Source organism: Carya illinoinensis, chromosome 7 (genome assembly GCF_018687715.1).
Source record: "Carya illinoinensis cultivar Pawnee chromosome 7, C.illinoinensisPawnee_v1, whole genome shotgun sequence".
In the NCBI taxonomy this organism is placed as follows: domain Eukaryota; kingdom Viridiplantae; phylum Streptophyta; class Magnoliopsida; order Fagales; family Juglandaceae; genus Carya; species Carya illinoinensis.
The window spans coordinates 30005846-30077934 of NC_056758.1; the positions used below are offsets into that span (position 1 = coordinate 30005846).

At 35.0% G+C, this 72089-nt stretch overlaps 5 protein-coding genes, 1 long non-coding RNA gene and 1 pseudogene across 7 annotated transcripts; 3 read left to right on the top strand and 4 right to left on the bottom strand.

Moving 5' to 3' along the window:
• The first annotated feature begins 382 nt into the window (after positions 1–382).
• On the top strand, positions 383–3458 carry LOC122317430 (60S ribosomal protein L18-2-like). Its single transcript, XM_043134525.1, has 5 exons — positions 383–541; positions 636–725; positions 820–948; positions 1417–1599; positions 3091–3458. The coding sequence occupies exons 1-5, from the start codon at positions 539–541 to the stop codon at positions 3247–3249; spliced, it is 564 nt and encodes a 187-aa protein (XP_042990459.1). The 5' UTR covers positions 383–538; the 3' UTR covers positions 3250–3458.
• Positions 3459–9950: 6492 nt separating this feature from the next.
• Positions 9951–10922, top strand: LOC122316883 (RING-H2 finger protein ATL5-like). The gene has a single exon (XM_043133713.1). It carries the CDS (start codon positions 10082–10084, stop codon positions 10769–10771), a length of 690 nt encoding a protein of 229 aa, XP_042989647.1. The 5' UTR covers positions 9951–10081; the 3' UTR covers positions 10772–10922.
• A 3412-nt stretch (positions 10923–14334) lies between these two features.
• Positions 14335–16491, bottom strand: LOC122315026 (probable pectinesterase/pectinesterase inhibitor 7). The gene is made up of 2 exons (XM_043130708.1): positions 15423–16491; positions 14335–15224 (listed from the first exon to the last, which is right to left on the bottom strand). The coding sequence occupies exons 1-2, from the start codon at positions 16477–16479 to the stop codon at positions 14530–14532; spliced, it is 1752 nt and encodes a 583-aa protein (XP_042986642.1). The 5' UTR covers positions 16480–16491; the 3' UTR covers positions 14335–14529.
• Positions 16492–28634: 12143 nt separating this feature from the next.
• On the bottom strand, positions 28635–35026 carry LOC122317525 (annotated as a pseudogene).
• A 1895-nt stretch (positions 35027–36921) lies between these two features.
• LOC122317045 lies at positions 36922–39235 on the bottom strand. The gene is made up of 3 exons (XR_006244365.1): positions 38793–39235; positions 38103–38138; positions 36922–37218 (listed from the first exon to the last, which is right to left on the bottom strand). It is a non-coding gene; the product is annotated as an uncharacterized LOC122317045 (long non-coding RNA).
• Positions 39236–46091: 6856 nt separating this feature from the next.
• Positions 46092–47382, bottom strand: LOC122315117 (probable pectinesterase/pectinesterase inhibitor 7). The gene is made up of 2 exons (XM_043130886.1): positions 46944–47382; positions 46092–46753 (listed from the first exon to the last, which is right to left on the bottom strand). Exons 1-2 carry the CDS (start codon positions 47359–47361, stop codon positions 46092–46094), a joined length of 1080 nt encoding a protein of 359 aa, XP_042986820.1. The 5' UTR covers positions 47362–47382.
• Positions 47383–56276: 8894 nt separating this feature from the next.
• LOC122315118 (coatomer subunit beta'-2-like) lies at positions 56277–59137 on the top strand. Of its 2 annotated transcripts, XM_043130888.1 has the most exons (10): positions 56277–56483; positions 56671–56691; positions 56809–56870; positions 57010–57064; positions 57210–57246; positions 57387–57712; positions 57801–57932; positions 58013–58161; positions 58310–58378; positions 58702–59137. In XM_043130888.1, the coding sequence occupies exons 1-10, from the start codon at positions 56481–56483 to the stop codon at positions 58793–58795; spliced, it is 948 nt and encodes a 315-aa protein (XP_042986822.1). In that variant the 5' UTR covers positions 56277–56480; the 3' UTR covers positions 58796–59137. The 2 variants fall into 2 exon arrangements, with proteins under 2 accessions (XP_042986822.1, XP_042986823.1); XM_043130889.1 differs by lacking the exon at positions 56277–56483 and having other exon boundaries at positions 56963–57064.
• The last annotated feature ends 12952 nt before the right edge of the window (positions 59138–72089 follow it).

Below are 72089 nucleotides of genomic sequence, written 5' to 3' on the forward strand. Positions count from 1 at the left end.
AAAAGAATGCAAGAATTATTTTCTCACATATATATATTTTTTAAGAATAATATGATATATAGTCGTGAAGTGTATAGCTATCAAGCAGTTGTTTTAAAAAAGTATAAAATTTATTATTAAAAAATTAATTCTTTTTTATATAAATTTAATATTTATTTATTTTTTAAAAATAATTATACAGTATTTACTCAGTCGTAATTGTGATTATCATTTCCTTTTGTTTTAAACAATCTCGCTTCATATTGGCTGAACTATTGTTACTAAAAATCAAGATGTATATAGTATGGTTAATTCAATGCTGATCTTTTTTGAGATAAAAGAGGCAAATTTTGACATTATGCCCATGCCAATGCTCTAAAGGAAAAAATTAGCGTTTGCCACGTGTACGGGTAAAGATTAGGATCCATAGAAACCCATCGTCATCTGTGCAGTTTGGGATCACTTCCGAGTCCCAAAACCCTAGCCCATCTCTCCCTCTAAAAAGCAGAATTTGGGTTGCTACCACCCGCGCCGAGCACCAACACTAGGATCAGCAGCCATGGTAATCGCTCGCCTCTCAAACCCTAATAATGCATAATGCCATTTTTTCTGTCAATCGATCCCTAAACTCATTATCACTGTCCTTATTTTTGCAGGGTATCGATTTGGTCGCCGGTGGCAAGAGCAAGAAGTCCAAGCGAACCGCCCCTAAATCGGACGATATCTACCTCAAGCTCCTCGTAAAGGTTCCCCATCTCCCTCTCTCGCTTTCGCTCTCTTCCTTGTATATGTGTGGAGCATTTGATTTATGGTTGACGTGGATTGCTTATATGTGAACAGCTGTACCGTTTTCTGGTGCGGAGGACCGGGAGCAATTTCAATGCGGTGATACTGAAGAGGCTCTTCATGAGCAAGGTCAACAAGCCGCCATTGTCTCTCTCCAGGTTGATTCGTTTCATGAAGGGCAAGGTACCTCTCTCTCTCTGTCTCTCTCTGTCTCTCCCCGTTTGTGTGTGTGTATCTTCTATTTGGTTGCTGAGAGAACCGAGGAGAAAAAGACAAGAAAATATACATAAAAAGAGAAGAAAATATACATTTGTTTAGTCTTTTTTGGTGTCTGAGGAGTAGGGACATATCAGTTCGGATCTTGCAAACTTGAAACCGTTATGTTTCGTTATTGGCAAACCTGGTAGATAAAATGACAATTCGTTCTTATGTCTAATTTGAAGTAGAAGACCATACTTCAATCAATACATTCAGTTATAAATTTATAATTAAAATTGAACTTATGATTTGCTCTTCAGTTACTGTGTTTTGTTCCGGTCCAAAAGGGGTCTTATGACCTAAAATAGTGTTTTTCATCCTATTAGTGCCTTCTACATTGATTGAAATTGTTTCTTATATTGATGATTAATAGGGCTTCTGGTATTTATATAGGGGGATAAGATTGCTGTGGTTGTTGGAACCGTGACAGATGACATCCGAGTATATGAAGTCCCCACCCTGAAAGTGACTGCCCTGAGGTTCACAGAGACTGCGAGAGCTAGGATTGAGAAGGCAGGTGGAGAATGCTTGACATTTGACCAGCTGGCTCTCAGAGCTCCTCTCGGACAGAACACGGTATATTATTTAGAACTTTTGCTGAAGTCCCTCTGTTGTGCCATCTCAACTAGTTTTTCAGTTTGCGTTCTCTTAGTCATTGACAGTTAAATGGTTTTTTAAAATATGAAATTCGTTCGAATACTCATGAATTGAATAATGTTAATTATGTTTGACTACCATTTTATGGGTAAACAAAATTTTATTGATATTATGTTTGGCTTTTAGCGATGTACATTGGATGGCTGTCATTAGTTACACGAGGCTGATAGATATGCAAACTAAAATGCAATTAGATGAATATGTTGTTAGCATGTTTAGTTTATTATAGATCAGAATATGGAATTTTCCATTTACACAAAATAGTGGCTTTTGGTGTTATTGGACTTTATTAGTCATTACACAAGTTCATTATTCATGTAACTTCTACGCGTTTTATTCCTAGAACTTCTGTGCATAGTTGATGGGCTAGCATGATCTGGCTTATAATGTTCTCAGTTATTAGGAAATGGTGCATCATATTGATGTTTCATATGAAGTGATTAAAGCCCTTGATGCCTTATGTGTTTTTGGCTGCCTATTGGAAAGGATGCCGAGGGGGTGTTAACCAATAATACAAGAAGTACACTAGAGATGTGTGTCTATTGTTGGAATTGAAATGTATACGAAGTCTTATAAAGAAAGGGAAAGTATACTTTCCATGCCCTAACTGACAGACTTTAACTACCGAAGCTCACCCTTGACCAATTTTGGCTGTTAGATGAATGGGAAATACAATTTTGGGAGTGTTTTTTTTTTTTTTTTTATAACAATTTTGGGAGTTGAATCTTAATGGCAGGTGCACACATAGCTTTTTGATAGTAAGAGGGTGCAATGTGTCAACTTTGATAGTTTGGGGTATTACAAAAACATGTGTGTTAGAGGGTGGATAGTATAAAAGAATCTAGATTTGGAATAGCGTTTGTGTACTTTTTTTAAAATTTTGCCTGGTGCTACTCTAGCACTAATGAGGCTCTATTTTTTAATGTAATTTTGCTAGCTGTTGAAAGAAAATGTAATTTCGGATTGTTCACATGAAAGATGCAATTTTTTACTTGTAAATACAATTTCCAGTTATTTTCTCTGTGATTGGTAACTTTATGGTACCCTTTGGTTCTGGTTACTAGAATTTGCATAGGGGACCATCAGAAGGTTAGGATTGCTGGGCAAGCTTGGTGAAATCTGAAATGTTTTAAGCTGAAAAATGAAAAAATAATACTGGAACGGAAGGATGGACCTTTCAATATTTACAATAAGTAAATGTCATTTTGTATTAAAGCTGTAGAGGGTTTTGCTGAAAATTCAAACGAGTTGTTTGTATTTAATTGATAGAACTTCATTAATTCTATATTAGTCAAATATGGATATACAAATGAAAACGTCTTGCACTCCACTCCACTTTTCTATTAAAATATTCTTTTATATTGAAGTGAGAGGAACTGTTAAGGAAAATGATAATGGCAAATGCCACAGGTTCTTCTTAGAGGTCCAAAGAATGCTCGGGAAGCTGTGAAGCACTTCGGACCGGCTCCAGGTGTGCCACACAGCCATTCAAAACCCTATGTACGATCAAAAGGAAGGAAATTTGAGAGGGCTAGAGGAAGAAGGAACAGCAAGGGCTTCAGAGTTTAAGCTACCAAACTTTTGCCTAAAACACAAATGCACTCACCGATTCTGTGCAAACGTGTTGCAGATCTGGCTCCTTTTTCATGTTATATTGGGCTGGTTTTCTTTTTTCTGAGACTTTTTTTCTATTATTAAAAGAAAATTTTATATGGCTATCGTTTCCATTCAGTCCTGAAATCCGTTGGATATTAAAGTTTATTGGATGCTTTTCTTGAGTTTTGTGGTGCCAAATTATTATCATTGAGTAGCTTTTTTTAAGCTTAGATTATTATTTATTGCTTCAAAATACCTGAGTAATGCAAACAATGCTTTGATCCGTGTGGGTATCTGATGTTGCTCACCCCACTCCCAAAAATAGAAAAATTTGCATTTTATCATACTCAAGCCAGTCAAATCAGGAAATAGTAGCTATAGATTGAAATGAATTCCATCCTGCCTGCTCAAAAAGTTTATAGAAATGTCAACTATTCACAACCTCACTAGTTGGACCGGGACATCGTCCCAGGAGCATTCTCATTCTGAGACTCCATATCTATATTTACCCCCTCCATTTTGACCCTCCGCAGCTCTCTATTCCGGCAGAGTCTCTCTATTTAGTGTATGCTACCAGGCTAGTTGGGGCCATCTATTGCCCAAGGCACTTGATCTCACCGTTCTTACGCAGTATAAGGCTCCAAATTTGATAGCGTTGGCCTGATGTTGAGTGGGGCTTAGTTAGGCCAAGGCTAACTGGTTGGATCGGAGCCCAGTACGCGGGCCCATAGCCACCTTTAGGAAGAGCCCCGACTTATCTTAATACAAGAGTCTAAAACGGGACATGACCCGAGAATTATATACATATATATATATATATATATCAGATAGAAATTGAGATGCAATACCAGCCAAGATGAGCATGTTTGAATATATTCAGTTTTAAAAAAAGAAGATAAGAGGGTGTTAAAGAAAAATTGATTTAGAGTTTTTTACACAATTGGATAGTTGATAATTTTCAAGTAGCGATCCAAAGCAAATCCAATTCACATATCGGATTATGTGTGATTTCAATCCCTGCCTCTCACACCAAAATTTTGGTATTGTATCCAACCCTTTAAGGCTGAAGATAAATCTTATTGTCAATTGAGGAGTCTTGTTTGTTCTTTTTATGCCCTAATCAAACGCATTGTTCTAGATCCTTAATTCCCCCAGGGGAAATGACGGCGTATTCAACTCTATATGTCTTAGCTACATGACTATCAGTTTCAACACTCACCATTTTTCCGGACAATATTGCAATATGGAGGACTAAAACAACATTTCAATAGAAACGTGAATGTTAAACCCGCATCAATCTTCCCCTTTTCTGAAAAAAGAAAAAGAAAAACTCGATCTCGAGTTTTGAAACGCGGATCATTGGATAAACGATCTTGACTCAACTAAAGGAAATTTCATGAATAGGTTGGGATGATGAACCTGAGCCCGTTGCTGTCATGTGCTTGAGAGAGAAAACCAACATATATTAATATGCAAGATTGTGTGCTTCCCAGCCGAAGAAAATTACCACTCATTCCTCTTTGACTGTTTTATATGTGTGAATCTATTATCTAATGACACATCATGAGATGACGAGAGAATATGAAAAAATAGATAATGAATATACTTTTTCTTTAAATATTTGAGTTATTCTCTTTTCAAGTCAGTGTGTAAAAGTAAAACACACTATCTACATTGCTTAAATGACAAAATTTGATTTTAAGATTCAAATTTTAAAATTTATTTTTTTAATTAAATTATACCACATAAATATTGTGTGATGTGAATGCCTTACAATAGCAGTATTCTTAACTATTGTAGGTGAGCTTATAGGTGTCATGAACTTGTTGAATATTTTAACATGAAACATAAATTTTAGGATTTTTTATTTTCTATGATCCAAGGCATTATTAAATGATAACAATTAGAAAACCTACATCTCTTTATTGTTGTTTGATTGAGAATATGGTTCAACTATGACAGAAAGATCATCTTAATAATTTTACCTCTAAATGTCTCTTAATGGCTAGATGCACAATTATGTTGTAAGGGCATGTTTGGGATTGCAGTGGAAGGTCTAAAAAGTGCGGTATAATGGTCTAAAGTGCTTAAATGACAAAATTTATCTGTTTGGTAATTTTATATCAAAATACTTCTAAATCAAGAAAAATCATAAAACTATGTTTAAGCAAAAGCATCAAAGTAGTGCTTTTTGTCATAAGCACTTTAGAAAAAGTAATCCATATTTTACCGTACTATATACATTACAAAATGACCCTCATCATTTTAACACAATGACAATTTTGTCCATCTATATTTTTCATTATTCTCTTATAATTTATTCAAGACTTTACCCATCAATATTTTTCATTCTTTTCCTATCACTTATGCATCGTTGAAGAGATTTTCTTTTTCATTATAATTACTGAAAAATCTATTAGACTATTTTTGTTATTATTTTATTGTAATATTTAATTTTTATTAAGTATATGCCATTTTATGTCATTTATATATCAAAAAGTATCTTTTTAATTTGTTTCCGAACAAATTTATATGTTTGAAATTGTTTTAAAGATACAGATCCTAAACAATAAATAACTTTTTAATAGTAGAACTTATTACGTTAAGCTCTAAGCTATAAGCCTTAAGTTAAAAAATAATATTTTCCACCACAATTCAAAACATGCACTAAGTCAAAATCCTTATCCCTATCGGTGCTTAAATAGACTTCTAGGCATCAGAAAATTTAGAGATATTTGTATCCGATTATAACTCATTATATAAGTGATATAATTTGAACTAGTATAAACCTATAGAAATATGACTACGTGGACACCGAAAATCTTATAGGAATTCCAGTAGAGCAAACGACTTTGTTAGTAATATTATAAAAAAGAAATGATTTGTAAAAGGTCCGAATAAGTAAGATCATCATAAGCATTTGTAAAAAAGTAGATTATAATTTAAAAAAATATATAAAAATAAATAAATTGTTCTTTTTGAATGGACACTTTTTTTTCAAAGAGCCTAGGACCTATATATTAGAAATTTGTCCATACGTAGTTGTTATGTAATATTAGTCTGCCGAATCTTAAAAAAAAATGGTATAAATAATAAGCATAAAAATTAAAATATAAATTCAAATTTCAACCCACCCTGAAATTACGTCCACTAAGTTTTTACTTTGCTCCTATGGTATTGTACTGTGGCTGTGGCTGTGGCTGTATGTGCATATGGTGATGGGTACATGTGGTCCGGGCTGTTGTGCGTTGTGGCAGTGGGTTTGCAAGGGAAGAGTCTTCTTTTTCGGTGGGTGGTTGGGATTTGTGGTGACTGCGATTGTGGGTGTTTTGTTGTACAAATGCATCAATCTTTCATCTTTGTTTTGCGATGGATAACGTGCGGTCGGGATTTGGATAGAAAATAATCTCAATTATTGCTCAAATTTAATTTAAAAACTGATGCAAGATAAACACACTTGAGATGGGCGATCCAATAATAATAATAAAAAAAAATAGAGAAAATGACTGTTAAAAAAATATTACAAATAATTAAATCAATATATTTCTATCAGTTTAATTTTTTAAAACAAGTGATAATTTCATATAATATCAAAATAAAAATCTTAAGTATGAACTTTGATTTTACAGTACTCTATTCCATCAGCTTAAGTACCCTATTCCACCAGCTTAAGGTTTTAGAACGGAGATAGAATTATGAAATAGACTAAGGTTCCATTTAGAATTTAGACTAAATTTAGTTGTCTAATTTTAAACTAAGTCTAACATTTAAATATCTAACTTTCAAATCACAAGACTATTTCAACTCAAAATTTCTTTATACGCGAGACTCGTAATATTTTTTAACTTAATACATCTTTACACGTGAGATCCTCGACCTTTAAATACATCTAAACTCAATTTAATATTTAAATATATTTAAATTCATCCTAGATAAATCTCATAAAATTTACTTTATTATTTCAACTCATTACTATTTATAAAAAAGTCAACTTATCTTAACATATAATCGGAGCATAACACGTCCAACTACATTTAAAATCAATTAATCAGAGATATATCTATCTAAGGTAGGGAGTCTTTGTTAGAATGAAATGAAAAATAAAGTGGAATAGGAGATTTTTATGGAGGGGGCATTGGTTTGAAAGGAGGAAATGGACTAAACGCTGGCTTCACGGTGCAGGCCCTGCACATGATTGTTCACGTACAACAGGGAGACTTCCTGGATAAATATACGTACAAAGTCACAGTTTTGGTGTTGTTGGAACTCGGGAATGGGTACAATCATGAGATCCCAACGGTCCAAGAAGTAAATTTGACTGGCCAACATAAATCATAAATGGACTACTGTTTGTATCCCATCAACTTCATAAGTATTTTTGGAAGGGCTTTCTTGTTCTCTCATACAAATGGGCCATGTCATAAGTATTTTTGGAAGGGCTTTCTTGGGTGCTTATACTTTATAAATAATACGGTTGATGAGATAAAGTATGAGGACATTGATGACTACTGTTGTACATGACTGTCCTTCTCATTCCTCCCCACCCTTTCTATGCTATAAAGGGAAAAATAATTTGTATAATTTTCATGTGTGTAAGTCTTGATTTGAGAAAGATTGAGATTTATTATGAAAAAATGAGTTTATACGGTGTGGGGTTTGTACACTTTAAAACTCTATCCAGTATATTAATCTTAATGAAACTTGCATAATGGTATTTTAAATAGCATAATGTATTTTAAGTGGTCATATCAATAAATGTACCGGTAATTTAGCTTTACAGACAATCAAATTAGAGTAAAAATACACATATTCTTTTTTTCAACCTATCGTCGATTTGAAGTAAAATTATAAAAAGTAAAATGATACTTGCAGTTATGAATATACAAACGTTTTGCAATCATTTTGAAATAAGTGAATAAATACGAGATTTATATAAAAAAATTAATTTTTAATGATAAATCTTATTTTTTTTCAAAACAACTACATGACGCTTATAAACTTTATGAATGTATTAATCATCACTCTTATAAAAAAATTTGTAATTTATCATTTTCCTTCCATAAAGTTATGATATTAAGACCCAAGAAGTTCCATAATTAAGTAAGAAAAAATTCAATTGCAAGCATAATTATACATTAATATAATATGATTGGTTAAAAAGTAGATTTGATTGAAAACAATACTAATTTAAGTTTTGAATATAAAGAAATCAGTATTAGTATGTAGATTAGTACGTGACTTTACTTATATATAATAAAATTTATTAAGTAATTAATGAGCTTTTGTAAGAATTTAAGGTGATTGATTAAAAATAATATTAATTTAAATTTTAAATATAAAAAAATTAATATTAATATATAAATTAATATCAACTTTACTTGTACAAAATTCGTTAACTAATTAATGGGTTTGTTGGTGAAAATGTACAGCAACACAATTATTTTTTTATCTTGGGACTCTAGCGGGAACAACTTTGCAGAATTGCAAGCAACTTTTACTGGTGCAGAAAGGAAAGTTTACTGTGCGTGGTGCAGAATTTGCAAGCTACTTTACTGCCATGGTTCCTTCAGCGTTTCTGGTTCACCAGACGAACCGAATAAAGAAAATGGATTATACGATTGGTAGATTTATTGCAAACAGTGCTCTGGAAACTTTACAGCTGACCAGAATCTGTTGGATGATATATCATGACGCTGTGCTTTTTATATTTGGATGTATTCCGTGCGTCCAGGGTCGAGAGAGAACTGTTAAAAGGATCACGAGTTTCTAGCTATTCTTTGACCGAGTCAACGAGGGAATCAATAATAATCGTACTTATGCTTCATCAGATGTTGTCTATGGACTTGATTTCTTTATTTCATTTTCAGCTTTCATCTTGTAAATTTCCTTGGCAATGTCTAACTTGCAATTAGGGCCCCATGTAAATTCTCAAGGAAGCTTGACGTTGGAATCAATATTTAGATCCATCTGTTCTCGAGAAAGGCACATTTACTAACTGATGCTATTTATATGTTTTTTATTATTATTCTTTTATTGTTTTTTTTGTGCTCAAATAATTGAAAACTATATTTTATTTTTTCTTACTTTTCTAACCAATAACACATCTAAAAAATTGATGAAAATATAATTATTAAAAAGTTGGTATATACTATTTTTTCTGCTGCCCGACTCCTCTTCATTGAGATTGTGCACTTCGTATGTAATCCAACGGTTTAAAAAACTATATAACTAATGCTATTAACCATATCCTCGTTACACTCGTTACTACAGTTTTAAAATATGTAAATCTTATTTACTCTATTTAAAAAATAATATAATTTTTTATTAACCATATCCTCGTTACACTCGTTACTACAATTTCAAAATATGTAAATCTTGTTTACTTTATTTAAAAAATAATATAATTTTTTATAAAAAATAATTTTTTAATATAGATCTTGAATTTATTAATTTTTTTAAATAAAATACATAGAATTTATATATCTTAATATAAATATCATTTATCTTTTACCATCTTTGAATATTTTTTTATTTTTGTAAAGAATATTTTTACCGCACATAATAGAGTTTTTCCACGGAGAGAATTGATACTATTAAGAAGGGAATTACTAGGTAAGGAATGCCCGCCAGAAAGCTGAAAAAAGCAATTACTAAGCTCATTTTCTGACCGCATAGGAACCTTCCTCGGCCCTTTCCAAAACCCCCCTCCCGCCCCCCGGCCTCTACAACCGATATAATCATAAACCTCATTCTGCCCCTTCTCCTCTCAGGCTCGTCTCTCTCTCTCTCTCTCTCTCTCTGTGTTATGGAGGATAACCAGAGCTATGCTCTCAACGGGAAGATTATGCTATGTTCAGTGGTCACTGTATTCCTTGTCCTACTCATCATGGTCGGCTTTCGTATCTTCTCTCGATGCTTCTTCGACAATCACCGCCGAAGACGCCGGCGAGCCCGCCATTCCTCATATTACTCCGTTACCCCCAACACCACCACCTCTACTCAAGGCCTCGACCCCTCCATCCTCCATGCCCTCCCAACTTTCACCTACTCCTTTAAAACTCACGACTCTCCGCTGGAGTGCGCCGTCTGCTTATCCGAGTTCGAAGACGACGACAAAGGCCGAGTCTTGCCCAAATGTGAACACTTTTTTCACGTCGAGTGCATTGATACGTGGTTCCAGTCTGTCTCCAATTGCCCGCTGTGCAGAGCCCCGATCGTGGCCGATATTTCGGTGTTGAAACCCGAAATCTCTTCCGAAACGGAGAATGAACCCGTTGGTGCACTGACAGAACCGGCTCATACGGAAGCAGCTGAAAGGGGTGTCTCGGAGTTTTCACAGCCGGTGAATCTGGGACCCAATGGTTGCCGGAGAAAGCCATCTGAGCTTATGGGTGTAGTTGTAGAGGTGCCTCGGTTGGGAGGGTTGGATGAGATGGATTCGGGTTCACCCGGGGAATACCGGGCACTCTCGTTGAAGAGGATTTGTAGCATATGAGGGGAATATGCTGTGATGCTCATGAATCGGAAGTCGAACCGGAGACAAGGAGCAATGGGTGGCTGTTCCGTGTTAGCAGAAGCACTGTCTAAGAACACATGGCACTAATCTTGCATGTAAAAATTTAGTTATAACTACAATTATGTATTAATACGTGTATTAATCTATTGTAGTTAATAAAAAATAGATTTTATTAAAAATAATATTAATTTAATTTTTATATATAAAAAAATTAATATTAATATATAGATTAATACGTAACTTTATTTATATGTAATAAAATTATCTTACATGTACAGCTGGCGCTTAGCTTAGCTCACTTATATTGGATGTACATAACTCCTTCGTTTAACACTGTTTTCCTTTGATTTCATAACGTGGTGGGAAACTTCCAATGTTCTTAGCTTAAATGCATCGTGACAAAAAAACCGAAAAAACTAACAAGAAACTTAAAACAACATGAGTGTTTGAATGGCATTGCATGCATGAAGATAATGTGAAAGTAGTACGATACAAAGGTACCAAGCTGATACTCGTGTCGTAGAAATTTTAAATGTAAAATTTTGCATTTTCCTTTTGGATTGTTGCAATTGTACGATTAACGTTAAAGTATAGAAGCTGCAACAAAATGACATTCCAACTCTTTAATTTTTATTTTTCTATCCGGCCCCTTGACATTATAACTCAAATTATTATACTATTTCATTTCCAAAAAAAATAAATAAATTATTATACTATTTCCAATTGTGCTTATAAAAATTGGGTGTTAATTTAAAATTTCAAAACGATCATTGCGTTATAATTATGCAATTTAGGTTCTTTGTTATTAAAAAGTTGGCGTTTGATGTCTTATCTTTTCTTTTAAAGAAGGGAAATTGAAGGAAAAAGAGGACCTCTATATTTATCCTGACTGATTCATGCGTCCTATATTTTTTATTTATTTATTTTATATATATATATATTATTCAATTTTTCTCTTGGTCGGAAATTTCCTGGTCAACTTTGCGGGTTCTTAGAGGCAGAGACTAGCTAGGTAGGTGAGGTTGACTGTAAGGCATGCAGTCAGTCACATGCCAAGCCTGGCCCTATAGGCCCGATTGGGACAGAGACTTGTTTCACGATGATATTCGTTAAGTTTCTAAACAAAAACATAAAAAAATAATTTAATTTTTTTTTAAATTTTAAAATAAAATTGTATTATAATAATATTTTAATTTTATAATATTTTTATTCAACTTTTCCTTTCTTTTTTCAAAACTTTATAAAAAATTTTACCTCAAATTATTTCTAACTCTTTCATCTCAATTCAAATATCTCGTTACTATTCAAAAACAATTTCAACTCCCAAATTTTACCCTCTGCAGTCACATGCACGTCACAACTATGTATGACCATCTAGATTGATTATATTATTCGATCTGTATATAACATAATATATATCACTTAAATAGTAATATTTAATTTATAAAATTTAAATTTTAAAATTTTTATTCTAAAATAAATGACACCGTGTAAAAACTTGACTAGATGTGTTATCCAAACTATAAGAAAACAAGAAAAATACTAGTTTGTCCCCCAAAGTGCCCCCAGTTTTTCCCCTGGTGCAATTTATTTATTTTTATTTTTTATTTTTAAAAAAGCTAACATGCCCCCCCCAAAATACCCTTCTCTCTGGGAGGTCCCTTTTTTTTTTTTTAATTTTTATTTTTAAGAAAAAGCAAAAAATAAAAATAAAAAAAATTTGCAGTTGTGGGGGGGGGGGGGGCGGGTTGGGGGGCATTGTCCTAAGGATGATGAACTAACCTGATCTTGGGTTACCACCTCTCCTTTTAATTTTGGGCTGTTACTCACATGATCAGTTTCTCTGGATGCCGGAGATGGTTCTCGCATTTGTAAGGGCGGTGGATGGTTTCTGATTTTCCGAGTTCCCCAGAAGTCGAGGTCTGCCTTCGGATATTAGGCCTAGATAATGTGGGCTTCTTGGTGTGATGGGCCTGCGACAAGGTCAACTTAATAAACCTATACAGAATAAGTGGGTTTTATTTTATTTTATTTTTTCAAAAACTTACACCATCTAAACTGTAGTGTTTCCCAGTTGAAGCCCATGATCAGTTTGGGCCCATGAAAGACTATGCACGTGTGTTGCACTTGTGTATTAGAAGTATCAGTAATGCTATATACAATTGTAGAATTGATAAATATTTTACAATCATTTTGAAAAAGAGTAGAATTTATTATTTGCAATTTTTTTTTCCATATGGGTCCTGTATTTAGTCATATTTTTATGCACTTTACAACTGCAAATATTATTTCTCTAAAAGTATAGGGTAGATAACTCTTTTGTTTTTGGGTAAGTTAACGTCGGGAGTAATGTACAAGGCATGATATTGTGGTGTGATTGTAATATGTGTATTTAGCAACTAAATACTATATTTATCCCCAAACAAAATTGAACGAAATATATTTTATGCTAGTTTAATAAACAAGCTCTATGTAAGTCCTTTATAAAAAAATGGGTCTCACTAATAAAAAATTAATTTTTTTAATATTTTTTAATATATATATATTTTTTTAAGATATGGTCTACTTTTTTACGAAGGTTAACATGAGACATGTCTATTTGAGACTTGTACAAATCATTTCTCAAAAAATAATATACTATAGTAATTAATGTGGAGTTGTAATCAAGAAATTATTATCAATATTTTGTCATTTAAGTTGTCAAGATGATTAGTTTCAAGTTTCAAATGTCTGACTAAATTGTTATATGATTCAATTTAGAAAGAGATATACATATTATGCAAGTTCTATAAATTTTAATGTTGTAAATGTAAGATTTTTTGATGGCGTGGATTTCACGTGAACATTATCACTCTTTGCATTAAAAATACTCAATTTGATTAAACAATTAGATGGATTGTAATTCAATAAAGGGGTCATCCAAAACTCTTAACTGAAAAAAAGTTGGGCAGTCTCTGCACACAGCTTTCTTTCTACTCTTCACTGCTGTAATTTAGAAGGCGATGCCATTACACGTTGGCACATTTTATCTAAATGAAGTCTGTATCCCGGTACGGTTTTACGAAAGACCCATGTTCAATTCGCCATTTTGTTGAAGTTGCAACCAATCCGTTGTTGTAAAATATGATCATGAAATTGAGTTTTCCCTTGGATATTCCTTGTCAATGCAAACAAAATGCTGTCTGCGAGAGGCTGACGTTGTCACCATGACAGTCTCTGCGTTAGAAGCACGTAAAGGACAATCTGAAACTATAGAAATGGAAATTTATCATGGTTGATGGTACCCAGATTTCTACATGAATTGTGGCGTTTTCATTTCTTCATAAAGTTGAAAAGCATTTAAGTCAATTCCACCCAACTTCAAATTCAAGATTTCATTGGAGACGTTCTTTTTGGTTAGCAATTAATTTCTTTGGCCTTTGAACATTAGATAATTTAGATTGTTTTTTATTGGGTACGGAGAACAGAAAGCTAGCTGGACTTAAATGGGTTCTGATTCATTCATAATTGCTTCTGATAAATTTTAGTCTGGGTTAAAGCAGTACATGAAGTCTCTGTTCTTCAATATTAGTTGAAAATAACTGACATTCTTGATTGCATTGTGTACTATACTTGACTGTCAAAACCAAGCTGTTTTTGAAAAGCTTCGGCTTTGACATGCTTATCAAATGTTTGTGATGAAAAGAAATGCGGCAAACAAATAAATAAAGGAATGGAAAAAAGCTAGCTGTATGTGTTCATATGATCAAGCCACCAGCGTACGGCACTCCCGTTTGAGGCAACCAGTCATCCCCTAGCAAGAAGTTTGCCACCGTGTAATTAGCAACATCCGTGGCATTCATCACGTGGTAACCAGACCATGTCACTCTGTTTGTAGTGTTTGATCCGGGTCCCGTGTTGTTGTACTCTGCATAATACAACGTGCTTAGCGCAAATTCCCCATTCCACGCCATCCAACCAGCAGGATTTATCAATCCATCCATGAAAGTTTGCACATAAACTGTCCTGGAGTACTCCTTCCATGGCCTTCCCAAGTACGTCTGAGTTGTGCCATTGCTCGATGCCAAATCATCTGCAGCTCTAATCCTACAGTTCTGAATTGATGTACCCGTGTTCTGATTTGGGTCTGTTCTTCCTTGAGCTGTGATGGCATTGAATTGTCCACTCATTGGCAGCCGAGGATATAGGTTACAATTTTGGAAAACAACTGCAGCGTTTCCAAATATAAAATCGACTGTGCCATATATGTCACACTCTCTGTAAAATTGTCGGAGAGAATGTGTGTATAAGGTGTCCTGGTACGCTTCAAAACTGCAGCTGTAAAACGTAGACAAGTCTGCCCCATTTCGAAGTGCCACCGCCTGGTGCTTGATTGCCCCGGCTGTGTTGCGGAAAGTAATGTTCACGGCCACAAACCCTGGCGCGACCACAGCTGCAAAATCAACGTGAAACCCATTAGATCTTATGATATTATATTTTGTTTACTATATGTGAGAGTATATGATATCCATCCTGCATTTCTAATGAACATTGATAATTGTTTACTGATGGAGCCATATTAGTTCACTCTGGCACGCTAAATAAAAATTAAACTGCTTGTACTAGGTGGGAAATGATAATTTATATATACCAAATGTTGCGGAATTGAAGGTTGTCCACCCATCAACGACGCTTCGGTTGCCCGTGATAATTGTCTGGTTGATACCGTCTCCAATCATCATCAAGTACTTTTTGTTCTTGGCAATGGACACGTACTCTTCGTAAACACCTGCCGTGACGTAGATCAAGAAGTAGCCATCGGCTGTAACTGAGTTGTTTGGAGCTGCAGCAATGGCGTCACTAATGGTGGTGAAGTTTCCAGTTCCATCTTGACTCACGGTCACGATGTCAGACACCATAACCTCATCACCATTATCCGCCGACTGCAGTAGCTTTCTACGACTTGCTGACTCGTAAATAGCTCGCGTCCGGCTCGACATTTTTAAGGGCAAGCGTCCATTTTTAAAACCAACTTGTTTCCTCTTGGGCTGCCATGCTGTGCTTTTCTTTTTTCCAGGCACCCAACCCTTCGTAAAAAGAGCTAGAGAGACGCTATACAGCTTAGTGTCATTAGCAAGTGGGATTTCGAGGCCCTTCTTTATGCCCCAAGCTGAAGCCGTGGCTTGAAGGCCATCCGAACAAGTTTGCTCGTTCGTTAAAATGGCGCTAAGCAAAGTTTGGATATCCTCCGCTCGGTTACTTGAAATAATTCTTCCAGTTGAGTTTACAGTTTGGAAGGAGCTCAAGAGGAAATCCATGTTAAGTCCGGCAAGCAGCTGGCAATCTTCGAGCGCGCGAATTGCTGATGTTGTCAAGGTGGAGTTGTGCCTTAGATACTTGTCCACCAGCATCAGAAATTTGCGGGATTGAGACAGTGCTTTTCTGACTGAATACCTGCTATAGTAATACACATTGGCCGTGGTTTGGTTAGGAAGTACAGATCTGCAATAAGCAGGGTCCGGGGCGGACTTGCAAACGGTTCGTGATGAGACCGGGCTGGTTGAATTGCTATCAGCAAAAGAAAGACAGACGAACAAGGGAAACAGAACGAGGTATGAAAAAGTTAAGAAACAGGAGAGCTTGGAAGCCATTATTGGTTTCAGTGATCTTTCAGACAAGACAAGGGAGAAGCTAAGAATGTGCGGCATGGAGGAATGACCAATGGGTTGAATATATAGGGAAGGGAAGTACAATAATTAAGATTTTTTTAGGAGGATAATTAGGTTAATAACAATTATATATATATATACAATATAGGCGGTCATAGAGATCAAGGAATTTTCCGTGGGTATTTGTATATATATGCGAAGTCAACCTACATCTTGACTTGTTCCAAAGCGCGTTGGTGATCTTGGGATTGATGTTTGTAAAGTTAATAAATATAGTCAGTTGCCATGAAGATAGGGATAGCAAGCTGTAACGCAAATTGACATTAATTTGTGAATCAATAATCATCAAATAGCGATCATCGGAATTTGGTGATGGCTTTTGTCTCATACTGGTATTATATGCATTTCCTTTTTTGTCAAACGTTGTGGGGTAGGTGCCAGCCATCGCGGTGACAAATCCAAATACGATCGAAAGACATGATCCGTGAGATACCCAAATTCATGTACATATCATTCTCAGATCCTAAGTAACTAACACCAATATTCTATAGTTTTGTTCAAAACCTTCTCCTATAACTATTGTCACAAATCATTGTCTCCTAGTTATTGTCACAAATTATACGTACTATTAAATGAAAATATTGCTCTTTCAGAGCTTTGTGCACGTTGAAACGTCTTTTCACGTCGGTTTTAGGGGCCCTTATAAGTTCAGAAAATACGAAAAGGAAAGAAAAATAGTGATAGACGAGTCGTTTCTGCAATCATCTCTCCAACAATAAACCTTACTTGTTTGAAATTCATGGTGGTAGCTAGTCAGCACCCAAATGATGCGACCCGCCGACTACACTAACTAATTACATTTAATTATACGTTAGACAATCATAAAAGAGTAATATCGAGAAAAGTTTGTTGCATACAGGCCATGGTTGTGTTGCAGCAGCTTGCAGGCAAGAATTTGATCACCTCATAACAAATGTGAAAATGAGGCACCACCTCTCTTTTATTCAATCGGGTCATGAGTCCTATGCACTAATCATTTTTACTTGTATTGATCATCATGATCTATCAACCATTTTTCCTTGTATTAGTCTAACATTCCCAAAGTTAATTAAGGATAAAGTATTCTTGTCATCTTCTCTTGACTTTGACTGAAAAACACAGTTCTCTGCAGAGTAAACTCTACTCATTTAGCGAGTTGGAAAAGGAGGCATGCATCCTTCGATACGGTGGAAGCGGACCCTACAGCTTTCACTAGTCCTCCAAAGCTTCATTTGTTAGACCTGAAAAGTTGAGAGAGAAAGAGAGAGAGAGAGAGAGAGAGAGAGAGAGAGAGAGAGAGTTCCGAAACATATAATATACCAGCACTAGGTAGAACCTATCTAGGAGGAGCTTAACGCGTAAACATCATGTGCTGCTGCAAAAGAGAGCGAAGCTTCCCCGCGGCCCTGTTTTCTTTTTTTTAAAACTGGTTAATGGGATCCACTTACATTGAAGAAAAGGAAATGGTCACATCCTTGATTGTTTGCAGAGCTACAATCTGAATGAAAGATAGATTAGTTGTAGTTCAATTATTATTAAATGATTCAGATAGTCGACGTTCAAATTAAGTTGCTCATTTGAATCTGCCCGGCCAACAAAGTCAAAATACGTGGATTATAATTCGTTGGGACCTTGAAAGTTTGAATCCATCCAAACATATTTGGATTAAAATTTGGGCCAACATTCTCACGAAGCTATATAGCTGCAGGTGTAGGGTCAAAGAAAACAAAATAGCCAGCAACAGGCTGGACGGATAATGCATGGTTTTCTTACTTGGATTGGACGTAGCTAGGGGCTGGTTTTAGGAAACTCCTAAACCACCGACTCGGGCAATGATCATGCATGACTAATGGGGTCCATATTTCTCTATTGTTTACATGTATACAAAGGACACATACATGCAGATGTTGAAATACTCGTTAGTTTGGGGAATATCATGTGCCTAACTAAGACGATATATATGTAGATGGAAGATCTGTGCAAATAGGAAAATAACATTATTTTTCTAATAAAACATACGGGTTATATAATTAATGATCAATTAATAAACAAAAAGACTTCTCTGAACCCGAAGAAAAAGCTAGTTATATACAGAGAAATGATATATACTATTAGAATAGATGACCTTAAATATCAAATATACAAATATTGTGTAAGCTCTTTATAAAAAAATAAATCTCTTCATAAAGAAGTATGAAAAATTCAACTTTTCTTAATTGAGACTGACATTTTTTTAAAAGACTTGTACATTAAGAATTTATACGTACTGTGTAACAGCCCGCTAGAAATTCAATTGTGGAATTTCTATTGACTTTAAGAATCTCGTGAAGACTCTATAAGTTTTCACGAATCCATTAATCATATAGGTTTTAGTATAACTACATAATTAGTGTTATTACTCATTATGGTATCAAAAGTGTGTTTTTGATTATTGGAGATAGTTAGAAATGTCAAATATATTATGGTTTGTGCCATTAGACTCGGAGGGTCATTTAAGGTCTTATGGCGCAATAACACTTTTTCATATTTTCAGACGAAACATCTGTTCAAAAACTGTAGATATTATTGGATAAAAATATTTTAAGCTAATTTTGTAAATATTATTGGATAAAAATATTTTAAGCTAATTTCGTAGATATTATTGGGTAAAAATATCTTGAGTTGATTTTTGTAGATATTATTAGGTAAGAGAGTCCTACACTCCACTCTCACTTCGGGTAAGAGAGTCCTACACTTAACTCTCACTCCAGCCTCATCTCTTCCATATCTCATCCATAAGTATCTCCAGCCACCCCTCCCTACGAAATTATCTTCATTTACACTTTCCATTGAAAGAATATCAAACACTCTCTCTCGGACAGCTTTTAGGTATTCTTTTGCATGCCCATTTCGAAGCTTTTTTAAGTGTTTTATCATAAAGTCTCATTCACATAAGTTGTTCCTTTTTTAGTCTAGTTTACGTGGATATCTTATTTGTCCCATTTGAAAATCATTTGGTCTGTCAAATATTGTGTAAACTATAGAAAGGTCATTCTAGGAGATAAACTGTAGAATATGTTATAGTTGGAGTTTTTGACCAAGCTAATGGATAGATATTGGTCTGAAATTTTTAGAGAGTATTGTTAACATGTGTATATGATTATTGGTTGAGGATGTTTGCATGATTAAAGGTTTTGATGAAAGATTTTCTTAGATTTAGAAACTTAGAAACTGGAAGAGGAAAAACAGTTTCTGTTTTGAGAAAGTTTAATTCTTTGGTGGTCTAAACCTATTCCAATGACTTTGATAATTTTATTGGAGGATCCTAAGCATCTTATATACATGTTATATTATTATTTTGAAGATATTTGATGTTAGTTTCAAAGATATGAAATTTTATGCAAAGAGATATTCAAATAAGCCAAAGTGTGGATGTTCTTGGCTAAATTTATGTTTTGGTTAATTTTTAACCATGTGATCTTGAATTAGAAGCTTATATATGTTTTAGGACATCTTTTTAAACCATGTGATGGTTTGGTTTAAAGATCACATATTTATAAGTCATAGATCAAAAGGTTGATCAAAACAAGTTGGAAATAAAAATCAATGGAAATAGCATATGGGAATTTCGGTCCTATGGAGTTTTAATAGTTGTGATTAGTTTTAAATTTTTCTAAATTGATATTTGAGTTGAGGACAAAATTTACATGAGGCATGTAAATTTTGGGTGACTTTTGGACTTAGTATGCAAAATCCTTAAGTTATGGGTAAAACGGTCATTTTTCTATATGTAGAGAGTAAAATGAAAATTTTACTCTTTAACTTAGTATTTTCCATATTTCAAGTTATTAGTGATTTAGTACTAATTTTTAGAATCACTAATTACAATTTCTCGTGATCGCGCTTGAGGTTTTATAAGAAATGCGGAGATCGAGGTAAGTTAGCTTTTAACTTACTAGCAGTCTACTGTGTATGTGTGCTAAGTAAAAGAACTACAGTGTATGTATGTTTGTTATCATATATGTCATGTCATGCCAAGTCATCACGTAATTGTCTGTTATATAGAATTTATTCTGTCATCAGTTTTTATCTGTTACATAATATATTCTGTCATGTATTGCTGTACATTACAAGTACATCATGCTAAGTATGACATCTATTACATGTATGTCAAGTACTGTAATATTTACTGTTGTAAGTATGTCATGTTAAATATGTTGTCTATTATATGTTATGCCATGTTACGAAATGTTTCTATCTCAAGTTGGTCATGTATTTCAAGTTATGTTCAAGTCATGTTATGTTACGTCAGGGCTTCAGTCCTTTCGTATTCCAGTCACGTTTCATCTTGAGTATATTCAGTTTCGTGGGGTCTACAACATTTGTGGCACACGAAATATGGGGTCACAGCAATTGTGACGCATACACTATGTGAGACACAGCAATTGTGACGTGTAAAATACATGGGGCCACAACAACTGTGGAGTATGTATTTTTCATGTTAAGTCAAGTTTGTATAGAATACATGGGGCCACAACAACTGTGGAGTATGTATTTACACGTAGAATACATGGGGCCGCGACAACTGTGGAGTATGTATTTTTCATGTTAAGTCAAGTTTCAGAACAAGTTCATGATAAGTCAAGTTTCATATCACGTTCATGTTAAGTCAAGTTTCAGAACAAGTTCATGATAAATTAAGTTTCATATCATGTTCATGTTAATTCAAGTTTTAGAGCAAGTTCATGCTAAGTCAAGTTTCAGATCAACTTCATGTCAAGTCAAGTTTAGTTCATATTTCAATTTAAGTTATGTCAATTATGATATGTTGTACGCCAAGTTATGCTTTAATTACTTATGAATTTGATTATGCATTTATGCTTTTACTGTCATCTATGCATCATTAGTTTGTGTGGAAGTTTTTTTTGTTAACTTACTGAGATTTGTTATCAAATCTCACTTTGGTAGTCCCAACTACCATTCCCCCCGAACGGTAGATCTTGCTACAGGACCTGAAGGAGAATCAGGAACTGATCAACTAGACACAGTTGATTAAGCGACGGTGCGACGTCAATGTTAATATAGTAGTTAACGTAAATTACTACTTGTACGATGGAGTTGCATCTCTAGTACGTTTTGGATCATAACCATTTTGGACTAGTGTTGTGATCTTAGTTGTTCAATGGGTCTTTATGTATGAAGTATGTTTTAAGCATTTGGGATATTTTCAATTTAGTGCATAGTATTGCTAAAGAAAAAAATTATCCGCTGCGAATATTACATAATGTTAGATACATGTTAGGAACATTGCATCTTATATGTCATGAAATGGGGCTGGTAACCTTGTGTTGCATGTTTCGACGCTTCAAATGTCCATCCGATCCCAAATGGAATTTGGGGACGTCACATACTGCATTACTCATATGAATGTCTAGCTTTCTCAATTGCAATGTACGTATGTAATAAGGATTGATCATGTGGATTGGTCATATTAATACGTTTACTAGTAAAAAAATGAACTTCTTAATATATACATGAGTTGGATATATATAATTAAAGGAGACAATCTCGAGATGATGCAAACTAGCTAGCTAATATGAACGTTCATATGAAATATCAAATATATGATTTACATCCACTTAATTACTACTTGGACATATGCAATGCAGAATCAGAAAATAATCATTGCGGAAACAAGTAGGCGTAGTGAAAAAACCCTAGTGAGAGAAGCTCCTTATTCTCTCTAAAAACAAGACAACTTTTCTTCCGTCTGAGGGAGGTGGGAGCCTAGGCTTCCCGTCCCTCCATCTCTCTGTTTTTTCGTCTATCTTAGTTCCATTTCCGTTTATCTTTTCCTCTGTTTGTAGCCTTTAGTTTTCTGTTTTCAATAAAGCGTCGTTTGGGTGGTGATTTCGGTGGTTGAAAGCTCCACCTCCCGGTCAAGGAGCTCGAAGTCTTTCTCCATTATATCTCGCGGTTGGCGGAGTGGTGGTTTGCACAGTGAAGGAGGAGGGCATCATCTGCATTTTTGGCCGTGGAATGGTGTGGTCTGAAGTGTGTTTTCTGAGTTTGACCACCATATTTATACTACGTAGCTGGGCGTGGTAGAAAACAGAGAGTCTCTGGTGTGGGCGGAGTCCAGGTGATTTGTTGCCAGAGGTGTTTTGGTTTACTTGCAGGCTTGGATGTAATCCTGTGGGGTTTGAGGTGCTCTGTTTCATTCATGGAAAGCAGAGTGGTTTTCGGGTTTCCGGCTGAGGTGCATGGGAGGAAAAAGTGAGCTTTTGGGGTGGAGTCTAAACGTAATCCAGCGTGGAGACTCTCTTGGGTGGCGGCCGGAGCGGGAGAGACGTAGCTTTTTGAGGTTTTTTGTTTCGGTTATGGTTTTGTTTCTGGAAATAAGTTTTGTGCTTGGTCTCTGGTTTTGTTTCTGTTTTCGTTTCATCTAGCTGAAGTGGTGTATGGATGGTTTGGTTGGTTATGGGCTGGCGATGGTGACGGGGATGAAGCTGGCGACGGTGAGAAGCCCTTGTGCAGAAAGTGGTTTGTTTTGGTTGGTTTGTTATGAGAAATCCTTGTGCAAGAAATACGTGGTGCAGGCTACTCGTGCGTGGTGCAGACTACCAGTGAGAATCGTGGGTGCTGACAGGAACCTATGCATAGAAAGTGGTTGGGCAAAAGGCGAGTGAGCGTACGATGCCTGAGGAGAGCATAGAGTGTTATCAGTTTGTTTTTTCATTGGTCTGTTATGGTTGTTTTATTTAGGTTTTAATAAATTTTTTTGAAATAGGCAAGTACTTCTCATCTTTGAGAATGAGGATTGTGAGTCCTCTCCTCTTATAGAAGGTGAAGATTGGGTAGTTCCTCTCCTTCTTTGGAGGGTGAGGATGTTTTGTATTGTTTTCTCACAAACGAGTCGAGATGAACACTTCTGTTTTAACAGAGTCTCGCATTTCAGTATGGCGTCGTCATTGGAAAGCTTAGAAGTTTTTAGACATAGTCCGGCGTAATGAAAATTGTGTATGGGGGAGCGTACAACCGATGGGTAGTTGGTTTGTAATCGAGACTTGTTATCCATAATTATTGGTCACAGCTGTAACTTTTTTCATTCAGTAATGAATTGAAGTCTATTTTAAAAAAAAGAAAGAAAATAATCATTGCCGTTTCACCTCACCATGATCAGGTTATGCTCATTATTATCATGTTGACCATTTAAAATAATTTGAGAGATTTCTATATTAGATTAATTAATTAAAGCCATTATATAATTAAGGCTATTAATTATGTAGTTTCATGACATTATATATATATATATATATGCATGGACAATAATTTAATTCTACTTTTGAGGTAATGAATTATAAGTTAGATTACATATGTATATATTCAAAACCTTCCATTGCACTTCTCGTGTCTAATTAATGTTTCCTAAATCCTAGTACCGGTTCCGTAGACGTTAAGGGCTATTCCCATTGAGTTGACTTTTCCAGAACGAATCGATCTTACGTATTTATTATGTAATGAAGAATCGTCAATAATGGACGAGACTTTTAATTTGTTTATTTCCCTTCTATGTATATTCAACTACTTTAAATGAATCTGTGTGCGGTAAGTATATATTTACGTTTGTATTGCGGTCATAGGTCTAACACGAATTTATACTAGCGTACAAAAATGCCGCCAGCCGACACATGTTGAAAAAAGAAATACTTTAATTACAAATATATCACATAGAAATAAATTTATAAATTGACATAATACGTCAGATTATAAATTTATTTTTAATTTAAAATAAATCTGAATTTATTTTTATATAATTTTTTTTATGTCTATAATAATTTTGTGCCCAAAATTATAGACCAAATGAGAAACGGGTGAAAAATGGAAAAAATTCCAATTACACTACTTTGAAAGTTGTTAGGCCAATTTGACCCGACTTTCTATCCAAATCACCCAAATAAATATGGGTTAAGTGAGTGCGCTAAATTTTGATTAAAATAAAATTAAATACAAAAAATAAAAATTGGAATTGAATCTAGAAATGTCAAATTTTTTTGAAACAACATTAGGGTTGAAAATCCGATTAAGCCTTTTCAAGTTGAAAATATGAAAAAAGTCGGATCGGGTGAACAGTGATACGAATTCATGAGGCAATTGCATGGAGGGATAGTTTTTCTAAACAAATGATTTTATTATAATAATTTAAAGTAAATTAGGTAACTCCTATAATCGCACCAGACAGAGCCTAGGTATTAAACAATCAAATAAGTATAAAAAGAAAATATAAAGACTAAAAAGTGAGACAACCAAAGTAGTCCAGGCCATGTTCTCTTGGCCAAATAGACTGTAATATGGTTCAAAAGAAGAAAGGTGATTCTTGTTAGCAAGAATCCTTGAAAAGTTGTGGCCAAGATTTCCACAATAACTTGTGAGATGATGTTGTAAATGAGGTTGTCTGAGTTCGGGATCAATTGTAGATGGTTTTCGTCTCTTATTCAACAGACTTCGGACATGACAGTACGTTGATTTTGGATTTTGGGAAAGTAGTAAGATGGGGAAATGGGTTGACTTAATCAAAGAAGTGTTTGAGGTGCACAAAAATTTGTACTAGTGTGGGGGCCATGGGCAAGTTACGGAGGGGTGTGATTGGTTAGGTCTTAAAAATCTTGACTCCGACGAACATGTGAGAGGCGCACGTGGCTTTGGAGCTTTGGTTGTGGGTGGTGCGTGAGTTACAGTCGTCCATCGTTTTGCAATGCCGCTTCTTGCTCCTTATAAATTGGTGACTTGAGATTCTGAGAAGCTGGCGGTAGGTAGACTTGGAGGGCGAGAGATCGACTATTTTCCATCCAAAGGATTAAAAAAAAAAAAAAACGAAGAAGCTTAAATCATGGAAAGAAAACTGGAAAGGGAAAGCCGGAAAGGGAGTGATCAGTACCCGAGCCAGAGCCGGCTCAAAGGCAAGGCCGCTTATGCCATTGCCTAAGGCCCCCGCATTATATAGAAGGCCCCTTAAATAAAACCGAACTTTTAGTTGTATTGCACTTTAATTTTAAGGAAAAAAAAAGTAAAAGCCACTAAATTAAACTAAATTTTAAATAAAGAACCATTCTCAATATTTATAATGTGTGCAAGCGCAGGTACAAAATTTTATATCTAAATTAATGAGTATTTCTGTTTTTATATAATTTCTCTAAATTGAAACTTAAGAGAAAATTAACGAATATGCCTCATTTTAAATTATTATATCAAATATGAAAATTTAAATTTTAAGTAAAGCTTTATTCTATTTAAAAATTTAAATAATATTTAAATTATTATTTATATTTTACTATATTATAAGTAAAAAAAATTCAAATTTTAAAGTTTGTATTAAACTTCAATTTGTATTGAGTTACCCGTGACCCGAGCTTCTACCCTCACTTAGACCAACTTTTTTTTCTTGAATGGGGATTGGTGGGTTAGAGAGAGAGGGTGCTCTCTTGCTGGATTTAATTGTTAAAGTGTAATATTATGTATAATCGTAAAGTGTGTAAAGATTATGTAGTAACTTTAAAAAAGATTAGGATCTACTATTAAAAAATTAATTTTTTTATTTAAATTTCTTATTTACTTACTTTTTTTAAAAAGATTATATAACACTTACGCACTTCATGACTGCACATATAATTTTTCATTGATAGACATGAGACTCCCTCAATCTTCAAGCGGAGCTAGCGCTTCTTATGCCACGCACGTAAAATTATTGTAGTGATTTAATTTGTACAAATTGCACATATTTCTAAACATATAGCTAGCTTGGAATAAAATTCTTGAAATTGCATCTCCTTAATTAGAAAGTGGCAAATAACATTATTTTTCTAATAAAACATACGGGGTATATAAATATCAAATATACAAGTCTCGGGTAAGTTTTTTTTATAAAAAAGTAAATCTCATCGTAAAGAAGTGTAAAAAATTTACTTTTTTTTAATTGAGACCGACATTTTTTTAAAAGACTTATACATTGAGAATTTATACGAGCCTAGCATTACTCGTATAAATGTCTAGCTTTCTCAATTGCAATGTACGTACGTAATAAGGATTGATCATGTGGCTGACTGGTCAAATTAATTAATACGTTTACGAGTATAAAAAAATGAACTTCTTGATATACATGCATGAGTTGGTTATATATTAAGAGAAATGCTACACATCATCCCATACCACACATTTTATATATTAAAATAATATTTTTTTATTTTTTTATTTTTTATTTCATTTTATTCTTATTAAACTAATTAAATTATGCTATTTATCATTTACACACTACATATTTATTATAGAAAAAATGAAAAAAAAATTAAAATAAATGTGGTGTGTGAAGTGTGAGAATGATAAGAAGAATTTTTCATATACTAAAAGAGACAATCTCGACATGATGCAAGCTAGCTAGATAGGTGTAGCTAGTACGAACGTTCGTATGAAATATCAAATATATGGTATACATCCAATTAATTACTACTTGGACATATTCAACGCAGAATCAGAAAATGATCATTGCCGTTTCACCTCACCATGATCAGGTTATGGGCATGATCATCATGTTGACCATTTAAAATAATTTGAGAGATTTCTATTTTAGATTAATTAATTAAAGCCATTATGTAATTAAGGCTATTAATTATGTAGTTTCATGACATTATATATATATATATATGTATGCATGGACAATCATTTAATTAGACTTTTTGAGGTAATGAATTATAAGTTAGATCACATATGTATATATTCAAAACCTTCCATTGCACTGCTCGTGTCTTATTAATGTTTCCTAAATCCTAGTACCGGTTCCTAGACGTAAGGGCTATCCCATTGAATTGACTTTTTCAGAACGAATCGATCGTACGTATTTATTATGTCATGAAGAATCGTCAATAATGGACGAGAAGATGATGCATGCATGGTCTTTTAATTTGTTTTTTCCCTTCCATGTATATTCAACTACTTTAAATGAATCCGTGTGCCGTGTGCGGTAGCTATACTTATGTTTGTACCGCATTCAGTCACAGGTCTAACACGAATTTATACCAGTGTACAAAAATGCCGCTAGCCGACACATGTTTGAAAAAAAAAATATTTTAATCATAAATAAATTATATAAAAATAAATTTATAAACTGACATAATATATTATATTATAAATTTATTTTTAATATAAAATAAATCTAACAAATGATGCGAAAAAAATTTTAATTTATAAATTTATTTTTATATAATGCTTCTAATAATTTTGTGCCCAAAAATTATAGACCCAATAAGAAACGGGTGAAAAATCGAAAAAATTCCAATTACACTACTTTGAAAGATGTTAGGCCAATCTATCCAAATCACCCGAAATAATATGGGTTAAGTGAGTTCGCTAAATTTTGATTAAAATAAAATTAAACACAAAAAATAAAAATTGGAATTGAATCTAGAAATGTCAAATTTTTTTGAAACAACATTAGGGTTGAAAATCCGATTAAGCCTTTTTAAGTTGAAAATATGAAAGAAATTCGGATCGGGTGAACAGTGATACGAATTCATGAGGCAATTACATGGAGGGATAGTTTTTCTAAACAAATGATTTTATTATAATAATTTAAAGTAAAATAAGTAACTCCTATAATCGCACCAAACAGAGCCTACGTATTAAACAATCAAATAAGTATAAAAAGAAAATATAAAGACAAAAAATTGAGACTACCAGAGTCGTCCAGGCCATGTTCTCTTGGCCAAATAGACTGTAATATGGTTCAAAAGAAGAAAGGTGATCCTTGTTAACAATAATCCTTGAAAAGTTGTATTTCCACACTAACTTGTGAGATGATGTTGTTAATGAGGTTGTCTGAGTTCGGGATCAATTTTAGATGATTTCCGTCTCTTATTCAACAGACTTTGGACATGACAGTACGTTGATTTTGGATTTTGGGAAAGTAGTAGGATGGGGAAATGGGTTGAGTTGATCAAAGAAGTGTTTGAGGTGCACAAAAATTTGTAATAGTGTGGGGGCCATGGGCCAGTTATGGAGGGGTGTGTTTGGTTAGGTCTTAAAAATCTTGAAGGGCACATCCAAGGAATCATTCATGCAGCTTGTCCCAAAAAAAAAAAAAAAAAAAAAGGAAAAAAAAAAACGAAAAAGAAAAAAAGAGTAGCTCATATTAAGCCGCTGGAAAGAGGAACTCCTGTTTCAAGTGACCAATCATCTCCATCCAAGGGGGAAGGCATCGTAAAATTAGCAGCATCGGTAGTGGTGTTAATGACATGGTAACCAAGCCATGTCACTCTATCTGCAGTGCTTGATTCAGGTCCTCTATTGCTGTACTCTGCATAATACAATGTGTTTAGTGCAAAACTTCCACTCCATTCATGTCAACCTGCAGGATTTATAAAACTTCTGTTGGATTAAGCAATGAAACAAAAAACAGTAGACCAGCAACAAAAAAACAGAGAAAAGCAGAGGAAAAATAAGGTATTTCTGAGAAACCTCAATCCTATTGTTCACTGATTGATTCTAAAGGTTCTGCCATTCATCTTCCATTAATCATGCTCATAAAGACTTACATAGAGACTTACAAAATACATCAATGCAAAAATACAACTTCCAAAATAGAACAATAAAAGGAAACTTAAAAAAGCCTAAATAGGAACATGAAAAGCCCATTTGGAAATAACATCGTACTTTAGTACTGCTCATTGATGTGATTTCCAATTACACCAAGTTATGATCTAAGAAATTGAAATTTGTCTCTTGAAAGTGCCTTTGTGAATATATCTGCTAGCTGCTCCTCTGACTTGCAAAACTTCAAAACAATTTCCCCACTTGATTCTACTTCATGCAAGAAATGATATTTGACTGCTATGTGCTTAGTTCTACTATGCTGAATTAGATTCCTCGCAATTGCAATGGTTGATTTGTTATCACAGAAAATTTCAGTAGATTTCTCCTGTTTCTCCCCCATATCTTCAAGTATTCTTCTCAACCAAAGAGTTTGATTTGCACAACTTGTAGCTGCCACATATTCAGCTTCTGTAGTAGATTGTGCCACATTGCTTTGCTTCCTCGAGCTCCATGAAAACATAGCTGAACCCAATCTGAAACAATAACCTAAAGTACTTCTCATGTCATCAGTTCAGCCTGCCCAATCATTATCAGTGAATCCAACCAGCTTTGTTCTTGCAACTTTCTTATACCAAATGCCAAAATTAATTGTTCCTTGCAAATACCTCAAAATTCTCTTAGCAATACCAAAATGATTTTGACTAGGACTTTACATAAACTTTGAAAGCAAGCTAGTTGCATATACTATGTCAGGTCTAGTGTTGCATAAATATAGCAAACTTCCCACTAAAATTCTATATGTTGATGCATCCACCTTCTTCCCATCATCATCTTTTCTCAAATTTTCATTTGGAATTAATGGTGTTGCTACTGATTTACAGCCAACCATATTAAATTTTTTCAACAAATATTCAGTGTATTTCTTTTGAGAACAGAAAATATCATCATTTCCTTGACTTACTTCCATGCCAAGAAAAGAATTAATTTTTCCCAAATCACTCATTTCAAAGCTGGCCATCATATCTTCTTTAAATTTTTTTAAGCAATTCAGCATTGCTTCCTGTAAAAATCAGATCATCCACATAAAGTAATACAATAATCAAATAATTGATGTTTTGAAACTTTGTATAGAATGTAGGTTCATTTTTACTCCTCCTGAAACCTTGCTCAATGAAGTATTGATCAATTCTTCCATACCAGGCCATTGGAGTCTGTTTTAATCCATACAAGGCCTTTTTCAGTTTATAAACTTTACCTTCTTCTTTTTCAAACCCCTCAGGTTGATCCACATAGACTTTTTCTTCCAACACCCCATTTAGAAAGGCTGACTTCACATCTAATTGCAACACTGTCTAGCCCTTTTGACTAGCAAGTGAAACCAAAACTCTAATGGTATCCATCTGAGCAACAAGAGCAAAAGTTTTATTGTAATCTATTCCATATTGCTGCACATATCCCTTAACAACTAGCCTTGCTTTATGCTTAAATATGGAACCATCCGGATTTAATTTTGTCTTATAAATCCATTTTAATCTAATAACATCCTTATTTGCAGGTTGCAGAACCAACTCCCAAGTGTTATTCTTCTCAATCATCTTAATTTCTTCTTTCATAGCTTTTTGCCAAATTCTTTTTTTTGATGCAGTAGCAAAACTCACGGGTTCAAGAGTGGCATAGTTGCATTGCTCATACACTTCACCCAGTAGCCTTGTTCTTCTTATGGGAGATTCAGGAGATGATTCTTCATCACTGTCAGCAGAATATAATTGAGAATCTGTATGGCTTCTATTTTCAGGTTGCTGAAAAACACTTTCTTCAACTGTTTCTTCTTCTCTTATCTCAATTAAAGACTCGAACAGTACTTCAACATTTTTTTGAATGACTTTCTTAGCTTCCCAATCCCAGGAGGCATGTTTATTAAATTTAACATCTCTACTTATCACCAATTTTCTTGTTTCCAAGTTAAAAACTTGAAAACCTTTTGAAATTGTGCTGTAACCCACAAAAACTCCTCTTTCAGCCTTTTCTTCCAGCTTTGAGCTTAGTTCTTTTTTGAGATGGTACATGGACATAGCACACACAACCAAACACTCTTAAGAAATTTGCAGAGGGTTTTATTCCACTCCAAGCTTTATAAGGAGTTTGTTTTTCCACAGCTCTTATAAGTACCCTATTCAGTAAAAATACAGCAGTCTTTACTGCTTTACCCCAAAATTACTTAGGTAAATTTTTCTCATGTAACATGCTCCTACCCATCTCCATAACTGTCCTATTTTTTCTTTCAGACACTCCATTCTGTTGTGGAGAATATGCTACTAATAATTTATGCTCAATTCCTTCAACCTCACAGAATTTATCAAATTCTTTGGAATTGTATTCAGCACCTCGATCACTTCTTAGACACTTAATTTTGTGACCAGACTGATTTTCAACTAAAAGTTTGAACTTCTTAAATGTTCCAAAAACTTCAAATTTTTCATGGAGAAAATAAACTCAAATCATCTATAAAAAGAATGAAGTGGAGTTCCCATTGGACCACATACATCAGTATGGACCAACTACAATTTTTCCTTAGTCCTCCAGCTACTCTTGGATGGAAATGGAAGCTTATGCTACTTTCCAATCTTGCAACCTTCACATACTTCAGTTTCTTTCTCCAAGAGAGGTAAATCTCTCATCATCCCCTTTTGATGCAATAATCTCAAGGAATTGAGATTGTAATGCCCAAATCTTTGGTGCTATAACATTGTCACATTAATAGTAGCTACCATAGCATTAGGAAAATTCCATTGAATAGGAAAATTCCTACTTCTCCCCATTTTTATTTCAGCCAACTCCACCTTATTCTTTTCATCATAAATTTTGCACAAGTTGTTTTCAAAACTTAAAGAGTAGCAATTTTCCATCATTTGGCCTACACTCAATAAGTTTTGATCAAGAGATGGAACTAACAGCACATCCTTGATGAGTTTGGTACCTTTCTTAATTGAAATAGCTACTGTCCCCTTGCCTTTAGCTTCAACGAGCTCTCCATTGCTCATCTTCACTTTTGTTTTGATTGAAGTATCCAAGCTAGTGAAAATGCCTTCATCAGAAGCCATGTGATTATTGCAGCCACTATCAATAAACCAGATCTTCTCTTCTTGAGTGAGGGTTTGACAAGCAAAGAATAAATGCTCGTTTTCCTCATTCTCTTATGAATAATTAACTTGCTAATTTTTCTTGTACCCGCAATCCTTTTCCATATGCCCAAATTTTTTACAATTCTAGCATTGTGGTTTTTTGGCATGGTAACAATTTTTCTCCAAGTGGTTTGTTCTTTTGCAAATACGACACTGTGGAAACTCTCTCATCTTTCCTTTTAACTTGCTTTCCTTTTGAGCTTGATTCGAATTTTTGTAATCCTTTTAAGGCTTCCTTTTATAATTTTTTACTTTCTTTTTCTTCAGATTCACTTTGGATTGAAATGCATACTCTAAAGTATCATCATTCCTTCTAGCCAACCTTTGTTCATGGGCTTGGAGAGATCCCATTAATTCAATAACTAAAAGTGTTTACAGGTCTTTTGACTCTTCAATGGCTGCTACTACATGATCATACTTCTCCGATAGACTAATCAAAATCTTTTGAACTATCTTTTGATCAGTCACTTCTTCACCTAGAGCACGCATCTAATTTACTAGATCAATTAATCTGGAACCATACTCTTTTACAACTTCAGATTCCTTTATTTTCAAGTTTTCAAACTCCCTTCTAAAGCCTTGAAGTTTGATGATTTTTACCTTAGTGTTTCCTTGAAACTCTGACTGAAGAATATCCCATGCTACCTTTGAAGTTTCAGCCCTCATCAATCTTGGAAAGATTGATTCAGACAGGATGAACAATGCTTTAGCATCCTTAGTGGCTTCTTGCTTGGATTGAGTTGAAGTCGAGGCTCCTTCTGCTGGAACTATCACCCCCTTCTCAACTACATCTCACAAATCTTGAAAGATGAAGTAGGTCTTCATTTTAATGCTCCAATACTTGTATCCTTCACCACTGAATACAAGAACTGGTGTTGATGCTCCAAAAGCAGCCGTCGACACTCAGATGAACCTGGTTAGCTCTAATACCAATTGTTGGATTAAGTAATGAAGCAAAAAATAGCAGACCAGTAGCAGAAAAATAGAGAAAAACAGAGGAAAAATAAGTTATTTTCTGAGAAACCTCAATCCTACTGTTCACAGATTGATTCTAAAGTTTCTGCCATTCATCTTCCATTAATCATGCTTATAAAGACTTACATAGAGACTTACAAAATACATTAATGCAGAAATACAACTTCCAAAACAGAACAATAAAAGGAAACTTAATAAAATATAAATACGAACTTGAAAAGTCCCTTAGAAAATAACATCACACTTTAATAACTCCCCATGAAAGATTGCATGTAAACTGTCCATGAGTAGTCCTTCCATGGCCTCCCTAAGTATGTTTGAGTAGTATCATCGCTTGTAGCCAAATCATCGTCTGGTCGAATTGTACAATTATGAACTGAGATACCTGTGTTTTGATTTGGGTTCGTTTGACCTTGAGCTATGATGGTGGTTAATTGTCCACTCATTGGGAGCCGAGGATATATGTTGCAGTTTTGGAGGACAATGACAACATTTCCAAATATGAAGTCAATTGTCCCATAGATATCATATTCCCCATAGAACTGCCTGAGAGAGTGTGTGTATAAGGTTGCTTGGTACCCATCAAAATTGCAGCGATAAAATTTGGACATGTTTGTCCCACTTCGAAGTGCGACCGCCTGATGCTTAAATGCCCTAGCAGTGTTGTGAAAAGTTATTTTCACTGCAACAAACCCCAGTGCAACCACAACTACAATATTGATTTGAAAGTTAGCAGAGAACTCATGATCAAAGAGGATAATTAAGGTTGATACAGAATGGCAAATGCATAGAACCTAATTCAACATAATATCGAAGCTAGATATAGTTTCTTACCAAAGGTTGCAGAGTTGAATTTTTTCCATCCATCATCAACACTTCGGTTGCCTGTGATAATAGTTTGATTGATACCCTCTCCAATCATCAACAAATACTTTTTGTTATCTGGAATGGACATATACTCTTGGTAAACACCGGCCGTGATATAAATCAAAAAGAATCCATCAGAAGCTGCAGTGTTGTTTGGAGCAGCCTCTATGGCTTCATTGATAGTGGTGAAGTTTCCATATCCATCATAGCAGACAATCACAATATCAGAAACTTTAACCTCTTCATCCTGGCCATATGTCTGAAGAAGCTTTGTCTTGCTCACTAACTCATAAATTGCTAATTTCTTGCTGTTCATTTTCAAAGGTAAGCGTCCATTTCGGAATGCAGGATGTTTCCTCTTCGGCAGGGAGCTATACTTCTTCATAGGCACCCAACCCTTGGTGAACAAGGCAAGAGAAACACCATGGAGCTTAGTGTAATTAGAAAGTTTCCACAAGAGATCATTCTTTATGCTCGAATCCGACGCTGTGTTCACTATACCATCCAAACATGTTTGTTGGTTAGTTAAAATGGCATTAAGCAACATTTGGATGTCATCGACCTCCAAGCTGGAGAGAGCAACGCTAGTTTTATTGACAGTTCTGTAGGAGGTTTGAAGGAAATCCACGTTCAAGCCTACAAGCAGTTGACAATCTTCAAGGGCGCGTATTGTGGGTTCAGACAAACTGGGCCTACATTACAGATACGTGTCCACCATTTTTAGAAACTTGTGTGATTGCAGAAGTAATTTCAAAATAAAAAGTTTGCCAGAGTGGAAGAATTGGCATTACGGTTAGGAAGCAAGGATTTGCAAAAAGGAAGGATGCTGGGTAGACCTGCAAATGGCTTCAAGCGGGACGAGATTGGTGAGATCAAAGCTGTATGCATAAGAGAGATTTGCAGAGAAGGGGGAGGAGAATGAAAAATGAAATTGTTATGGAGGAGAAAAGCTTGGAAGCCATTGCGATTAAAAAAGGAAAAAAGTTGAACAGTTTTTATTGAGAGATGGGATGCATGTGTTGAATTTATAGGAGAGGGACTGGATGAAGGGTAGGGGTGGCAATATGTCACATAACCCGTTAACCCAACACGAATACGACACGATAATAGCGGGTTAGGATTTAGCCTTAATGGGTTCGGGTCAAAACGGGTTGACCCGTTAAGACACGATTGCTTAACGGGTTGATAACGGGTTAACCCGTTTTGACCCGTTATAACCTGTTATGACACGTTAAGAAAGTTAAAGTTACAATTATACCCTTATATCTAAAAATAAAATTGTTAGAATTTCAATTTCGATATTTTTATTATTTGGATTGTAGTTTTGGACTTATAATTAGTTTTATAATTTTTATAGATATTGTAATTTTAACATTTATATAAAATTATGCTAAATTTAATCAAGTTAAAAAGGTTAATTTCAGGCCTATTCAACGTATTTATATAAATAGTTTAAAATGAGTTGTATTGTGTCGTATTAACTTATTTCGTAATATTTTCTTAATTTTGTTTACTTATAAAAAAAACATATTTCGTAATATTTATTAATGGATCAAAACGGGTTGACACGACACGACCCGTTATGTTAATGGGTCGTGTTAGGGTTTGAGATTTTGACACGATAAGCTTAACGGGTCGGGTTAGGGTTGACCTATATGACCCGTTAACATGATTTGATACGACACAAATACGATCCGTTAACACGATTTGACACCCTTAACGAAGGGAGAACTGGCAATGAGTTTGGATGCATGGGAATCTTACGAGGGGAATGTATTCGAAAAGTCAACTACTTGATCATCTTGTAGCCTGTAGGTTAGTGGCGTGATAGTGGTCTGGGCATATCTTTGTCCAAGGTTCTTTTTTTTTTTTCTCTCTCTCTTTTTTGGCTTGTTGATCGTGGATTTGTAAAATGTTATTTTTATTTTCTATTTTATTATTTTTCAGTCAAATCAATTGGTGTATATTATATGTGATCTTTTCTATATAAATTATATCATATCATTAGGTGCGAAAATAATGAAAATTCATGGTAAAGAGTACATATTAGCATTTGTACTGTTTATGATATTGGGTTGTTGTGGCTCTCGATCCTCTCAAGTGTGATTTGATAGGAGTTACAGCACCGGAGTGATGGCCACTTGAGTAACACACCCTAACACCAAATACAAGTATGTGCAAATATGTGTGTAGTTAATAAATTTAGCAAAGAAATAATAATAGTGAAAAACTCCCGGCCAAATGGGAGGGTGGGTGAGTACGTACCGGTGATGATAAGATTTTCAATTAATTAATTAGATGGTTGTGAGACCCACTTCTTAGTTATGGTTCCAAAATATGGCATTCACAGTACCAACACATATATGTCATTGATTGCTTTGAGATTCGTAAACCATTGAGATAGATATTATAAACAAAACAAATTGGAAGGAAACTGGTTGACTAGCTGCATTTTCATTATATATATATATATAGAAAAAATTTAGTTGTAAGTGATTCTGCGTATTAATACGTGCACTTATCCAACGTGATAGGTCACAATATAGATATATATATATATCTAAATCAATTAATAAGTTTATTTTTTTCAAACATCATTTTATATATCTATCAATTCTTTTTTATTTAATATATAATCTTTGTGTTAGTGTCACAACCTTACTCTATCATGGGCGAGGCAGTGATCCTATGCTTGTTCTTTCATTATTATATATGTATATTATTATGTTATGCCTTTTTTTTTTCTTTTTAATAAAGTAAAATAATACGTGATGAGCTTGAATGCATCACCCATGTACTCAGAATTTCTAAGCTAATAAAAGGGGAATACCTAATAGACATTCAATTTTACATTCATTCATAAAAGACTCTCAGAGTCCATCATTCATTTATATAACATAACTAGTTTTAAGTAAAAAGGGACTCAGTCCCTACAGTTCATACAAAAAGGAAGTTAAGTTAAAGTATGAGGGGTTACCATCACCCAATCATAAAATTTACATCGTATCCGAAGGTTAATTCAAATAAATGTCCCCACTTGGGACCCATTTTCAAAACATATAAGCCGTAAGCTATCACGAAAAGAACCGAACCAATAAGGGACTACTAAGTATCGGCTCCTCCCTCCTTGGTAGTACTTGGCATCCCAGCCTCTCTATCAATAAATGGACATTTAAAATATAAACACAAAGTGAGTTTAATACTTAGTAAGCAGTATATCATGCTGTTAACTTACTAAGCATCTAATCTTTTCTTTTGAAAACATACATACATAAACATTTATTGATTCTGACGATGCTTTCATGCATAAACAATTTAAGAAATAAGTCATACTTTCATGCATAAACTTTTAAGCAATTCTTTCGTACATAACATTTAAGCAATACTTTTATGCATAATATTTAAGTAATACTTTTATGCATAACATTTACTTTCATATTACACTTTCTTTTGGTCGACATACTATTACGCCCCGTGTGTTAGGGTTAGTGGTCTTTTGGACCTGGACTCCGCCTGTGGCCACATGTTAGGAATCCATTTCAGTCAATGGGCAGCATTGGTGCACTATCAGTACTACTTACCCGGCATTGCAATCTACACAGTCCTTTGATATCCTTTCCGTTCATATGGCCATTATGTATTTTCATACATTAACCTTCATTTCATTTCATTTCTTTCTTTGCAGTCAAACCTTTTCATTATCTTTTCTTAGTTCGAAGCATATGTGTTTATTTTGAAAAAAGAGCATTTCATGTCATGCTTATATATAAGTAAGGCATTAGTTATTTGAGAGAGCATGTATGAAAATCTCATGACCTAGAACTTACGTGCATGTATTATCATATACATACACACAAATATAATCGATAGGGTGCTTAACAAGGGTTACCAAGAAAGGCTTGTACATACTATAGATTCATTTACCATTTCTTTAGAAGAACATTTGTAAAGAGAGAGAGAGAGAGAGAGAGAGAGAGAGAGAGAGAGAGATTTTTTCATGAGAGAACTTTGTGTAAGAGCATGTTCATAACTACTTACCTCGATACGCCTTGGTACTTCCAATGTTAATAGGTCCTATTCCAATAAATAATAAGTGTATCAATACTCATCCAATATCCTTTAAGTCTCCCTTTAAACGAGAAAATTATGACATTAACCTAACGTCCTCTTACACTTAGCACTAACCCAATAATTAACCTCCTCTTAATACTAATCCATTTTATAAATCTAGTGACATTTCAAATCAAAGAAAAGTTTGTTAAAATATAATTATTTGGTTAAACATAGCATAAAAATAGTAAGGTTAAACCCATCAAGTGAACTTGAAACTTTAAACACCCAAGATTATAATTTACTCATTCGATACATTTTAGAAGCAAGCTATAAAATTACAATGAACCAAGTCAAACCTTTAAAACCAATCCTCTAGCATCCTAAAAACAAGTCACCAACCCGACCTCATGCAAAACACATAGCACCAACATATGTAAACTAGCCTCACTTAAATCATCACCTATGATTAAACCAAGTTTAATAGCAACATAGTATTTTCGAATATAGGAGATTACATAGCAAGACTACTTTAACAATTTCGGTTTGGGCCAAAACAAAGCATATATAATTATTTGCAACATAGGGATTTATCTACAAGTAAGATACAAGCTAAAAACAGTTTAGTTGGCCTCCAAAACCAAACTAAAACCAAATGAGTCGAGTTAGGGTTTTTACCTTTGGTGAATCCTTCCCAAAGCACAAAAATGATGAAAATGAGAGGTGAGTTTGGCTTAGGGGACTAGAGAGAACACTAACCCTTGGCTAGAAACCCAAAACTGAAACATCTGTGTGAGATAAATAATGAAATTTGAAACCCACATGTAAATTATACTAGGGAATGAATCAAGAGCCTCTTACCTTCAAGATTTCATCTTTTAGAGGATGAAAATAAGCTTTGGATTCCAAGCTTGAGCAAACCCGAAAATGGGTATGAAAGAAGGTGTATGGCATGACTTGGGAAGGAAGGAAACCGTTCCTTTCTTGCCTTGGGGTTGCATGGTTTGGAGAGGAGAAAGGAAAAGCCTTGGTTTCTTGAGCTTGAAGATGAAAGGAAGAAGAAGAAAAATAGAGAACTGGGTGTCGGCTTGGAAAAGAAGTAAGAATACTTGTTCTTTTCTTTTGGCTAGGTGACCGATGGATTGAGAGGGAGATAATGGATTAAATCACTTTTAGTCAAAACTTGTCTCATAAGCTAGAAAAATGAATAATGAGAATTAAATGTAGGGAGAATTTTCCTTCACCCACTCATCCAATGGTATGGGAAGCTTGGACCATTTCTTGAATAATTAAAATTAGAGGGCTTAAGAAAAAAATATTGTAAAGTCTTAAAATCATATCCTTAATTTATTTTAATAACCCATATAAAAATAAAAACACACTCATCTTAAAATAAAATAATAAAATAACAAAAATATTTATCTTAAAAATATTTAACTTAGAGAATAATAAAATGATGTAAAGACCCACGTAGTAGGATTCGGGTATTACAGTTAGGAACTATAAGGAAAAAATAAAGGAATAAGTGAAATCATGAATTGCACACGACATAAGGCTTACCTGGTTAGACAACATACATATGTCCATGAAACTAGATAAGATTTTATACAGATGAAAATAAATAATAATATGCGATAGTTGTACAAAAATTTAATATTATAATATAATAAATCCTAATTAACAGGTCGGGTCAAACCATGGCCCAAACCTCATTAAAGATCTAAAAAAACTGCAATAAATCATTGTCGAGTTGGCCGATCATCAAATTACACCACACGCAATTGAAACCAGACTCCACACAAAGAAGGCTAGCTAACAAGAAGCTTGTGGACGGGCCAATTCTCTTATTAGGCCCGTTGACCCCATGCCCAGCCTCCAACCAAAGAACTAAATTGATCTTGATTTTGATGTGCCAGTAAAGTACCGCGAACAGAAGCTATGCTGCTATGACACACTGATGACTTCAACTCACTTCCAATTAATTATTGATAGAATTATTATTTTTTAATTTTTTTTATAAAAAATTAAACACATCTTAACCTGCTTTATATATCTAAGCATATATATTAACCTATTTACATTCAAATACAAGTTAATAGAATCTACAAAATATTATTATTTATAGATCAACTTGAAATTCCCTAAATGTCTTTGTGTTGTAATGGAAATATCTACCAATTCATTAGACAAATTGGTTACTTGTCAATCGACAATCATACAATTATTTGATAATTAAGCAATAACATAAATTAAATAAATTGCATAACACCAAAAATGGTAAGGAAGGGAAACTCTTTAAAAGTAAAACCTAACAAGGCACCCAAACCTAGAAAAACTAATTTTATTATTTGAAAATGAATTACAAGTGAGTTCCTAATTACAAAACCTTTTTCAATTGATTTTCTTACTCGACACGACAAACGATCCATTTGCATCTACCTCAGTAACAGGCATAACCTTTGATGATATTCAAATATTGAATTTTCTCATAGAACTCAAGTAGCTGAATTACGATTAGTCAATCTTCAACATGGTCTACGATCACTCTTGACGAAAGAAAAATATCTTGAGAATTTTCTCACATATATGTACTCAGAATATACTCTCCAATATCCCCAAGTCGAAATGTTTATGAATTCTAACCAATAGGATCTCTTAAATAAATAATTTAAAAGCAGTTTGAATTACAGTAAGATTCTGGTGACAAAATGACTCTGTCATGGCGGACTCTTCTAACAGGTTGTTGACACCTGACACTTTATCTTCTCAGCAGTAGCAATTCCCATTCAAACTCACAAAATACTTGGAACTCGATTTTTGCACTCTTGACTTATCTAAAACACTTCCTAACAACTTCTAGATAAATTCAAAATAGTTATAGATAAAGTCAAAGTATTTTACATTCATCCAAATTACAAAATCAAAAATAAAATAAAGTATATCATCTTAATCCCCTACTCCTAGCCAAACTCTTACATTTACACAACTCAAATAATTTGAGATCATCTCAGTATCCAAACACAGTCTTAATTTTTAAGTCATCGATCCTTTCCATTACGAATAAAAACCTAACATTGGATTGGCAGATTTACCTTACTAAATATCATTCTTATTCATAGTCATCCAAGCCTTTTGATATCATGGTTAACCTGATAAATTATTCATCAACTAGTGCCCTCTCTTTCTGTGGATCCTTTTGCATAAATTCATCGATCCAAGTCTTTTGTAGATCATTTATACAATCTTGCAAAAGAAAAATGATATATGTAGTCATAAAATATATAAATGATATGCAATTCTTTTAAAAAAAGTGAGTAAATATGATATCCACATAAATTTTTTATATATAATAGATCATACTATTTTTAAAAAGGAATGCACGTTGTTTGCGTAACCTATAACTGTATCTAACATTACTTCTTAAAAAATGGGTGAATCACATTTGTGAATATATATCAATGGATAAGATTTCCATTCCATCATTCCTAATTAGGACTTTAGACCAAACAATGAGTAGTGGTTTTTTTTTTTTTTTTTTTTCTAGTTTTTTTTTTCCTTGTGTTTTCCATTCAATGCCGATTTGCTATTATTCGGAGCCCAGCGACTACCACACGCCCCATTGCTAGATTCCCAAGCCACCGATCCTTCAAACGGGTGAAAAATATTGTCAAACAGAACAGCGCGTGAGTCACACGCATGGGTCAAAGTGCACATGAGTTCCACAAGCCACAGCATGGGGAAGCTCTTCCTGTCGCCACACGTGGCATTTCTGGGACCAGAGCCCTTGGTTTCTTCAAACCAAACCATAGTCTATATATTTGCTTTTGTATTTTTTTCCTACAAGGCTGAAAATAAAAATTTACAGTTTTTCAAACTGTAATTTGTCATTTGCAGATCTATTTTTTATTTTGTTATTTGCTTTTGTTTAGGTAAAAATAAAAAAAATAAATAGTCTCTTTGACATTTTGTCTATAGAGTGAAAGTCCTCTCCTCCTCTGGAGGGTGGGGGGTGAAATCTCTATTTTAGCCTTAGTGTTGTCTTTAAGACAATTGTCTGTAGAGAGTTATAGAAATTAAGATCATATCAGTTATAAAGGAATTGTGTATTTGGGGAGTCCCAATTATGAGTAGTTAGCTTGTAATTGTATCAGGTCACAGCTGTAACTTCATTTTTATGAATGAATAAAGTTTATTTGTCAGAAAATAAAAAATAAAAATGACTTTTGAAATTTTTAAGGGGGCGTTCATGTATTCCATAATTATTATTTTTGCTAAAAATAAGGAACAAGGTTAATACGTACATATATAAAGATTTATAATTAACTTCAAGATTTAAAATCAATATGATAGCCGTATTTCATATTAAAATGTTAAATATGTCAATGTAAAAGTGATAAAAGGTTGTCGTGATAAAATGATCTCTACAAAGTAATCATTTAAAAAAAAAATATATGCATAAAATAAAAGTAATGATTTATGTATAAAGTCCCAAATATACATATCTTAGAGCATTGACATTGGCTTCATCAAAAGCCAAGCCAAATGCATAAATTAATGAAGTAGTGTTGTTTACTGCTACATTGGTCTCGGCAAACATAAATATGTGAAGTTTTGACCAATAGTAAATCATCTGTTTCCTTCAAATATGAAGGTGCACTATACACTCATCTTTACATTATTTTATTTCACTTTTAATGCCCAACCGCCTGATTTTATTTTCCCTCTCTCTTCCCTCTCTCTATTTTCCTCCCCGCGTTTTCTCTCCCTCGTGCCTCTCTTTTTCATTTTTCGCCATCGACGAAAAGCAATCTCTCGGATTCTTCACGCAGAACCGATTCATCAAAGAACACCGGTGTGTATCTCTCAGATTTCTCCCGTGAGCTTCATCTCCGAAGGCAACCCTTATGTTTTCTCTCCCCCTTCCTCTCTTTCTATAGTTTTCAAGCTCTGTACTGATCGAAAAACTCCTTCTATTCTTCACACAGAAACATTCTACGCCTACTCTAGGTTGGCTCAGATCAGAATCGCGGCTTCAGGTTCGTTGTTTTTTTTTTTCTCCTTCAACCCTAGCTTCATTTATTTATATGGTTTTATGGTCAGCCCCGATTGGGGCTTTTGCTCTCGGTTTTGATAGGGAAAAATTTATAAAACTGATTATACAGATGACTGAGTTTGGCTTAATTTTTTTCCTGATATTTTTCCTGATTTTCTTAGGTGCTTCCAGTCCTGCCTTCGGCTCAAGCTACTACACTGATTCTGGTATTGTAGTTATTAGATCCGTAATGTATTGTTGCCCTATTTGTAGATCTTAGTGGCTGTGTTAGAAAATTTATAGGCTGGCTTTTATATGGACTCGTTTTGAATGAATGGTATATTGCTATTTTGCATCTGATTTGTGTTCCATGCAATCCCAGTGTTCGGTCGTGGTTGGAATTCCTGTGAACATTCTGTGTTTATTTGTTTGGATTCTGTGGAGAAGTGGGTTTTTGGTTTTCAGTGAGTCTCTGACTTTGTGTTCATGGAGCAGTGTTCATGAAGTTAGAGATGGAAACTGAACCCCTACATGACTCAGTTCACCCTTCTATTTCATTGTAGATTTTCCCTTGCAAATGCATCATGGATAGTGCCTTATCTAGGCAAGTTTGTGTCTTTGTTCTGTTTGGCTTTCAATAGGCAGTTATATATTTTTTGTTTCTGTTTTTTTATACTGTTAAGGTATCTGCCTCTTGTTTATTTTGTTTGGATTCTGTGGAGCAGTGGGTTTTTAGTTTTCAGTGAGTCTCTGACTTCGTTATGCTGTTGTTTGGAATATTTTGTGGAAAGGCAAATCTGAATGGTAGTTTCTATTAACTATATGTTTGTGGGAGGAAAATTTGTTTATTAGCCATAATCTATGGATTTGTCTTTGTGGTTAGAAAATTTGGAAGTGTAGCTTATATTTTGGAAGTGTTTGTTGGTGATTCTAATTTGTTTAGTATAATGTATTTTGGAATTGTTTGTGGTTAGAGGCTGTGTGAATCCGAGTGAATTTGTTAAAGTGTTTGTGGATATGAAAATTATGTGAAGTTGCTTGTATTTTGGAGGTTGTTTGTGGGATATTTTGGAAGTGAATTGTGGTTAGAAGTTGTTTGTATTGAGAAACTGTGTATTTGGATCTGTTTATGAATGGGAAAATTTGAAGCATAGTTGTTTATTGTGTCATTTATTCATTGTGAATTAGTGTCATTGTTATGTGGTGTCATTGATAACTTGAGGCTGAATTTCAATGAAAAATCTCAGGATGTGTCTTTCTGAATGAACTCTAACAGATTTTATTTATACAATTTTATTTGGATATTTGGGCGATGTTGTTTGTCTCCATTCTAGCTTCCAGGAAGCATGTGTTATTTGTGACGTTTATTCACATGGAGTATTTTGAGATCAAATTACTAGAGTATTGCACTAATACATAAATAAACTACACTTCGTTAAATATCCATGACCAGCAGTAGTACATTATACTGCAGTATAAACAGGATATTTTTTTACTCACTTCTTTTGCATTGCATTGCACCAATTTTGGGATATATTAACATATTTGTGTAGTTTATTCACATGGTGGAGTAATTTGAGATCAAATTATTAATGTACGTACACATAGTTAGTTTAATTGTAAAATATGAAAAAAACAAATTATATTATTATTAAAATAATAATATTATATTATTATTTTGATGAATCCAATGGTTAATCCAATGTGAGATTATGGATAGGAAGATTTTAGATTTATGGAAAATTTGTACTTTTCATCAAATTTTGAAGATGACTTTGATGAAGCCAATGCCAATGCTCTTAGGCAGTCCTTTTTGTGAAAAAGTGAACCTCCCCTTGAAAAATTATAAAATAAATAACTTTTTCTATTGAAGCTCATTTTCTTACAAAAGGCCTGCACAAGATTTTTATGTTTTGGACGCTTCTATGTGCCCCGCTGCTCTTACCGCTAGGCGTGCTCTTAGTACAATCTCAATTTTGTTTTCAAATATTTTTTAAACATGCATCTTTAAATATTTAAAAAAAAATATACAAATTCACTAATAATAACTTTTTAAAACATTTAAAAAAATGTACCAAAGGTTTAACCGAGGGTGTAAACTAGCATTATCCTCATATTTTTGGCTTGTAAATGGGTTGGTCTACATGAGTTTTCCTCCGTTTAGTCAATGCTCTGTAAAGCTAATTTCTTAGATACATCTTGTTTTGGTCGTTAAATTTTGTTGAATTGATTGCTTTAATTGGTACTTGTAGTTTTTTGTATGGTAATAAAAGTTTTAGTTTGTACATGTAGGATATATTTCTCTTTATAAATTTTAAAGTTTGGTTTTGGAATTTTTGTATTACCCTGGCTCAACCTTTTTATTGTAATCATGATTTATATGCAACGGGAATGATTATTTGCGATCAAAATAGTCTTATTTTGGGATAAAATAGTTATTTTTGTAGTGCTTCTTTCACCATAAACATGGATTATTAATCAAATTGAAGTTACGTTGCATCTACGTACCTCTGTAAAAATAAGTGCCCCATAATTAATATTGGGAAGAGTTTTTAATACGAAGGAATCGGGGTTGGTATTTTCGACCAACGTACCAAGATGTCAACCGTGAAGCTAAAGTGACAATCATGATTCATGACGCCAACACCTTGTAACTTTGTTGCATTCCAGATCTTGCAATATCAAGTGCGCATTTACTATTTTCTTTTCTTTCATAAAATAATGGCATATCCTATTAAACAATACAGCAGATTAATTAATCAAGCTGTACATTAATGGCCAAGAATTTTTGGCATCACGCGCTTATTTCTGTAGTAAAAACAATGACAGAAAAATGAAATTACAACAACGGCAAGCCATATTCAAGAAGTTACTCATTCTTGTTTTTATTTTTTTAAAGAAAGAATATTAACTCACATTAGGCCACCGGTGTAAGGCACTCCTGTTCAAGGCAACCAATCATCTTCCACCAGCAAGAAGAAAGATACTGTAAAATTAGCAGCATCAGCGCCGTCAATCACATGGTAACCAGGCCATGTCACTCTATTCGCAGTTTCTGATCCAGGTCCTCTATTTCCATATTCCGCATAATACAATGTGTTTAGTGCAAAACTTCCACTCCATTCATGCCAGCCTGCTGGATTTATCAAGCTGTCCATGAAAGATTGCATGTAAACCGTCCTGGAGTACTCCTTCCATGGCCTCCCTAGGTATGTTTGATTAGTACCATCGCTTGCATCCAAATCGTTAGCTGCTCTAATTCTACAATTATGAACTGAGATACCTGTGCTTTGATTTGGGTCCGTTCGACCTTGAGCTGTGATGGTATTGAATTGCCCACTCATTGGGAGCCGAGGATATATGTTGCAGTTTTGGAGAACAACGGCAGCATTTCCAAATATGAAGTCAACTGTCCCATATATATCACATTCCCGATAGAATTGCCTGAGAGAATGTGTGTACAATGTGTCCTGGTACCCCTCAAAGCTGCAGCTGTAAAACGTGGACATATCTGCCCCACTTCGAAGTGCAGCTGCCTGGTGCTTTGTTGGCCCAGCAGTGTTGCGAATAGTAATGTCCACGGCCACGAACCCTGGTGCAACCACAGCTGCAATATTGATGTGGAACTTAGTGAAGTTTTGGCACATAAGTTGCAGGAAATAATTAAATTTTTAGATCAAGCTGACATGCATGTTAAATTCTTTGGATAATTCTTGGAGCAATTTAAGATTGTTTACAAAACAGCATACAAATTTCGGTGCTTCCCTAAAATGTTGGAGAGATTAATTATTCCTTACCAAAAGTTGCGGAATTGAACGTCGTCCAACCATCATCTACGCTTCGGTTGCCTGTGATTATGGTCCGATTGATACCGTCTCCAATCATCAACAAATACCTCTTGTTCTTCGGAATGGACACATACTCTTGGTAAACACCGGCTGTAACATAGATCAGAAAGTACCCATCAGAAGAGTTAGTGTTGTTTGGAGCAGCAAGAATGGCATCATTGATTGTGGTGAAGTTTCCGCCTCCATTTTGGCACACGATCACAATGTCAGAAACCATAATCTCTTCATCTTCGCTATCTGTCTCAAAAATCTTTCTCTGGCACACTGACTCATAAATTGCTCGTTTCTGGCTGGACATTTTTAATGGTAAACTTCCATTTCGGAACATAGGATATTTCCTCACAGGCTGCCAGGAATCCTTCTTCATAGGCACCCACCCCTTGGTGAACAAAGCCAGAGAGACGCCATAGAGCTTAGTGTCATTATAAAGTGGCCCTGAAAGAGCATTCTTTATGCTTGAATCCGAAGCTGTAGAAATTAGGCCTTCCAAAGTTTGCTGGTTAGTTAAAATAGCACTAAGAAAGGTTTGGACGTCCTCCACTTCAAGGGAGGAGAGATCAACACTAGTTGTGTTGATAGTTTCATAGGATTTTTTAAGTTAATCAACGTTTAAGCTAGCCAGCAATTGGCAATCCTCAAGAGCACGTATTGTGGTTTTGGATAAGAAGGGGTACCTGTATTGAACATAATTGTTCACTACACTTGAAAATATGCGTGATTGCAACAATGACTTCAAAATCGCAAACCGGCCATAATCGAAGACATTGGCAGTCTGATAATTTGGGAGCACGGATTTGCAATAGGAGTTGTAAAGGGTGGACTTGCAAATGGTTTCAGGTGGGACTGGAGTAGTCAGATCAGAGATATCTGCAAAAGATAGAGAGGCAAAGAAGGGAATTAAAAGGAGAACGAAAAATGAGAATGTTATGGGAGAGAAAAGCTTGGAGCAGTACTCGGAGGCCATTAATTGGTTTTGGACAAATGGAGATCAGAGTTTGAAGAATGCATGTGTGATGGTAGATGAGGTTATTGGGTTTTATTTATAGGAGATCAGGCATGCATGCAGGAGTTAATACCATGATCAGCGAAGTTAAGAATATTGTCTCGATCGAATATTGTGAGTGGCCGCGGGTTATGTATTTGTGGAGTCAACCGGCCGGCCTGTTGTTATATTTAAGAGTACTTCATGATTCCCATTTTGTTTCGGGGTATATCTGGGCGTGTGTTTGCCTATCATCGTTGGATATATGCAAGTGGATTTCACAAAATTAAGGTTAGTTTGGTTTGATATTGATACGTCATTTCTTTTAATAATAAAATAAATATAATGTATTGTAGATTTACGTTAAATCATGTCGATCATTTTATAAATTCATTCGTAGACTTGAACTGACAGATATATTGATAAACATTATTGGCCGGGATTAATCCAAAAAGGTAGATTGGTGCCAAAAGTCATTGAAATCACAATAATCCGTGGGAGTCATTTTCTTGTAGTTTCGGTAAGAGCTCTAAGAACTACATTTTGCTCTTATTTCTTTGACTAATTTTGAAGTACACATAACTTTGATTAATAAGAGAATATTTGAAGTAATTGAAATAATACAAATATGATAATAATTATATGATCAATCTAGGAGATATAAATCATCATATCCACTTGTACGCAAAATTAATTAATTAACGTCATGATGAACAATTACTCTAAATTAATGAAAATATAATTGTAACCCGTTTTAGGTCAATAACCACAATTCCAAAATAAAATTCTTCGCAATCGTACGTATATATACATGATCATGATGAGCTTAATTCATTGTTGTCAATTAATATTTAAAAAAAAAAAAAAAAAAGGCATTAATGTTATAATGGCATTAATGCATGGGTTGCAATTCGTCTTTCTGCATGCAAGAAAATTGATCATATAATTAATTTTTAGACGTACATAAATCGAACCGGCAGCAAAATTGAAAATTCGTACGCATGTGTTTTGAATTTATTGGTTCTAACGTACAAAGAGCTAATTAAGATCAGTTGGCCATGGAATTATATATTCAAGTAGCTGTCAACAATCGTGATACACACGTCTTAGCTAGCTAGATATGTCCTAATTAAATAATTCTGGACAATACCAACATATATATATTAGATGTATTTATGTTTGGACCGGAGGCCATAGAAACAGATTAATTATAAGAAAACAAATTATTATTGAGGAAAGTTGTTAAGGTTGATATGACCAATAATCGTATTAATCAAGAGCAAAGAATTCAGACGCGTGTGAACATCATGGTCATGAGGTGCACTACTGCCCTTATCGATAAGCATGTTGTTGATGTTGTGTTTTGTACATCTATGGGACAAGTTCTCAATATCTAAGTATTCTTTGGAGGGCTTGCTAACACAAAGAGAAGATTAATAGGAGGTGGCCCTTTGGTGGTCGAGGGAGCTACCACCGATGCCTAAATCGGTAATATCTTTATAAATGATGTGGGAAAGCAGGAATTAAGTTAGAAAGTTTTGTAAGTGTATCCTCAGTCCCCCTTTTTGATACTTGGAAATCCCTTTTATACCTTACTTCGAGGGCCAAGCAGCCATGTCCTGTGGCTGGGGAGGGGGGGGTCTTCCTGGAGTCCCTTCCGCCACGCATCATTTAATGCGGTGTGACCCTCTTAGCGATATGCATTTAATACAGCATGATCTTCTGGTGAACACATTTAATGCAACGCAATCCCTTGAAGTGCTTTGTTGTGCCTCTAACCTGTCCGAAAATCACACAAAACAATTTTAAAGTGGTTCAGCAAATTGCTAACGTCCATTGGAGCCTCTTTTATAGAATTTGTACAAGATTTATGAAAATCTACAAATTCTCAATTCTCACGTCCCTCTTTCTCTTTCTTTTCTCTTCTCCCCTCTCCTCTGCAGATCAGAACTCTCCTATTTATAGGAGGAGTTCTCCTCAACTGCTAATTTCGGTGCAGCATTCTGCTGCTGAAAATATGGGATGGGTGCCTAATAAAAACAAATCACCAAACGGTGCCTAACAAAACAATGCACCTTACGGTGCATGTGCAAATCATGCCACTTGGGTGGCTTTCAACAATCACCCCCTCCACCCAAGTGTGCCATACCGGACTGTTTGCAAATTGATTCATTCTTCAAATGAATGCACCTCTTTCTTTGACATGAGAGACTTCTGCTATCGAATATGCTCCATTGCACCCGAGGGTGCTCAGCAGTGTACAATACTGATCAAGTCCAAACAGTGTTGGAACTTGATTCCTGTGACGACCTTCGTCAACATATTTGCTGGATTATCTTCAGTGCTAATCTTCTGAAGTTTGATGTCATCTTCTTCTAATATTTCATGTACAAAGTGAAATCGGACATCTATATGTTTTGTTCGAGAGTGATAAACCTGATTCTTGGCCAAATGGATTGCACTTTGACTGTCATAGTAAACGGTAACCTCTTGCTACTCAAAGCCCAAATCTGTTTCCAATCCCTGTAACCAAATAGCTTCTTTCACGACTTCTGTTACAGCCATGTATTCAGCCTCCGTTGATGATAGTGCAATTGTTGACTGCAAAGTTGATCGCCAACTAACTGATCCTCCAGCCATAGTGAACACATAATCTGTTGTCGATCGGCGTTTGACAAGATCACCTGCATAGTCTGAGTCAACATATCCAGTTACTAGACTATCTTCACTCTTCTCGAACCTCAAACCAACATCTACGATCCCAGCAATATACCGTGGAATCCACTTAGCCGCCTGCCAATGAACCTTTCCAGGATTATGCATATAGCGACTAACTAAGCTAACGGCCTAGGAGATATCAGGTCGTGTACACACCATGGCATACATTAAGCTTCCAACAACACTTGCATATGGGACATTCCTCATGTAGTCCCGCTCTTCATCAGTTTTAGGAGACTGCAATGCACCGAGCTTGAAATATGAGGCCATAGGAGTACTCACCAACTTCGTCTTCGAGTCGATGTTGAAGCGTTGCAGTATTCTCTTCAGATACTGCTTCTGAGTAAGGTGAAGTGTACCTTTCACCCTGTCTCTGCTGATCTCCATCCCCAGTATTCTTCGTGCTTCTCCCAGATCTTTCATTTCAAACTCATTACTTAACTGAGTTTTTAAACGATCTATCTCCCCCTTACTTTTACATGCAATTAACATATTATCTACATATAAAAGCAAATAAATGAAAGATCTATCTGCAAGTTTTCTGAAATATACAAAATGATCGTATTGGCAACGAGTGTATTTCAGATCCATCATAAAACGGTCAAACCGCTTATACCACTGCCGAGGTGACTGCTTCAAGCCATAGAGAGACTTCTTCAGACTGCATACCCAATTTTCTTTACCAGCTTCTTTGAATCCTTCTGGTGGAGACAGATAAATCTCCTCTTCCAGATCACCATGTAAGAAGGTTGTCTTCACATCAAGCTGTGCTAACTCAAGATCATATTGTGCAACCAAAGCTAGCAATATCCGAATGGATGAATGCTTCACAACAGGAGAGAATACTTCATTGTAGTCAATTCCCTCTGTCTGAGCGTAGCCCTTGGCTACCAACCTAGCTTTGTATCGCATTCCATTTTTAGCAGCTTGATCATCTTTCTGATTGAAGATCCACTTACAGCCAATTACCTTATTTCCTTTTGGAAGCGGCACAAGCTCCCAAGTTTGGTTCTGGTGAAGAGAATGCATCTCTTCATTCATCGCCTTTGTCCATTCAACTTGTTCACTGGACTGTACGGCTTCTCTGTAAGTGGTTGGGATCTCACCCCCTTCAGCTGGTAATGCATATGTCACATAGTCTGCATAACGTGTTGGTACACGTTTCTCTCGTCTCGGTCTGTTGGTTGCTATTGATTCGGGTTGACATGGAGGTACTGTGACTGGATTATCAGTCTCATCTTGTCCATGCTTTTCCAACTTCTTTGAAGTAATAAACTCCACATTCTGCGAATCATCTGATGTTTCGCCATCACTACTGCCTTCACTGGAATCTCTATGCTTATGTGACTTAAGCATCTCAGATTCGTTGAATGTAACATCTCTACTGATTATTACCTTTTTGGACTCTATGCACCAGAGTCTATACCCTTTTACACCGGTACTAAAGCCCAAGAATTTTGCTTTCTTGGTTCTAGGATCAAGCTTACTTTCTTTAGCATGATAGTAAGCAGGACATCCGAAAATGTGTAAAAAGTCATAATCAGTAGCATGTTTACCTCTCCACATTTCAATGGGTGTCTTCCCATCATTGGCAGCTGCGGGTAGTCGGTTGATGAGGTGACAGGCATATGTCACAGCTTCAGCCCAAAATTTCTTACTGAGTCCAGCATTCAGCAACATACATCGCACTTTCTCTAATAAAGTATAATTCATTCGTTCTGCCACACTGTTCTGCTGCGGTGTACCTCGTACTGTGAAGTGTCTGATAATTCCCTCTCTCCGGCATACTTCCATGAAGGGGTCTGAAGTGTACTCACCTCCATTATCAGATCTGAGTCGCTTGATCTTCCTGCCGGTCTGAGTCTCAACCATTTTCTTCCAATCAAGGAAGATTTTCAGCACTTCATCTTTATTCTTCATCGTATACACCCACACACGACGAGAATAATCATCAACAAAAGTTACAAACCAATGTTTACCTCCCAAAGATGCATTTTGGGTAGGTCCCCAAACATCGGAGTGCACATAGTCAAGAATTTCCTGTGTATTGTGTACTGTGGTTCCAAACTTGATCCGCCTCTGCTTCCCCAATACACAGTGCTCACAGAAAGATAGTTTACCTGTCTTGGCATCTTTGAGTAAGCCTTGTTTTACCAGTGTTTGCAAAGCTTTTTCTCTTGCGTGTCCCATACGCATATGCCAAAGACTGGTGGTGTCGGCATCAGTCTCATCTAGCTTCTCACAGCCTGTGGAAGCTCTTCCATCAAAAGTACTTCCCTGCAAGAAGTACAAGTTTCCTCGCCTTAAACCCTTCATTGCCACCTGAACTCCCATTAGTACTTTGAGAGTTCTGTCTTCAATGACGATTCTGAATCCCTTTGAATCCAGAGATCCTAGTGAGATGAGATTCTTCCGCAAGTTCGGAACATACCGAACTTCTGTTAGAGTCTTGACGCTGCCATCATGCAGCTTTAACCGAATGCTACCTATTCCTTGTGTCTTACAGGCACTGTCATTGCCCATAAGTACTGCTCTACCCTCGATCTTTGTGAAGTCAGTAAACCAGTCCCGATTGGGACACATATGATAGGTACATCCGGAATCCATAATCCATTCATCGGAATGACAAATGGATGATGAACTTATCAAGGAAAAATCTGAATCATCATCTCTGTCCACGACATTGGCTGTAGAGGGTTGATTCTGTTGTTGTCCCTTTCGGTTTGGACAATCCTTCCTCCAGTGTCCTTTGTTGTGACAAAAGGAACACTCGTCTCTGGCGAGTTTTCTGCCGACTGATGAACCACGTGATGTGGCCCGGGTTTTCGAATGAAAACCGTTTTTCTTTCTGGGATACCTTGACTGTGGTCTCCCTCTTGCTGTTAAAGCTTTACTTGATGTATCTTGATATACCTGTTTATCCTTTTTCCGGTACTCATTGCTAATTAAAGAACTAGATACATCGTCAAAACTAATACTTTCCTTCCCATACAGTAGAGTAGTAATTAAATGCTCATATGTATCGGGCAAGGAATTTAACAAAAGTAAAGCTTTATCTTCATCTTCGATTTCAACATCTAAGTTTAACAAATCAGCAAGAATTTGGTTGCAACTATTCAGATGTTCAGACATTGAAATACCTTCACGAAATTGGAATCTGAAGAGCTTCTTCTTCAAGTGCAAACGGCTCTCAATGCTCTTTTTCATGAACTTATCCTCCAATTTCTGCCAAAGTACCTTTGCATTTATCTCTCTCATGACAAAATACTTTTGTTCTTTAGTAAGACATAATCGGATTGTACTACAAGCTTGAGTATTAAGCTTCTTCCAACCCTGATCAGTCATATCATCTGACTTTCCTCCCAACGCAATATCCAACTCTTGTTGGATCAACACGTCCATGACTTCACACTGCCACATGCCGAAGTTGCTTGTTCCATCAAACTTTTCAACTTCAAACTTGGCATTTGACACAGTAGACCGACGTCCTGAGCTACTGGCATGTTCAGAGCTCCTGTCTCTTTCAGATCCTTCCATTTGAATTTAGAAAATTTAGACTCAAAATTTCAAAATTCTAACCGTACGGATGAGTCCGGAACGATCCAAATAGTAGAAAAGTACTATTTGATTGCTGAAATCGGACTCCGAATGGCTTAGATCAAACCGAAAATGGATCTGAAAAACGGACGGTTCTGATCTGTCTGGCACGTGAGATGCACGCGCTGCACAGTGCGAGTGGGCAGCGAGTAGGCGCGTGTATTACACGAGCTACAGTACCTTGTGCACGTGGGGGAGAGCGAGGTGCATGAAGTACACGCGCCGAACCTCTGTAGGGCGCGTGGGGGCGCGTGAGGCGCGTGTCCGTCACGCGTCTTCAACCTTCGGAGCGCGTGGGGGCGCGTGGGCACGTGTGGCTCAGTCGTCTTCTTCCTCCGATGCGCGTGGGGGCGCGTGGATGACAACAGATGCACGCGCTGACCTTCTAGGGGCGCGTGTGGGCTCGTCCGACCTCCGTTTTGGATTCCGTTTGCGGCAACGGATTCTTCTCGACGCGAGGAACACCCTGGAGTTGTCAAAAATTTATTTTGAGCAACTTGAATTTTTGGACAGTTCGAACCAGAGCTCTGATACCAATTGTTGTGCCTCTAACCTGTCCGAAAATCACACAAAATAATTTTAAAGTGGTTCAGCAAATTGCTTACATCCACTGGAGCCTCTTTTATAGAATTTGTACAAGATTTATGAAAATCTACAAATTCTCAATTCTCACATCCCTCTTTCTCTTTCTTTTCTCTTCTCCCATCTCCTCTGCAGATCAGAACTCTCCTATTTATAGGAGGAGTTCTCCTCAACTGCTAATTTCGATGCAGTATTCTGCTGCTGAAAATATGGGATGTGTGCCTAATAAAAACAAATCACCAAACGGTACCTAACAAAACAATGCACCTTACTGTGCATGTGCAAATCATGCCACTTGGGTGGCTTTCAACAGTGCTTTAAGGTTCGGTCCCGTTGAGATGACATGTTCTCCTTCATCCTTCGTTGGGGTAACTTCCAGTGCCCCCAGAATAGCAATCCTTCCTTCGACCAAAAATCCTGAATCCGACTCTTATGAGTCGAGAGCCCTTAACCTGGCCGTTGAGTAACTTGGTGGATACATGTCTATGGGTATTGGACCCAGCTCCCTGGCCCTTTGGGTATGAAAATAAAACCGCCCAATACATATATTATTATTATATATGCCACGTGGTTGATTTAAAGTTCATCTTCTTAATTATTTAAGCTTGATGGTCATGTAAATTGAAAATATATATATATATATATATATATATATATAGTTCATTATATAGTTTAATTTAAACTTTTAATATTTAGCATTAATTAGATATAGAGTAAACAAATAATAATAAAATAATACAAAAATATTATGAGCAAGGTGCATCATATTAATACAAAAATAATTACATACAAAAGGGTCATGAGAATCTCAACAAACATCCACTACTTAACTATCCCAAAAATAAAATAACAAATATGCGAATTGATTTTGGGTCAAATAAATAGCTTTAATTCTATGCATCTATCCTTGATTTTATTCAGTGAATAAAATAAAGATAAATGGACACAAATATTTTATGTGATTTGACACTACCGTCCACCAATTTGGGCCACGAACGATCAATTCCTCTATAAAATGAAATGAAAGTAAAAACTATATCCAACTTTCCTTTTTGCATCAGTCGAAGCAAAGGTCAAAGCACATGCGCCGCTAATGGCGGAGGTTTCCTTCGAATTAACTTTCCAGTTTCCACGATTGCCTCGCAATCCCATCTCCCAAGACCCTTAATTTGTCTGCGACCACACGCTGACACGGTCAAGGCGCAAACTGTATCGAAACCAACCTTTACCGTCCGTTCTGACGCGTTGGATGATCAACGGAAATGGGTGCATTGGATGACAACGCAAGGAATAAGACTCTTAAGAAGCTCAACCCCGACCCTCCATTCTTATACGTAGGAAAAATCAACGGATTGGAGCACAGGGATGACGGTATACGTTGAAATCAAAGGAAATAATGGAAGTTTGGTAGACCGAGACATTGAACCAAGCATGAACATGTTCATTCCTTAACTGGAAAGCAACCCCGGCTCTAACGTGCATATATATATGCACATATATGCTGCAGAGACATTTACCAATCAAACCGATCCCGTTAACGATAATTGTTTCTTTTTTCCAACCACGTATAGGCTTAATCAAGTACTTCCACGATATCCACTGCGAAAATGGTGAGTTGCATATATATATATATATATATTAGTTCTCTGTAAAGCCGCATTATTCGGTCACAGATTAACAGAGCCATTTTTGAGTTTATTTGAAACTTCAATTTTGAATACGATTTGAGTTTTTATTTTGAATTTAAAGTTCAGATATTGGACTAATAATTTTTTTACTTCTGGTGTGCCCCTGCAGCCTCTTTCACTCAAGATTGAGGTATTGTTTTGTTTTGCTTTTTCTTATTTATTTATACATATATAAATGGACAGTCTCTGTTAAATGAATTAATTTCAAGCTGTTAGCACTCACCTGCTTGCTGTTTTTCTGCAACAGAAAGAATATGTTCAAAACTCAGAAAGAGTAAAATCTGTGGATTTTCATCCAACTGAGCCATGGTAATTTACATATCTCCTGTAATTTTCCCACACATGAAAAAAAGGGAAAACTATCTATATCAAAGTACCAAACACAATGAATTTTTCAACAGCTGCTGATCATTATCTAAAGTATGCTGCACAATGCTTTCTGTTGCAGGATTCTTGCAAGTTTGTATTCAGGCACCCTTTGTATCTGGAACTACCAGTCGCAGGTAAGCTGGCTATATTATATATGTTAGGCGTACCTTTGACTGATCTTTGAGTACAGTTTCTTTGCTTCAAGCACTTTTGACTTGTATTTCTTATTTTGCTCTCGCTAAGCATTTGGTGCTAACGTCCTTTTTTATCCAATTACAGACAATGGAGAAGTCTTTCAAGGTCACTGAGTCCCCAGGTAAATGACACGCATAAACTCAACACAAACTGTAGTTTTTTTTCACATTCCAGTACTTTTCCATAGAAACTGTGCGTGTGTTCTTGGGCATGTTTTAGATCGACATCCTTTTATATATATGTGTGTGTGTGTGTTTCCAGTTAGGTCAGCAAAGTTCATTGCACGCGAACACTGGGTGGTTGCTGGAGCAGATGACAAGTTTATTCGGGTATACAATTTCAACACACTGGATAAGACCAAAGAATTTGAGGCACACGAAGATTTCATCAGATCTGTGACCGTCCATCCTACTCTTCCCTATGTGCTGTCAGCGTCCGATGACAAAGTTATAAAGCTTTGGGACTGGGAGAAGGGTTGGGTCTGTACTCAGACTTTCGAGGGGCATTCGCACTATGTAATGCAAGTTGCGATCAACCCAAAAGACGCCCTTACTTTTTCAAGTGCATCCCTTGATGGAACCATAAAGGTATTATATATAGGCCTTATCTTTTCACTTCTGGCCTAATTGTAAACTGCAATTTTCTTTTTAATTCTGTTAATTTCTTCTCATCTAGGTATGGAATCTGAGCTCTCCTGCTCCAATCTTTACGTTGGATGGCCATTCGAAGGGTGTGAACTGCGTTGATTACTTCACTGGCAACGATGAAACGAAGCTTTTAACTGGATCTGATGATTTTACTGCTAAGGTTTGCAACTTTATCTTCCTTCTTCTTCTTCGTCTATGTGGAGATTTTTCATATGCACTTGTGATTTTTCATATGCACAGGTGTGGGATTATCAAAGTAAAAGTTGCCTGCAAACCCTAGAAGGCCACCAGCACAATGTTACATTGATATGCGCTCATCCAGAGCTTCCCATAATTATTACTGGTTCAGAGGACGGAACTATTCGCATATGGGATGCCACCACCTATAGGTAACTCTTCATGATTCAAATTTTCCATATTCTGATACCATGCAGGAGACCTATTGAAATACATGCATTAGAACTACAGTCGTCAGACTTTGGTTCTGCTATATATTTTGGTTTTGGAAGTTTTAAAGTAATGCTCAATAATTTACAGGCTCGAGAACACATTGAACTATGATCTCGGAAGAGTTTGGGTAGTTGGATACAAAAAAGGATCAGACTGGTAAGATTCTATTCTTCTAGTTTTTTGTGTGCGCTAGCTGTGGCTTCTGAGTCGTAGGAAGAGGTACTTTAAGTCACTGTTACATGCAAACATACGAAACTATCTGTTCTTTTTTAAGAGAATAAGAATATATGATCGAATAATCTTAGTACTATTATCAGTTTGCTGCCCACAGCATGATAAAATTTGCCCTTTTTCCCCACAAAACGTGAGGAGAAAATCATTAATTACGTCTCATGTATACTTTACTTATACTAGCTAGCTAGCTACCACTATACTTCCTTTTACTTCCTTGCTAATATCATGATCCCTAATCCCTTCAGGGTTGTATTTGGTTGTGACAATGGAACAATTACGGTCAGTCTGAAGAGTACTTATAAGAAGTTGAGATTAGGTGAAACAACTACTTGGGGATGAAAAGTACGTACTCGGAGGAATGATGTGATCATCCGCTGCTGCTTACTGCTCTACTCTTGGTCCCTGTACTATATATATATATGGAGTACTACTGTTCTCTTATGAATAAATTTGTCTATCTTCGAGTTGGAGAGCAAGACTAGATCAATGTATGAAGCGTTTGATTACTTAGCCAGCTTGCTGCTGCTGCTGCTTTGATTATATGATCTGAAATAACTGCCACAAGGAATTACTTCTTGTCGTGTCCATAGATATTATATATGTTATATATAGCTAGCTCCAAGGATATTGTACTCTTTCTCGATCTCCAGTTTATATATGCATGTGGTGTGTTTCTTTGAATTCCAATGACTTCTGATCTCTATCTCCTAGCAGTGAAATGTAGTACCTATATATATATATATATATTTATGCGTGTGTGTATGCTTAAATTAATAAATTCAATCTGAAATATTGCAATACACTGCCCTGAACACCAATTGGAGTACCGCAATTTTGGGACCTATGGAGTAATTAAGAAGAGAAATGTTTTAAGCATAAAGAAATTTCACAAAAGTAAATCCACAAACTAACATATATTGATGTGATATGTTATATTGTAAAACTACTTTTATTATAATATTATAAAATAGATATAACGTATCATATAAAATCATGTGAGTTTGTAATTTATTTTTAAGCGATTATATAAAAGCAGGAATCGATTTTGGGCTCGATCAATTTTTTTGAAGCTCCAATCTTTGTGTGATCTCAATGAGTTTGCAATGTCGTCTGAAATCGAAAAAATTTGCCAAACAGCATCCTCTCCATAGATGGAAGAAATGACCAACTAGGAGTCTCCCACTAATTGGATGGATGGATAATTAATGTGTTCTGCCATTTTGAGATCCAGTTTTGCTGCTAAAGCTTCTACTATCACTAGAGTAGTAGTAGGATTTTTCTCAGTCCATATTTCAATAACCTCCCATTTTGTATTCCTATTTTTTTTTCTAATCAAGCTTAATATATATATTAAAGAAGAAAATTACAAAATTTGGAGTGGATCCTTTCCACTATCCAGATACAAGAAGCATTGAGGAATAGAGACTAGGGGTAAGGTTTGTTGCTGCCCATTGCGCCACTGAGTGAGCACATCGGTTCTGATATCGATGGATTTTGGTAAATTTCCAGTCTTGATGGTCTTTTGCATGTAGTCGAATGTCTTATATGATCGGGGAGATCGATCAGAAAGGAGTAGAATCTTTATATTCTAAGGCTGAAAAGACGGATTGAGCATCACCTTCTATTGATATATTCCTTGAGTTGATGGCCACAAACTGCTAGCAAAGCTGCTTTAGCTTCTGCTACCAAATGAAATGAAGAGTGGATTTTTTCTAAGAAAATCTCCAGAATTTCTCCTGAGTGATTTCTTCGAATTGCTGAAGCTATTGAAAATTTGTCTCTTACCGCTGCATCGAATAAGATACTTTGAGTTTTGATAGGAGGAGGGATCCACTTGAAGTTAGAGATTTAATCGAGATGCTTTTTTGTAGCTTTTGTAAGTTGTGTATAGTTGTTTCTTTGCATCTTCCAATGAGAAAATTGATTGGTTGTTAACTATGTCATTTCTTTTTCTCCATAACAGATCCAGTAAAATGATTGTATAGAGTTGGAAGCGATGACAGTCTTGTCCCTATAGTTCTAAGAGTTTACCTGAATAGATAATTATTTTTATCCAGTCTGAGATTGAATGGATGGGCAGTCTCTTATGTTTAAGGGCCAGCAACCTTGTTTCCATAGAATTCTGACTGTTGGACATTCTACAAATAGACGAAGTACTGTCTCCTTTTCTTGGTTACAAAGGGTACATTCTGAGTTAACTTGCTGAGAAATTCTTTCGTTGATTTTCGTTTTTGTTGGTAAAATATTTCAAAGTATCTTCCATAATAGCAGCTTGTGATGATCATGAATCTTCAATGGCTTAAAGAAAGGATTTTGATTCTAAAGAGCTTATTCGTGGTAATCTACCTGTGCATGATAAGCTGTCTTGACCGAGTATTTTCCACTATGATTAAGCACCCATATCTCTTTATCCTTGCCTTGTGCTACTATAGTCAATGGGATCTATAAAATTTCCCTAATGCTGAGTTGATAAAAAAGATTTTGCAATTTCCTAATATCCCAAGATTTCGGGTTGTTTTGAATAAGTTATGAGACTTTTATGAAAGGGTGAGTGGAGTCCATATTTCGAATAGGTGTTGACTACAACTCTTTTGAAGTTGGGATCCATGAGTCTGAACAAATATTAATTGATTGGCCATTGAAGATTTGGAAACATCTTCCTTTGGATAGTAGATCTTTAATCTTGAGAATAACTTTCCACATAGGAGAATCTATATATCTTGGTGTTGTCGCCCATAATGTAGTGTTTTTGAGATATTTGGAAGATAGTATGGAGTGCCATAATCCAGTTCTCGATCCGCTTAGATCCTATCATGTCTTGGCTAAGAGGGCTTTGTTCATATTTTCCATCAGCCTTTTACCCAGACCTCCAATTGTTTTAGGCAAATAGATCGACTTCAATGATTTCAGAGTGAGGTTATGTGTTTTGTCTTTTAGGAAACCCCACCAAAAATTCTTTTGACATTGGTCGAGAGACTTGCATACTGATTTTGGAATCTGAAGTGTTCATATAATAAGAAGGAAAAGAGCTTGTCACTAATTTAATAAACATTATGTGCCCTACTTGTGCTAATAGTTTTGCCTTCTATCCTTCTAATTTTTTTCCCACTTTATTCAGCAGATCGGCATAGTTTTCTTTTTTCCTCCTGTTGAAAGAAGTCAGAAGACCCAAGTATTTCATTTTTACCGAGGATTCTAAATATGGAAACCAATTTGAGATAGCAGATTTGTCTTGCGCATTTCTTGTGATAAAGATTGAAAATTTTGAGAGATTTATTTTTTGACCCGACTATCTTTGATAAATTTCTAGACATTCTGCTATGGCTTGTGCATTTTTCTCAGAAGCTTTAGTGAAAATGATTGTATTGTCTGCAAAGAGTAAATGAGATACTGGTAGAAAGCTTCTACTTAATTTAATCCCTTTGATTTTTTGTTGCACTTCAGCTCATAGTATTAATCTTGATAAGGCTTCTGTGGCTAAAATGAACAGAAGTGGCGAAATCGAATCTCCTTGTCCAATCACTCTTTCTGCTTTAAAGAAGCCTCTTGGTGAGCTATTAATTGTGACTGAGAATGTTGTCGTGGTAATGCACTCCTTTACCAAATTAATCCAATTTAAATTGAAGCCCAAGTTGTTCATTACTGCAAATAGAAAATCTCATTCCACTCTGTCGAAAGCCTTTTCCATATCAAGATTTATAACCATCAATCCCTTTTTTCCCGATTTCTTTTTTAGGAGACGAAAAAGTTTATGTGCAATCATTGTATTTTCTTTTATGTTTCTTCCCGAAACAAATGTTGTTTGTAAAGGAGAGATTATTTTGGGAAATAGCCTTTTAGGTCGGTTTGCCATGATTTTGGTGATGATTTTATAACTGACATTTGTGAGACTTATAGGATGATAATGGCTTGGGGAATTTGGGCTTTGGGATTTTGAGATGAGAGCAATGTTTGTGTGGTTCATCTGCTTTAGAAGCTTTCCACTCAAGAAAAAATTTTGGATTGCTCGTGTAACCTCAACTTTAATAATTTTCCAATAATGTTTGTAGAAAATAGATGTCATGCCATCCGAGCATGGGGCTTTATTATTTGGTATTTGCCTTAGCGTATCGAAAATTTCTATTTCATCCAAGATTTTACTAAGCATATCATTTTCTTCTTCTATGACTAGCTTGTCGAATAAAAGGCCCAATTGATCCGGTATTTGAAGCTCTAAAGAAGTGTAAACAGATTTGAAATGATTTATGAAAGTTGATTCAATAATTAAAGGGTCCATTGACCAGTTACCTGGCCCCAATTTGATTGATTCGATTGCATTCCTTCATCAACAAATTGTGGTTGTCAAATGGTAGAACTTCGTATTTAGATCCGTTGAGGTGAGCCAAGTAATTCGATATTTTTGCTTCCATAGAATCTCCACATTTTCTCTCAATTTATGCAGCTTTTTCTGCAACTCTATTTCTAGTTCTTGATTGCTTGGTGTTGTCATGCTGTTTTGGACTTCCAATAAATCATTTTCTATTTGTTGGATGTTATTATGAATACACCCAAAGTTATTTTTGTTCCACTTTTTTAAAGCTTTTTTTGTTGAACTGATTTTTTTGCATAGAATGAAAGCCAGATTTCCCTGGAAATTTGTACTCCAGGCTTCTTGAATTATAAGGTGGTTCAATGACACTCGAATCCAGAATTCTTCAAACTTGAATAATGAGGCGTTTTGAAAGTTAGCCGCAGTACTGATAAGAATAGAATGGTGATCTGACGCTGAGGAAACTAAGTGTTGTAGAGATGCATCTGGGAAAAGAAGCCTCCATTCTTTATTGGTTATAGCTTTGTCTAGCTTTTCTCTAATAAGTGTAGCCCCTTGTCTTTTGTTTGTCCATGTGAATTTAGATCCCGTGAATCCAATATCTATGAGCCCATTGAATCCATAAGTGCTTTTAAACCTTTGTTAAGATTGTTATAAATTGGTCGACCCCTATATTTCTCAGACTAATCTATCAAATCATTGAAATCCCCTATACAAACCCAAAGACCCAGGAATGCTTGATGAATGGAGTCAAGGTGGTTCCACAAATTATCTTTTTGGTTCTTTTGAGCCGAACTATAAACATATGTAATCAGCCATGAATGATGTGAAGGATCAGAGTAAACAAGAACTGAAATTGCATTAGTATTAATATTTACAGGTTCTAAGTCAACTCCCAGACGCCAAAGCAACAAAAGACCCATTTTTTTACAAGCAACAGGTAGATGCACAAAATGTTACAAACCTAAACTATTTACAACAAAAGTGGTTCGGTCATCTCCAATGTTTTCGATAAAAATATGACATCCAGGTTATATTAGTGTTTTGAATACCGTACCGGATGTCGTACCTGTCAAGGCACCGGAACGAAATATTTCGATATCAATATTGTTTTGTGTACCGTTTTGGAATAATATTTTGGTACCGATACCGTTTCGGTACCGGTACTGTTTCGTGTACTGTTTCGAAATAGTTTATACCTAAATAAATTATATATATATAAGCATTTACTGTATTCCAAAATAATAACAAAATAAGTCATAAACTCAATACTTCTCAATACAAGTCTTAAGTTTTAAGTTACAAACTAAATAAATTCTTAATCCAACCATTAAAATAAAATCACTCATCATCATCAAAAAGACAATAAGGATCAAGATTCGACATGTTAATCAAAATATTTTGATCAATGTCACCACCATCATCAACATCAACACTAATATTATCAACGTCTTCCTCATTTAGTGAGATTAATGGCCCCTCAATACTTGTCCAATCCAAATCTTCTCCATCAAGAAGTTCAGATTCTTCACTCACCAATTCTTCCATCAAGTCAATATTTTCAAGATTGATTGAATTTAAAGCATCTCTTCCCTTTTTTATACTCTTGTCAAAATAAAATCAAACATAATTGAAAATATTATATATATTTTCAAAAGTGAAAGACATTAGTATTAAAAAAATTTATCTCTCTCGCAGCTTCAAGTTATAATGAACAAATACTAAGTCATTCAAACGTTTATGTACTAATCTATTTCTCTTCTTCGAATGAATAAAATCAAATGTACTCCAGTTTCTCTCACATCCAGTTGCACTATAACATTGACTTAGTACTCGAACAACAAACCTTTGAAACGTTGGAACCTCGCAACCAAATTGGGTCCATCATGCAACTATAACAATAATGCAATTATAAATTATTAATTAAATGCAAGTAAAATAAAATAAGATAAAATTTAAAGTACAAAGTCAGACTATTTAACAAATGATATTGATAAATGATAATACCTGGATTAAGCTTATCACGCTGGCGGATTGCTAAAGAATGTCCAAATTCACCTATTGTATTATTATACAAGTCAAGTTCTGCAATGATCTTGTCTTGATCATCAGGATCAAGTTCCATCTTCATAACACAACTGTTGAAGCCTCTTACAACATCATTTTTTTTTTTAAAAACTGGGGCTATAGAAAATTCCAGGGTTAAGAAGACAACCCGCAGCATGTAATAGACTGTAAAGCTGGTTTATCCTATCTAGAATCAATGATCCTGATGAATGGACTGAATATACTAACTATGTTATTACATCTTGCTTTTATATTCTGTTTGACTCTTTCCATTGCATCATACAAGTATCCTATTGCAGACTTCTCATCCCAGTCAACAAGTCGTAGAACACGAATCAAAGGCTCACTAATTTTAACAATAAATTGACATTAAGCCCAAAACTCTTTATCTTCTAAAACAATCCCAACTATCTCTTTTCCTATGATGCTTTTAGAATGACTTGATGCAATCCATTTATCATACATAAACATTTGTCTCAGTTCTCTCTTAAACAAGAGCAAGCATTGGATACTTAAAAAATTTGTCGCAAACCTTGTAATTGCTGGACGACACAAATCATGACCTTTGGTGAACTCTTGTCTCATCAATGCCAAAACCCAACCATGGTTATAGATGAACTTTGTTATCTTTTTTGCCTTTTTTATAGTATCATCAATAAGGAGAAAATATCTTGGATCAAAAAAATTCTCCAACATCAAGTCTATGCAATGAGCTGCACAAGGGGACCAGTAGAAAGAGCCATACTTCTGCTGTAACTTTTTTCCTGCAGCTTTATAACTTGCATCATTGTCCTTTATGAACTGTGCACAAGATTCTCAGCTCCAATTTCTTGAACAACCTCATCAAAGATATTAAACAATGTTTCAGCATCTTTTCTAAGGCCAGATGTATCAACAGACTTCAAGAACATTGTACATTTCGGACAATAAACTAAAAGTTAATTATTGATTATTGCTTCTAATTTGTCCAACCATCTGTCATTAGTGTACAACCGATGTCATTCCAAATCTTCTTAATTTGTTGCAAATAATCTTGAACCTCATTTACAGCCATCTTTAACAAATTTCCTCTCAACTCATATAAAGAAAGGCCTTAAATCCTGGCCCGATAGCAGTCATGGCATCGATAGCTGGTTGATAAAACTTGGATTGAGCCGCATTGAAATGCAGATTAGAATCATACCACCAGCGTGCTACAACCATCTTTGCTTGTACAAGCATCTCATTCGAACACAAATCAACTCTTAATTGAGGTTGGGCCCCATGAGTTGTTCTTGGAGCAAAAAATCTACTTAATCCCCCCACTGACTTTCCAGTTCCAGATTCTCCCGACTTCCCCTTACCTTTTGAAAGCTGAGACTGTCCCTCCATACTATTACTATCATCAATATCATCAGATGTTAAATCTATATCGCCTCCAATCTCTAAGCTTATTTTTCTTTTCTTTTCTTTGCTTCTTTTCATTTCATCAAGCAACTCCTTCATTTGCCATTTTACATCTTCAGAGATATTTTTACATGCATCTACATTGCCTGGAATCCCAGTTAGATGATACTTCACTCAAGTGATCCCGCCACCTCTAATTACGTTACAGCTATAAATGTTGTAAATGTAGCACCGGTTGATTGACAACTAGATATTTTTATACTCCTATAAAACAACCTCATAATTCAATACTTATTCAAATTGAAGTGTTCAACACTTAATAGACTGAAACTTAACATAATTTATTAAATGGATTAAAAAATACTGCTGTCATTTGTAAATTAATTAGCCTCAATAAATTCAAGTTTCTATACATGCATGCATGCATATATATATATATATATATAGAGAGAGAGAGAGAGAGAGAGAGAGAGAGAGAGAGAGAGAGAGAGAGAGAGAGAGAGAGAGAGATCCAATCTTTTCAAGGTCTAAGCTCCCTTCACAAACTATGCTGACAGAAGAAATGCCAGGATCATGACTGTTATCATGAGAGTGGTGATGATCATGATTTCTGCATATGAATACCAATATAACTGTTATAACTTATAGATTTATATAGTTATAAAACCTAAAAGAGTAACAATAATTTTTTTTTGTACATGAGTAACGATAACTTTTTATATTAATTGATGACCATGATGCTAAAAACAAGTAATTAGACACATGTCCACAGATTAAAGTAGGAGATTTTTAAAGAGGAATGACATATGATAAATATTAAACAACTGAACAACATATATCCATTGTTGATACACACACCTCAATAATAATAAAGAAAAAAGCATTTTATGTACGACACAAAAAAATTACCGTGCTTATGGTCATGATCATGATGATCATGGTTGTGGTAATATCCTTTAAAAAAAAAATTCATGGTGTTAGTTTTACTTATACTAAATTTTCATTTTCAGTGTTGAGCTCCTAATGAGTGGCTAATAAATCTCTATTCTTTTTGAGGCAATTGAAGGAAAAAAAAAAAAAAACAATATTTTGTATGGGAGTAGATACTAGATAATAGATTAGATAGTTAATTCTTATTGCTAAATCATGAAATGTTATTTTTTTTATTTCTTATAAAGAGTAAAAAAAAAAGAATTCAAGAAGTTAAAACTTGAAAATTAAAATACCTTCATCATCAAATCTGAATGGCCAACCAAAACAATAGCAAATCAGCAAGTAAAATGGGACAAACAAACCAGCAAGTGTACTGCATAGGCCAAGAAGAGAAGAAAAAAAAAATTACAGTACCGGCAACAAGATCAGATCATCAGAGAAGAGAAAAAAAAAATAAAAAAGAGAAATGGGCCAAAATATAAAAAGCAACTAATCAATTTAATGAGTAGTAATTATTAATTTATTATCTTTTTATCTATGCTACCTATAATGGAGCATTGGAGAGAGGAGAAAGCAATTCACGCACAGGGAAGAGAAGAAAGTAAAAGTAAACCTAAAGACTAATTGCCTAAATGACATAAATGACCTTGACCTTTCACATAAATTACAAAATTGCCATTATAGTAAACCGGCTGAAACTTTTTTTCAGAATTTCAAATTACGTACCGATCGAAACACATATTCCGACTGAAATCCGGAATACCGGCCGGTACAGTCCCGTACCGGCCAGTACACCCGATATTTTTACCAGTACGAAATACATATATTTTTGTACCGGTCTAGATATCGGTATGACATGTACCAGTAGTACCGGCCGGTACGGTACGGTATCAAAAACATTGGGTTATATATCCTAATTTTAGCCCTTAAGTTTCTAATCGCCTTGGGGCGGGCGAGCCCTCGGCAATTCCATGCCAAAGTTCTCATGGATTTGTTAAAGGCATGTTGAAGCTTGCCTCGGAAGCTGTTTTGGATTTTTTCTGAGACTGGACTATTTATCTGGAATACGGGTGCATTTTTTCTTTTCCTTCCCACCCGAGCTTGATTAGTTACACGTGCTTTCTGTTTATTCAACTCAATTTTCTCCATTTTTATCAGCCCTTAAGACTTGCACTTTGGAGCTTCATGGTCCTCCAAATTGAGTTGCCTTTTCATTGGATGGACGGGATTAAATTGATCCTATGAAGGGATTTTCTATGATGGATCAGGCTCTATTATTATGACCTCTTCGGTGTTTATTGCAAAGTAGTCCTTAGGTTGCCACTTTTGAGTTTCTTAAAGAGACGTGGAGTTCTTGATTAAAGTTGATGGATTCTCTGTCAACGTAGAAGTTGGTTCAAAGAGTTGCAACACCACACTTATTATTACATTAGCATGCGCTTGAAATTGTTGACTTTGCTTCATATTGAATCGGCTCAGGTTCTTACTTGAAATATTCTCTATTGAAATGGGCTGCTCATTAGCTTTTGAAAGCAGTTTTCAATCTTCTTTTGTTGATGCATTGGCTCATACGAATTACTGCTGTTGTTATGAGGAAGATGAGGAGTTATGAACACATTGCTTGATTTAATTTTGGAACTTGTCATGAAAAGTGGACAGGTTTCTGTCTAGTTTAATTGGGTCTAGGAGGATGCTTCTTCTTGGGCTGAAAAGGTCTCGGGATTATTTTTCAGCTGTACATCTTTATACTCGTGCTTCAATTGTTCCTCTTTATACCCCTACATAGCCGGATATATTTGTTTCCACTGTGCTCTACAGGGAGCATTCTTTCTAGTTGACAGTGACTCTGATGGGAGTGGCTTGGCCGATTACAATAACTGAAGTTCAACCAAAGTCTTCGTCTTTACTTCGTGTGTCAATAGAGGAAGTGTGACGCCCCCAAATTCCGTTTGGGATTGGATGGACATTTGAAGCGTCAAGACATGTAATACAAGGTTACCTGCCCCCGTTCATGATATATAAGATGCAATGTTCCTAAAATACATCTAACATTATACAATATTCGCAGCGGATAAATTTTTTTCTTTAACAATACTATACACCAAATTGAAAATATCTCAAATGCTTAAAACATACTTCATATATAAAGACCCATTGAACAATTAAGATCACAACACTAGTCCAAAATGGTTATGATCCAAAAAGTACTAAAAATGCAACTCCATCGTATAAGTAGCAATTTACGTTAACTACTATATTAATATTGACGTTGCACCGTCGCTCAGTCAACTATGTCTAGTTAATCAGCTCATAATTCTCCTTCAGGTCCTATAACAAGATCTACCATTCGAGTGGCATGGTAGTTGGGACTACCAAAATGAGATTTGATTACAAATCTCAGTAAGTTACAAAAAAAATTTCCACACAGGCTAATGATGCATGGATGACAGTAAAAACATGAATTCATAATCAATTTCATAAGTAATTAAAGCATAACTTGTCGTTCAACATAACATAACTGACATAACTTAAATTGAAACGTGAACTGAACTTGACTTGACATGAGCTTAATCTGAAACTTGACTTAACATGAACTTGCTCTGAAACTTGACTTAACATAAACGTGATCTGAAACTTATTCTTTAACTGCTTAAATACATACTTCACATTTGTTGTGGCCCCATGTATTTTACGTGTCACAATTGCTGTGTCTCACGTAGTATATGCGTCACAATTGCTATGGCCCCATACTTCGTGTGCCTGAAACTTATTCTTTAACTGCTTAAATACATACTCCCCAGTTGTTGTGACCCCATGTATTCTATGTGTCACAATTGTTGTGTCTCACGTAGTGTATGCGTCACAATTGCTGTGACCTCATCCATAAGTAATCAAAACATAACTTGGCGTACTATTGCATAACTGACATAACTTAAATTGAAACGTGAATTGAACTTATTCTTTAACTACTTAAATACATACTTCACAGTTGTTGTGGCCCTATGTATTCTACGTGTCACAATTGATATGTCTCATGTAGTATATGTGTCACAATTGTTATGACCTTATACATAAGTAATCAAAACATAACTTGACATACTTAAGATATGGTTATATCGTAACATGACTTAAACATGTATCACACAACATTTCATAACATGATATCACATGTAACAGAAATATAATTAACATGACATACTTGCAATAGTGAACATGACATGACATATATGTAATAGATGGCATATTTAACATTATGTACTTGTAATATATGACAGAATATCTTGTGTAACAAATGAAACTCATGATAGAATAAGTTCTGTGTAACAGACAAATATGTGATAACTTGGCATGGAATGGCATATATGATAACACACATACATACACTATAGTTTCTTTGCTTAATACACATATACAGTAGACTGCTAGTAAGTTAAAAGCTAACTTACCTTGATTTCCACGTTTCTTATAAAAGCTCAAGTGCAATCACAAGGAATTGTAATTAGTGATTCTAAAAATTAGAACTAAATCACTGATAATTTGAAATATAGAAAAATACTAACTTAAAAAGTAAAAGTTCCATTTTACCCTCTACATGTAGGAAAATGACCGTTTTACTCCTAACTTAAGGATTTTGCATGCTAATTCTAAAAGTCACCAAAATTTACATGCTTCATGTAAATTTTATCTTAAACTCAAATATCAATTTAGAAAAATTTAAAACTAATTACAACTATTAAAATTCCATAGGGCCGAAAATTCCTATATGCTATTTCCATTGATTTTTGTTTTTAACTTGTTTTGATTAATCTTTTGATCTATGATTTATAAAGATGTTATCTTCAAACCAAATCGCCACATGATTTAAAAATATGTCCTAAAACATATATAAGCTTCTAATTCAAGATCACATGGTTAAACATTAACCAAAACATAAATTGAGCCAAGAACATCCACACTTTGGCCTATCCGAACATTTCTTTGCATAATATTTCATATCTTTGCTAATATTAAATATCTACAAAATAATATTCTAATATGTATATAAGAGGCCTAGGATCCTCCAATAAAATTATCAAAGCCATTGGAATAGGTTTAAACCACCAAAAATTTAAACTTTTTCAAAATACAAACTGTTTTTCCTCTTCCAGTTTCTAAGTTTCTTTATTTAAGAAAATATTTCATCAAAACCTTTAATCATGCAACAAATCCTAAACCAATAATCATATACACATGTTAACAATACTCCATAAAAATTTTGGACCAAGATCTATCCATTATCTTGGTCAAAAACTCCAAAATACAACATATTCTCCAGCTATCTACCAGAATAACCTTTCTTGAGTTTAAACAATATTTAACTGATCAAATGATTTTTAAATGGAACAAATAAGATATATACGTAATGTAGACTAAAAAATGAACAACTTTTATTACGGGACTTTATGTAAAACACTTACAAAAGTTTTGAAATGGGCATGCAAAAGAACACCTAAAAGCTGTCCGAGAGAGTGTTTGGTGTTCATTCAATGGAATATGTAAAGGAAGATGATTTCGTGGGGAGTGGCTGGATGTATTTATGCACAAAATATGGAAGAGGGTGAGGCTAAAATGAGGGTTGAGTGTATGTCTTTCTTACCCAATAATATCTACAAAAATCAGCTCAATATATTTTTACCCAATAATATCCACAAAAATCAGCTTAAAATATTTTTACCCAATAATATCCACAAAAATCAGCTCAAGATATTTTTACAAAATAATATCCACGAAAATTAGCTTAAGATATTTTTATCCAATAATATTCACAAAAATCAAAATGTTGCCCAGATGACTAACACAAGAGGGGGGTGAATTGAGTTGTATTAAAAAAATAATAATTATAAATTAAATATATAATATAAAATATAAACAAAATATGCAATAACAATAAATATAAAG

Bases quoted from the DNA above. Each gene is read 5' to 3' on its own strand.
- LOC122317430 (XM_043134525.1), top strand. The intron at 726-819 runs GTTCCCCATCTC...ATATGTGAACAG, and splicing joins ACCTCAAGCTCCTCGTAAAG to CTGTACCGTTTTCTGGTGCG. The intron at 949-1,416 runs GTACCTCTCTCT...GTATTTATATAG, and splicing joins TTCGTTTCATGAAGGGCAAG to GGGGATAAGATTGCTGTGGT.
- LOC122316883 (XM_043133713.1), top strand. From the start codon at position 10,082: ATGGAGGATAACCAGAGCTATGCTCTCAACGGGAAGATTATGCTATGT.
- LOC122315026 (XM_043130708.1), bottom strand. From the start codon at position 16,479: ATGCCGCACATTCTTAGCTTCTCCCTTGTCTTGTCTGAAAGATCACTG. The intron at 15,225-15,422 runs GTATATATAAAT...TTGATTTTGCAG, and splicing joins CTTCAATTCCGCAACATTTG to CTGTGGTCGCGCCAGGGTTT.
- LOC122315117 (XM_043130886.1), bottom strand. From the start codon at position 47,361: ATGAAGAAGGATTCCTGGCAGCCTGTGAGGAAATATCCTATGTTCCGA. The intron at 46,754-46,943 runs GTAAGGAATAAT...TCAATATTGCAG, and splicing joins GTTCAATTCCGCAACTTTTG to CTGTGGTTGCACCAGGGTTC.
- LOC122315118 (XM_043130888.1), top strand. The intron at 56,871-57,009 runs GTAATTTACATA...TTTCTGTTGCAG, and splicing joins TTTCATCCAACTGAGCCATG to GATTCTTGCAAGTTTGTATT. The intron at 57,065-57,209 runs GTAAGCTGGCTA...ATCCAATTACAG, and splicing joins TCTGGAACTACCAGTCGCAG to ACAATGGAGAAGTCTTTCAA.